General features: G+C 34.9%; 4 protein-coding genes, 1 non-coding gene and 3 pseudogenes across 7 annotated transcripts; 2 read left to right on the forward strand and 6 right to left on the reverse strand.

The window, feature by feature from the left end:
- Positions 1 to 341: 341 nt before the first annotated feature.
- On the reverse strand, positions 342 to 4,299 carry LOC104738160 (putative E3 ubiquitin ligase SUD1; annotated as a pseudogene). The gene is made up of 9 exons (XR_015577668.1): positions 4,066 to 4,299; positions 3,400 to 3,956; positions 2,336 to 2,869; positions 2,066 to 2,253; positions 1,655 to 1,966; positions 1,422 to 1,570; positions 1,151 to 1,302; positions 890 to 1,036; positions 342 to 794 (listed from the first exon to the last, which is right to left on the reverse strand). The product of XR_015577668.1 is annotated as a putative E3 ubiquitin ligase SUD1 (transcript).
- Positions 4,300 to 4,863: 564 nt separating this feature from the next.
- Positions 4,864 to 7,501, reverse strand: LOC104736514 (cytochrome P450 714A2-like). Its single transcript, XM_087481949.1, has 5 exons — positions 7,156 to 7,501; positions 6,325 to 6,551; positions 5,988 to 6,238; positions 5,506 to 5,893; positions 4,864 to 5,398 (listed from the first exon to the last, which is right to left on the reverse strand). Exons 1-4 carry the CDS (start codon positions 7,445 to 7,447, stop codon positions 5,620 to 5,622), a joined length of 1,044 nt encoding a protein of 347 aa, XP_087338075.1. The 5' UTR covers positions 7,448 to 7,501; the 3' UTR covers positions 4,864 to 5,398; positions 5,506 to 5,619.
- On the reverse strand, positions 4,979 to 5,392 carry LOC147929394 (cytochrome P450 714A2 pseudogene; annotated as a pseudogene).
- A 3,036-nt stretch (positions 7,502 to 10,537) lies between the features above and the next one.
- On the reverse strand, positions 10,538 to 13,352 carry LOC104736515 (cytochrome P450 714A1-like). Its single transcript, XM_010456517.3, has 4 exons — positions 12,891 to 13,352; positions 11,637 to 12,117; positions 11,163 to 11,553; positions 10,538 to 11,079 (listed from the first exon to the last, which is right to left on the reverse strand). The coding sequence occupies exons 1-4, from the start codon at positions 13,192 to 13,194 to the stop codon at positions 10,654 to 10,656; spliced, it is 1,602 nt and encodes a 533-aa protein (XP_010454819.2). The 5' UTR covers positions 13,195 to 13,352; the 3' UTR covers positions 10,538 to 10,653.
- Positions 13,353 to 26,080: 12,728 nt separating this feature from the next.
- Positions 26,081 to 26,187, reverse strand: LOC147929395 (small nucleolar RNA R71). The gene has a single exon (XR_015578986.1). It is a non-coding gene; the product is annotated as a small nucleolar RNA R71 (small nucleolar RNA).
- Positions 26,188 to 48,169: 21,982 nt separating this feature from the next.
- Positions 48,170 to 48,906, forward strand: LOC104736516 (protein GLUTAMINE DUMPER 5 pseudogene; annotated as a pseudogene). The gene has a single exon (XR_015577610.1). The product of XR_015577610.1 is annotated as a protein GLUTAMINE DUMPER 5 pseudogene (transcript).
- Positions 48,907 to 50,048: 1,142 nt separating this feature from the next.
- LOC104736517 (zinc finger protein CONSTANS-LIKE 4) lies at positions 50,049 to 52,157 on the forward strand. The gene is made up of 2 exons (XM_010456520.3): positions 50,049 to 51,265; positions 51,590 to 52,157. The coding sequence occupies exons 1-2, from the start codon at positions 50,537 to 50,539 to the stop codon at positions 51,932 to 51,934; spliced, it is 1,074 nt and encodes a 357-aa protein (XP_010454822.1). The 5' UTR covers positions 50,049 to 50,536; the 3' UTR covers positions 51,935 to 52,157.
- On the reverse strand, positions 52,148 to 54,854 carry LOC104736518 (putative protein phosphatase 2C 71). Its single transcript, XM_010456521.2, has 8 exons — positions 54,608 to 54,854; positions 54,251 to 54,378; positions 54,050 to 54,148; positions 53,794 to 53,952; positions 53,601 to 53,687; positions 53,440 to 53,531; positions 53,273 to 53,347; positions 52,148 to 53,179 (listed from the first exon to the last, which is right to left on the reverse strand). The coding sequence occupies exons 1-8, from the start codon at positions 54,685 to 54,687 to the stop codon at positions 52,376 to 52,378; spliced, it is 1,524 nt and encodes a 507-aa protein (XP_010454823.1). The 5' UTR covers positions 54,688 to 54,854; the 3' UTR covers positions 52,148 to 52,375.
- Positions 54,855 to 60,948: the final 6,094 nt, after the last annotated feature.

Genomic DNA, 60,948 nt, shown 5'->3' on the forward strand with positions numbered 1-60,948 from the left:
AAAATGTAGAATTTTACTTAAAATCAAGATTTTGTTAGTTTCTAAAGCTCTTTTTTTTCTCACTAGCACCAAACAATAGTACTCCAATTCCAGTTTCAAGTTTGGTTACATGTATTTTGGAGCATAACCTCTGTTGTAACAGACATTTGTGTTATTAATACTAATCGACCTTATAAATTGCATACACAAGCAATCTTCACGAATACAAGACTCTTTTAATAGCAATGCTTGCCCCAAGACACAATTCATAATAAAAAAAAGTCGTCATAATATGTTTCAAAGATCGTTGACTGAGTTTAGTAATCCTAAAATCAAACGAGTTTTTTTAAACCTGATCATTGCTAAAGATGGATGACCTTTAAACAAGATTCAAGATTAAAAGATTGAAAAAAAGAAATTTGAGAAAAGTTTGTATGCAATATAAGATCTTCACTGAAATCAGCCACTCTGTCTCCCACCAGATATCGATCATTGTATTCCACTCGGTGAATCTAGACGAAGAGATCAAGGATGAGCTTGGCTACGAACCCTAAGATGATGATGGCTAATAGCACCGGCCATACGAACCTCTGCACGGCTATGTTGACTTCACCAGAAAATCCAAGACATGGGAATAGAGAGTATGCCACCAAGAAAGGAAAGACGAGAGTGGCTATAAGAGTGAACATGATGGTATAAATGATATCCAGAAGCAGCCACGTAGTGGGAAGACAGTTGATTCGGACATTTCTGAGTCTCACTAATTTCTCCCGCCAAGCCACTGTTGCGAAACAAGTGATACGCGTGAACATAGTCTGTGAGAAAGAAAGAAAGAAAGAAAGAGATGACTTGTTGCCCAAGAAAGCAAGTTTTTGATTTTAGAAAGACACTCGAGATGGAATTTTTTTACCAGATAGGTCCAGATGTTAAGGACGACTAATCCGATCAACCATTCTTGGAGCAATGAATAAACCGGTGATTCGTTTAGCGGCACTTGTAATGGGATGATGATCATAAGGTTGATAAGGCGACCAAGCATTGCCGGTATGCCAGAGATCTGTTTATTGGATTTTGCAAGTTATTCAAACATTTCCGCAGCAAAAGAGAAAAGTTTCAGGCATTTTTACACTTAGGTTGGAAGAATGGGACCTGAAGTTTTGAGTTTGCTTACCCAGATTGAGAACAGTAAAGTATTCCGTATCGGGAAGACAAAGTGGTTGAGAAGCAAATCAGTTCTTCCAGTCATGATATGATAAAATACGAAGCAAGTCCCCTTGTAGGTTTCTCGCAGGGTATAACATCCAATCCAGAAACCACACAGATCTATAATGATAAAATTTGAAATGTCACACTTTAAAATTAGAAGCTTAAAAATAAAATCGTCATTTGCTATGAAACCATAAGTAGAAAAGTTATGAAGCAAGATGATGAAAGTTACATACCATCGTATTTGAGTCCGGAAGGTATGATGAAAGAGAAAGAGTGGAAGAACACCCTTCCTATCAGAAGTGGCAAAACCATGGAGATTGTGCCAATGAGAAACATGCTCAAAGCAGCTAGAGCCAACATCAGTCCGATCTTTAGTATAATCCTGCAACTTCAACATATCAGGATTGCAAAATTTTATACATGAATAAGTTTTTATTCAAAAGTCAAAACTCAAGCTATCTCTTACCTATCGTCGCCAATATCCTCTTCAAAAGTGGTATCACTCTGAGATCCGTATAACCTGACTACAGAGCCCTCAGCTAGTATATACACTAGAGACCATTCATCAAGATTCTGAAATGGTCTCACATTCTGATATGCATGGTTTTCAAGCAAGAACTCGCTCAACTCAAGCCAAGAACTGACAGTGATAATCCACTTGCGAACTATGGGTTCTACAGCCTGTTTAATAAGCTCGGCTAACCACTCGGGGGATCCCAGACTCATTAAGAACGAATAAGCAGCCATTGAGCCAAACATAACCCTTTCGTCATAGATCCTGCATCATATTCAAGCGTTTGCTTTTTGTTAGATTAGAAAAATATCAAACAGCATGAAACTACAAATAATACAAGGTAAGACAGTGGAGCTTAATTACCAGAATTGGAGTGGGAAAAATGAGGGGCTGACGAGGGAGATGGTCATTATTGGTAAGTGAATCACAGTCACCATCATTGACCCGTGGAAAGCCAACGCAAATAGAAATTGGCCAATGTATAGTTTAGTGACCTTGTAGTTGGGATCAGTAACATCTAGGAGAAACCAAAAGGGTCGTTTGTGAAAGATCTGTCAAAAGAAAAATATGCAGTAAGTCTAATGAAAATATAGTCTTTTCATGCTACTAATAAAACAAAATGAATGTTTTTACCCTCTGGATAAGCACCATGGAATTGAGAGCCAATAGCAAGCAAAAATGTCCGAAGAACCAATGTACGATCATGACTATGGGATAATTTGAAATCATCTCAAGCCTCCGGGAAATTGGCGTTCCTATTATAGGGAAGGTGCAAAAATCTAACCAGCAGCCAAGTGCTAAAGGTAAAACACCAACTTTCAAACACAAGATGAAACCATCCTTGACCACGTATAGATTTTTCCATAATTTTACCGAAAGTATCCACAGCAAGAATGGGGGTGCCAATGCTATGAAGAGGAGCCCCAATGATACTATCCTGGCAATGGCTTTAATGGAGTCTCGACTCAGAGTAACATAACTTCCAAGATAAGCTAAAGAAAGCGAGAGAATACTCATATATCCAACAATGACAGGTTCTTGGCTAAGTGAGTATCCTGAAAGAAGCTGCATAGCTACCTCCGTAGGTAGGAGCGCAAAGACAAGTTTCCCCATGAACAATGGAAGAAGCACGAAGCAGAATGAGACAGATAAGCTGACGGCAAGAACCTGCAGGACAGATTAAAACAGGGAAAAACAAATATTGTTATCCTATGATGCACGGGTACGTCTATTTGGTAGCCGTCCCCGTACCGGGGACATGTTGGGAACGGGAACTCTATGGGGACTCTATGGAGACGTCTTAGATGCTTTAGGGGAAGATAACATCAAATTTTTGATATTTGCATCCATTTCATTTCATTCAAAGCACTCTTATCATAAGCATAGTTTCATTTTTTTGTGTTTTTCTACTTTCTAGACTCGTTTCCCCCTCTCTCCTTATCCCATTAGCTTTACTAATCAGCTCTTATTAAAGGTATGGGTATCTTTTCTTATGTGTTTATTGAAGTACCCATACCGTACCCGTATCTATAAATTTTTACTTTGCCGTTTTCCGTCCCCGATTTCGTACCCGTTTCTAGTTCCCGTACCCGTTTCAGTGCAACATAGTTGTTATCATGTTTCACATAGTAGAATATTTCAAAATCCGGATACATAACTAAGCTTGAAACCTATGAAACGAGAAACAGGGGACTTACAGCAAATGAGTTGTCATCAAGAAAGAAGAGCAACGTTCTGACTGCTCCAAATTCATGAAACTGTGCGTGTCCAAAAAGAAATGGTCCTTCATGAGCTTCAACCATGAGGCCGTGCATGGAAGACAGGAAGGCGTCCAAGAAGATCATGCCACCAAGCACAGAGAATGAGCAAATGTTTAAACACAACAAGGCCAACAGCTCCATGTTCATTCACTACGACGTGACGCCTCCCACGGATAAGTTCAACAAAAAACTTGACAAGTACCATCATTGTCAAACCATAAGCGATGAAAGCATTGTAGGTTAAGCTAACCCAGAGAGAAGCAAATATCTCTGACACAGGGTAAGCTCTCTGAGTTTCAATCGCAGCGCCTCTCCCGCAAGGATGAAAAGAATAGCAATAAGCGTTGAAGAGAAACACAAAAACCCAAGAAACGACGCGTAATGCTCTGAGAAACAGTCCTCTGATGAGAAACTCATGCCATGAGACTGCATGAGAGCCTCTTTGGTACGTTCTCCGAGTAAACAGGGACAAATGAGTAGCTACGCCCACACACCTAACATCCGTACAGATTCATAAAAAATCAAGGTCAAAAATCGAAATCGATTTAAAACGTTTTATTGAACACTGAAACCCTAAAGCAAGAAAACGAAGTTTGAGAAAACCTCGCAGTGTTTGTGTCCGCGGCGGTTGAGCCACAGAAGGAGACATTGCTGATGAACATACTTGATGGAGCCTCTACACGCACACGGATACCTCAACGGGTCGTCTGGTAGCTCCGGCGATCGGCAAATCCGGCACAAATCGACTCCATCGTCGTCTTTGTCATCGTCTCCCGTCGTCGGAAAAGCTTCGTCGTTGCCACCGATCACTTGGTTCTCCGCCGGAAACGCGTCCATATTCAGAGAGTTTCACTCGCTTCTCTTCTCTTCTCTCTCTCTCGCTTCTCTCTCTCTGGTGTGGTGTGGTGTCGTCTTCACTTTGCCGTTGTGACGACTTGTATTGTATTTTGTTTGTTATTGTTGACAGTTTGACTAGAAGACCCTTGAAGAAAAATAAAGAAAGTCCCTTTTTTTTTTTGTTTTCTTCTTATTTATTATACCACAGTAAATTAATAAATTACACTTTATCTTTTTTACTTGTGACATAATCCAGTCGAGCTAGCTAACCTTATTTTGATTTGTTAATTAGTACTTAAATTTGATTAAAATCTTAAACCTTTGGTAAATTTTTCTTAGGGAGACAACTAAATTAGTTCTCAAGTCTCAAAGTATTGACTAAAAGCGTGTTTATGGTCGAGCCACTTAAAAGGGAAAGCCGATTGATCCCGACGCTACGCTTCTGAGTCTTTGAAGCTACTCTAGCCACGCCAAAGTCGCGAAGCAGTTGATCCATGTGATGTGAGCATAGTCTACGAGAAGAAGTGAGTAATTACTTGTTTCCCAAGAAACAAAATAAGTGTGTAGACCAATTAAATGTAGACTCCAAATTCCCGCATTTTAATTTATAGTTTCAGTTACAAAAGAGAGAGAAAAAGAAATTAAAGATCTACTCATCACATAACGATACATCTCACTGTCAAACAACCCTAATCACAACACCATGTTGAGGCTCTACTAGGAGTTTATGGCCTGGAGAGTGTTGATAAGTGGGAGACAGAGTAAAACTAAACTTCAAGACGATAAGTGAAACTAGCACTTTGACTTCCATCATAGCAAAGTTTTTGCCTAAGCATATTCTTGGTCCGAGGCCAAATGGGATGTATGACTGAGGGTATTCGCAAGCTTTAGAGATCCCTTCACTGAACCTCTCTGGCTTGAAGTCGTTTGCGTCTGGTTCCCAAATCTCGGGGTCTCGGTGTAAAGCAGGAATGAGTGTCCAAATGCACACTCCTTTTGGTACCACAAGGTCTCCGAGTCTTATCTCTGTGAATGCTTCTCTTCCCACGATTGGTGCTGGTGGATATAGTCTCATTGTTTCTTGTATTACCATTGTCACCTAGTTTATATTTATGTATACAAAAAAAAAATGTTATTACGTTTCTTGTACATAGTCTATTATGTCACAACTTATTCTCTATGTAATTTTCGTATGTAAGAGATTACCGTTTTAAGGTTGTGAATGGATTCTGCGTCGGGAATGCCATTCTTGCAAGAACTCAAGATTTCATCACGAATTCGAATCTGCCAACTAGGATTGAGAGCGAGGAGCATAAGGCATCACGACACAGAGACTGCGGTTGAGTCATGGCCGGCGAAATAGATGCTCTTGCAATTGTCCACCACAAAACGTCTATAGGCTGACTTGTCCCACAAGTTACCATCGCAGCTACGCATCGCTCCCTCGAGTATCAACTGCATTAGATCCTTCTTGTGAGGTTCGACACATTCAGTCTCCCTCTCCTTCACCGTTTCCCAAATCGAAGATTCCAGTTCCCTCTCAAGCGCATCAATATTTACATCACCGTGCTTCTTACTCCCAAACACCATATCACTTGCCACCATATACATATATATACTTAATTAGTTATATGTTTTGCATGGAATGAAGAAGAATAAAACGTTTTAACGATACCGTGACGACTTACGTGAAGCCATTGAATCTGAAGAGGACGCTCTGTTTAGTAATGGCCGTTAAAAGATCTCTAATCATAGAGAATATTGCTTTGCCTTTTGAAAAAGAGCTACCAAAGCAAGCCCTAGCGATAACATCAGCCGAGACATCCTTAAGGTCTTCATCCACTCTTATGTCACACCCTTGTTCTCCTCCTCTTTTCACCATCTCTTCCCATTTGTTCAACATTGGCATGGCCGATTCCACCATTAAACCAACCATTCCCTTCACATTTCCAATAATCAATCGATGAAGCCAAAACTAACAATCCGGCTATATGATGCTAAATCTAAAAGACATAAGACTAAAACCTTGATTTTGTCATGGGTAAACTCATGGGCAATGATACGTCGTTGATGATCCCAATGAGACCCGTTAGAGGTGATGATGCCACTGCCAAGAATGGGATTAAGGCGTTTGGTGATGTGAGTGATTCTTCCAAGGTTAAGTGTATTGGTTTGCCTAAGCTCCTTCACCATTTCAGGGTCGTTTATGTAAAGGTGTTGTTTTAACCCCGTTGAGTATGTGTAAATCCTCCCTTCGTTACAGTTTTGTATATATATTAAAAAAAGGTAATTATAATAAATACCATTAAAATAGGTTTTTATTCCAAAAATATCACAATAGTATTAAACTTAGTTCACCTTTAGCTACCTAAATCACAATCATTTCTGAGTAAAAAAAAATCACAATCATTTTTTTTGGTTATTATAAATTAAATAAACTAAATATGTACGTGGACCATATTTCTCTTATGGGATATTTATTTCTATCTGGTTATGGATTTTCTTCCTGTAACGTTAACTAAGAAAAAACGTGCAAAGCTGTCTTTTTGTGTATGCCTTTTCATTGGAATGGACGAAACTATTAAGAACACTGATTCTTGTTCTAACAACATGAGTTATTTTAATGGAAACATGTAAAAAAATAGTTCTTCCAAATTTTAATTCCTACATTATTTTTTTTTCTCCAATTGTTGAATTATTTGTGTGTGACAATGTTACAGAAAAAATGTTCAATAGACCCAAATGCAAAGTGGTAAAAGTAAAACTATCCTTTTACCAAAAACTATCTATATAATATACTATGTATTTGTATAAAACAAAGTTTGAGATACGAGATTCGAGAAAAAAAAAACAAACCGTATTGTTTTCGCCAGTGAGCAAAATGAGGAAAGAGAGAAGAGGAATAGTCATGAGAAATGATGTTATCGCCGGAACAGTGTTTAGCCTCCGACTGGATTCGTTGCATCTCCGTCACATTGCCGTTAAAGATCGACGGTGGAGGACCTTTCACGCCTTGCATCTTTAGACTCCTCCGCATCCTCCACAGCTCCACCACCGCTCTGCCATACACATGGTAACATACGCTGACGATTCCGACAATAACTATGCAGCAGACTGCATTTACCGAAGGAACAGCAAAACTCTCCATTTTCACTCTTTTGTCTATTCAAGATTTTTCTTTTTACTTTTGTGTTTTATATATGCCTTTACTCTTCTCTTCTTGACCCATATATAGTCAAACCAGATTCCTTTTTGAACATATAAGTCCAAATTCTTATTTTATTAAATCATTTCTACTTTGAACAAATAAGTATATCACAGTAGGGAAACAATCTAGGGACGCCCGGTCCATATAGTTTTAGCATGTCCACATTATTGTTGGGCTTATTATATTTGAAAAACACGACCCAAACAAAGCTATAGAATCATCACGGTTTTCAAAAAACAACATTATAGTGTAAACTGTAAATCAAACATTCATCAATCAAATATGATTTAAGCAAAGGACAATTCTGGTTCTTAGGGTGAACTTCTCTTGTTCACACCTTCTTAATTAAAAAAATAAATTCTGTATATCAATTAATTTTAAAATTATTAATTCTAAACATTATATTGTAGTTTTCAATTATAACATCTAAATCCAAGTCACTTTTTTATAAACCCAAACTGACATATAATTTTGTTTAATTATAAAATTTAAACTCTAACCACTTTTTTATAAACCCATATTAAAATACAATTTTGTTTAACTGTAAAATCTAAACCCTAACCACTCTTTTATAAACTCAAATCCACATATAATTTTCTTGAATTGTAATATTTAAACCTGAAACCCTAACTACTCTTTTGTAAACCCAAACTGACATTTGATTTTGTTTAATTATAAAATCTAAACTCTAACCACTCTTTTGTAAACCCAAGCTGACATATAAATTCGTTTAATTATAAAATCTAAATCCTAATTATTTTTTTGTAAACCCAAACCGACATATAATTTCGTCTAATTATAATATCTAAACCCTAACCACTCTTTTGTAAATAAAAACCGATATATAATTTTGTTTTTTTTTTGTAAAAGTTAAGCCCTAATTCTCTTTTATAAACCTAAACCGACATATTTTTCTTAATAACAATTTATACAGAATTTGTTTCCTAAATTTGTTTTGTCTTTTTTCTTTCAATTTTGATTTATTTTACAAACATGATATGACATGGCTTTTTGTTGTATTTTGATTTGTGAATTTAAAGGGGGTGAGTCAGAGTAGTTCACCCCTAGGGGTGAACCCAAAATTTTTTCTATAATTTCGTTTAATTATAAAATCTAAACCCTAACCACTCTTTTGTAAAACCAAAACTACATATAATTTCTTTTAATTATAAAATCTAAACTCTAACCACTCTTTTGTAAATCCAAACCGACATATAATTTCGTTTAATTATAAAATCTAAACCCTAACCACTTTTTTGTAAACGCAAACCGACATATAATTTTGTTTAGTTGTAAAATATAACCCTAATTCTCTTTTATAAACCTAAACCGATATATTTTCCTTAATAAAAACCTCTACATAATTTGTTTCCTTAATTCTCTTTAATTTATTTTATAAATATAATATGACATGACGTTTTGTTGTATTTTGATTGGTGAATTTAGAGGGGGTGAATGAGAAAGGTTCACCCCTAAGGGTGAACCTAAGAATTATTCGAAATTATATGTCGGTTTGGGTTTACAAAAGAATAGTTAGGGTTTAGATTTTATAATTAATCGAAATTATATGTCGGTTTGGGTTCACCAAAGAATGGTTAGGGTTTAGATTTTATAATTAAATAAAATTGTATTTCAATTTGTGTTTATAAAAAAGTGACTTCCGTTTAGATATTATTATTAAAAATTACAATATAATATTTAGAATTAATAATTTTAAAATTAATTGATATACAGAATTTGTTTCTTTAATTAAAAATTTGTTTCCATAATTGAGATGGGGTGAATAAGAGAGGTATAAAAATAATAAATTAATTATAATCACAATAGAGAAAAAACATTTCAAACGCAATTTTTTTTTTTTGAGAATAATCACAATAATTTTTTCTCAAGCGCAAAATTAGTTTAGGAATCCAACTAATTGATACATGAAGAAAAGACAAAGAGACGAAAAGGTTGGCTCTCCCCATTCTATTGGTTTTATTGATTCTTTTTTAAATCAAATATCTATTTTAAGAAGAGATTTGGAATCAAAGGTCATCATAGTACATATATCATGAATCTAATAACTATTATTGACACTTGTATATGGTGTCATAGTTTCTATTTAAATAATAAAATTTGTATAGATATATTTGTTTTCTTTTTTTTTTCATAAAAAAATATATTAGGGTATATATTCTTTTTCTTTTTTTTTTCTAAAAAAGATTTTTCAACTCTTATCTTCTTCGTTGACGAACGCCGAGGTTCCTCCAATTCAAGAAATCTTTGAGCCCTTACTCTATGAGCGCTGATCTATTACATTGAATATCATCATGAATTTTTATGATTTATTATGCTCTCATTGTCCCTTTTTTTCTCAACCAGTTTTTGTCTCTAAGAAACAACAACAAAAAAAATGGGAAGAACCAAGATTTTCAAAAATTTCCTAATTTCAGTCCAGAAGAAGATGACATCCTTTGGAAATCAGGGGAACAGGGTTATTTTGAAGGATAACTTGTCTGAGGTGAAATAGGAATGAGCTGAAACTGTCCAGAATCAACAAAAAGCAAAGTCTTCTTCAATTCTTCCAATTCCTCTTGACGTGCTTGATTCTATTGCATTAGGTACGTACTTTTTCAGTCTCAGCTATGGTAAAATAATATATGAAGAAAATATTAAGTACATTGATGAGGTCGACTCATCTCTTCTAGATGAATTGTTGCACCTTTAGGGAGAGATTTTCAAAAATGTACCAGATAATTAGAATTGTACACAGTTTATATTTTGTACCATTACTAGTAAATTACAAAAAAGATATGTGAGTTTTATGTAAGGATACCTAGATTATATTCCTCATCGAAATTATTTCAATTTCTTGTATTTTCGAATAACGTTTGTTTTGAAATGTTTATACTTGTTGTAAACTCGTATTTATTGATATCAATATGTTTGATTGTTGGAAAAGAAATTACAACGATTTGTAAATTTTACTTATTTGTCTTTGTTACATGCTAGGTTACTAATAGCATTTTTCACAAGTGCTCATCATTATTTTCTTTCGATAAATATTGGTAAACCTTTATTTGCTCAAAAAAAGATATCAGATAAATAATACACTAGTAGAGTCTATAGTGTTATAATAAGATATTATGATGAGCTATAAGATATTATTGTCTTAGAACTCTAATGATAACACCATGCTGAGGCTCTACAAGCATTCTGAACACTGGAGAGTGTTGATATGTGGGAGAGAGAGTAAAACTAAACCTTGACACAATAAGTGACACGAGAACCTTGAGCTCCATCATCCCAAAGTTTTTCCCTAAACACAACCTTGTCCCTAAGCCAAAAGGGACGAAGGACTGAGGGTGTTTGCAGGCTTTAGAGACTCCTTCGCTAAATCTTTCTGGCTTGAATTCATTCGCGTCAGCTCCCCATATCTCAGGGTCTCTGTGCAATGTAGGGATCAACGTCCAGATGCACACTCCTTTTGGCACCACGAGGCCTCCGAGTTTTGTGTCCGCAAGGGCTTCTCTTGACACGAATGCTGCTGGTGGGTATAGCCTCAACGTTTCTTGGATAACCATTGTCACCTATATATATGTGCAAGTGATGTTAGGTTTCTGAAAATTTTCATACTTGGAGTTCAAGAAATTTTTGAAGGTTGTAAAATTACCGTTTTGAGGTTGGGAAGAGAGTCAGCGTCAGGAATACCATTCTTGCAAAAACGAAAGACTTCATCGCGGATCCGAGTTTGCCAGGAAGTGTTGAGAGCGAGGAGCATAAGACACCAAGAGACAGCAACCGCGCTGGTCTCATGGCCGGCAAAGTATATACTCTTGCAATTGTCCACCACGAAACTTTTGTAAGATTGTGTCTTGTCCTTCAAGCTACCATCACAACTACTCATAGCCCCTTCTAGTATCAACTGCATTAGATCCTTCTTGTGATCTCCCACACATTCTCTTTCCCTCTCCTTAACGGTTTCCCATATCAAAGACTCAACATGCCTCTCCAACTCATCAATCTTCCCGTTCCCATGCTTCTTGGTACCGAACAAAACATCACTTGCAACCATAATATATATTTATCAACATTACATTCCCTTAACTAATACATATAGACAGAAATGATTGTGAATTCCACTTACGTGAAGCCATTGAGGCTGAAGAGGATGTTGTTGTGAGTGATGGCCTTTTGAAGACATCTAAGCATAGAGAAGATCTCTTTGCCTTTGGAGACAGAGCTCCCAAAGCAAGCTCTAGAGATGACGTCAGCAGAGACAGCTCTTAGGTCTTCGTCCACTCTTATGTCACACACAATTTTTCCTTTTCCACTTCTGACCATCTCTTCCCATTTGCTGAGCATTGGCATCGCCGATTCCACCACGAATCCCACCATTCCCTTGACTTTGTCGTGGAAGAACTCGGGGGCGATGATACGACGTTGATGAGCCCAATGAGGCCCATTAGAGGTGATGACACCACGGCCAAGTATGGATTTAAGGCGCTTGGTGACGTAAGAGACTTTGCCAAGGTTAAGAGTGTTGGCTTGGTTAAGTTCTTTCACCAACTCCGGGTGGTTCATGTACAAGTGTTGCTTCACCCCCGTCGAGTACGTGTACACCCTCCCTAAACATCAAATTTTTATTCCAATAAATTACTCAGATAAAATAAATGCTCAAAACCAACTTAGAAAGCGGTGAGAATCAAAATTTAGTTCCTCTTAATCTTAATCAACATAACTGATGATATACTTTTTTCCAAATGAAAACAAAAGACTGATGATAACTATTACCGCTCCACGCGTGCTAGCGAAGCGACAACTACTTTGGTATTTTTAATATTTATCTTACTATTATTACTAGAAAAAAGGGAACCAAAATAATAGAACTGCTTGAGTAAAAAAAAATAATAGAACTGCTAACTTTTTGATCAAGTAGACCCGATCGTACAAAACCTTATTGGCTATATAAACTTATCTAAAAGACAGCGTTTGATAATTTTTAAATTCTGCGAGTTAGTTGTCATGTCAATCCATGCATACGTTACATACACATAATACACGCATATATTATTATATAGGCCTTAGCTGTCAATCAGTATGAACATATGTATGAATAAAGATTCACGTATGCATGTAAACATTGTGGCGAATATAGTAATATATATGGCCCTTTCAATCACTATCTATTTACAAGATTTTATGAAGAGACATGAGCTTGTTTTATCTGCTATCATCCGTCCAAAATATGGAATCGTCTAATTCAAAACGACCAAAACGGACTCATCCGCCTCGTATGTTATCATTCTTCAAAATCAGATATGCCTATCTACTTTGTTGACAAGAAGAACAAAATTTCTTTTCCTCACATATCAAAATTATATGTGATTAGAGAGCATACCGTATTGTTTTCGCCAAAGGTCGAGATAAGGAAAGAGAGAAGAAGTGTAGTCATGGGCGATGATATTATGGCCAGAGTAGTGTTTAGAGTTAATCACCGTTTGTGATTGGATCTTTTGCATCTCCGGCACGTTTCCACGAAATAGCGACGGCGATGGACCTTTCACGCCCTGCATCGTCAGCTTCCTCCGCACCCTCCATTGCTCGGCCATCGCTTTACCGTACACCTGAATCCCTAAACTTAACACTCCAATAACTAGTATCCACCAAATGGTTTTTGCAATCTCTACTATCAAACTCTCCATTTCCTTTAAGAAAAAAATTGGTTATAGTTCTGAACTCACGACTTTGATTCTCTTGCTCTTCTTTGGCTATATATATAGTCGACCATTCCTTTTTGACCAAAGAGGTTTTAAATAATAAAAATGTATTTATGCATATAGTAAAACCTCTATAAATCAATAAGGTTGAGACCATAATAAATTATTAATTTATAGTGATATTAATTTATTTATAGTATAAATTAATTATTAGTTTATAGATATTTTGTTTTAATTGTTAAAACTTTAGAAGATATGAATTGAGACAATTTTATTTAAAAGAAAATAGTGATCTGGATGTTATATATTGTAAAGTTTTAGACTTGAAATTTTAATATATAGAAAATGAATTCAACAAAAATTTAGAAAATAAATTACAATGACTATAAATAAATACACTTATACAACACTATACACTTATATTAATTTACAATCTACAATTGTATCAAAATAAAAATGATGCATATTTAAAAATTGAAAACTTACCGAACTTTTTAGATATTTTTATGATATAGTTATAAATTATATTACAACACTATATTTTAATAAAACACAACATAACAACTGTTTTATAGAAATAAGGTCTAACAAAGTTCCATTAAAAAAGAAACTAAAATAATACTTGTATATCAACTTATATATATAGACATGTAAATTTATATAATTATTAATTTATGATATCATTTAGATCATACTTTAAATTGGAATTTCAAAAATAAAAGATTATTTAATTATATTATCGATTTTTGTCAATTTTTATACTGACTCAATTTGGACTGGTTAAATTAATTATTTTTATACATAAAAGATTATTTTTGAAAAATAATACAGAAAAAAATGTGAAAATATCTCTTAATTTATTGAGGTTTTATTGTATGTTAAGATGGAGAGTACTTTGCTTTTGATGGAAATAATTGTAATATTCATAATTGTAGGCCATGTGTCTACCTATACATTTAATTTGCGTATCGGTCCATACAGTAACATACATACGCATAGAGTTGGAATGAAGTAGAGAGTACTTTGCTTTTTGAGGTAAATGTTCAAATAATTAATGATCCGTTATCTATATATGGTACTACACATATATACACAGTTACGTACGTAATAAAAACATGAAAAATATGGAATCCCGTGTATGTACTCTATTTCTATCTTTCGGTCCCTCTTATTGTGTGTCTGTTCTGTTTAATGCGGGAGGGGTACAATTGTTTTTTCTAAAAATGAAAAAAGAAGTTGGGATAATGTTTTAACTTGTAGATTTGGATATCTCTCGAGAAAAATCAGATCACTCTATTTTTTGTTTATCTTGTGCCTAATATATGTCTTAAGTGAAGAGTATGATTTGTATTAACTATTAAGTTCTTTCATCAACATTATATTTGTAACTAAGAGAATCACATATTTTTGGTCAATTGTGATGCAGCTATGGTTAGAACTATAATTAGTTACATGTGCACAAAAGTAGAGATGTTATAAATTACTTACGCAAATTATTTTCTTAGCTTAGACACAACCATTTATAAGATAATAAATGAAAATATGATTTTCTTTCGAGAGATATCTAATTCTTAGCTACGCTCTTAAAATAATCAGTAAATCTTTACAAATAGTTTTAAATATAAGACTTGGGAAAACAATATGTATACGTACATGGTAATGCTTCTTTAATCGCAATTTGAAGTATATTATTTGGGGGTCTGACGAATAATTATGGAATTATATATAACGTGCGTGGTGCGACTAGATACAGATTACACTAGTTGAAGATATCATCAGCTAGGGACAGTCCAGCGTCACGTATTTGGAACTTTATGTAAATATCGGAAAGTACTACAAACTCGAATTTATGACAAACTCTCTTGGATCTCGATCGAACGTGGTCGTAATAGCAATTGATATACCAGTCAATACCATTAGTGTTATTCATTCATATGTATACCCATATTCAAATCCACATAATACAGTTTGACTAAATTTCTTTTGATAGTCAACCTAATTAAAATACTTATGGTCGAGGTTAAAGAATAACACAAAATTTTCAATTATTTAGAACCTATATATATATATAATATGTATGTTTAGTTTAGATATAGATTTCGATCTAAGATCTGATCAATAAAAAGAAAACATATCATATAAGATGTCCAAATTATAACATATAAGATGCCTTTTCCAACGAAGTTGCATGAGTGAATACTTTAGTTTATATTACGTGGAGGAGCCAAGGGATGTTGACTTTTTGTGTGACATTTTGTAGTCAACGATTATTTCTGTGAAAAAGAAAAAAAAACATGATAAAGCATTGGGGATCCAATTTGACGAGGACTAGGAAATTACTTAGAAAACTCAAATTGTAGTGAAAACTAGTTAGCGGTCCAGTGACCAGTGGTAGATATGGCCGTCCTGCTTTAACCTAGAGTTGTATATACATAATACATGTCTGGTTTAATTCAATAAAATTTCCATGTTTTAGATATGGTCTCTTCCTTTAACTATTTATAATTTTACTGAATTAGTTGAACTAAAATGTCATCTATATATCTATGTTTTCACGCCAACAAACGAGACTAGAATGCCATCTAAACTCAAATTATTGGGATCCCTCGAATGACAGCCACAGCCACATACTTAGATCTACAAATTCTCGTAACATTACTAATTGTCAAGTATTTGTTATTGGGTAACCATCAAATTAAATTTGGTCATAAGTTATGCCATTTACTTATCGTTGATTTTGGGCAAATATCTACAATCTAAAGGTTTTGTTCTATACTGATGTTGTATCTAGCTTGATCTTATCCATTTAATCAATATAAATAAATTTTAATTTACTGAAATTTCTTTTTTAACCATATAATGGTGAATATTTTCTTAAATGCTCCATCAAATTATATATATGAAAATATCGACCTTTGAACATCCGTAGAAACAATGACTTTTAGGTTGTTTATAAGCTGTCGACAGTTATTCTTAGAAAAAATAGGATCAAATTCATCAACCATCCCGATCCTATTCCTCCCTTTTTTTTTTTTTTGGCAAAGCTAGTTTTTTCATGCCAACTAGTATAACCTTTTTGTTGGTTTCAATCTAAACTTAACAAAAATTTTGTCATCGCGCTAGTTAAGTTCGATGTTACTATCTTGGAAAATCAAAAATATGACATCGTCACATATCTCGACAATGCATATGGCATCATTTTACACAAAACATCCCACCCACCGTTTGATAAGATCACCGCTAATTAGATCACAAAACTTTTGTTAGTATAAAAAATAAATTTTCCAGACAATTTGGTGATTCAATTCTAGATAAGTTCACATTCTTTTTTTTTTCTTAAATATCCATAGAAAAAAAATCTTCTTTTATTGTATTTGGTATACTATATATATCTAAAGGTAACCAAAAGTTGAATAAGATTTAGTTGTTGTTTAGGTACCAACTTAACTTCTTCTAACACATCCAAGATGACTAAGCAATATTGATTTTGGTTTGACATACAGAAAACTAAATTTTCATTCACAAATGGAAGATGAAATTATGAGGACTAATTAGTAAGCTACACTACTGTCTGTTAAAGTTTTTTTTTAGGGAGTAAAAAAAATAAAGGACTCGATGGGGATTGTCAACATCACAGTAGAGATCAAAGAAATGATCTCTTTCAATGTTCATTGAACGAAGTAACGAACTTCAAGTTCCCTTTGTCCCTTGTACTTCGTTTTTTTTCTTAACTTTATGTATTTTTATTATTCTATGTCATCAAGTTTTCCTTTTATGCAATTAAAATTGTTTTGTGTGACACAATCGTCAACATATAAGGATTATCTTAATTTAATGTATTTTAATTGATTAAATTTTGAGCACCTCTTCGTTCATCCCTTTTAAAACAAAGAAATAAAATATGAATACACTATTAAAAAATTAAAAATTTAAACCGTTATTTTATAAAACTAAACCGACATATAATTTCATTCTAATTATAAAATTTAAACTCTAACTATCTTATTTATAAACTCGAACCGACATATAATTTCATTCTAATTGTAAAATCTAAACCCTAACCATCTCATTTGTAAACCCACACCGACATATAATTTCATTCTAATTGTAAAATCTAAACCCTAACCATCTCATTTATAAATCCAAAGCGACATATAATTTCATTCTAATTATAAAATTTAAACTCTAACCATCTTATTTATAAACCCAAACCGACATATAATTTCATTCTAATTGTAAAATCTAAACCCTAACCATCTCATTTGTAAACCCAAACCGGCATATAATTTCATTCTAATTGTAAAATATAAACCCTAACCATCTCATTTATAAATCCAAACCGACATATAATTTTGTTCTAATTGTAAAATCTAAACCCTAACCATCTCATTTGTAAACCTAAACCGACATACAGTTTTGGTCTAATTGTAAAATCTAAACTCTAACCACCTCGTTTTGTAAACCCAAACCGACATATAATTTTGTTCTAATTATAAAATTCAAATCCTAACCACCTCATTTGTAAACTCAAACCGACATATAATTTATTTTTAGTTGTAAAATCTAAACCCTAATTCTCATTTATAAACCCAAACCGATATATAACCTCATTTAATTTTAAATTCTAAACCAAACCAATATTTAATTTTCCTTAAATAAAAGTATACAGAATTTGTTTCCTTAATTTTTTTTTTCTTTTTAATTTAATTTTGATTTATTTTTTAAATGAAATATTAGATAGAACATTCTTATTGGTTGAGAGGGAAGGGGGTGAACCTAAGTATTTTTCTTAATTTTTTTTTATAGTTTCTAGCCAAAATATGATGGAACATATTTCACCGTCGACTAATTTACTTAAGGTTTTATTTTATATCCTCAACAAATATGTCAATTTTATGTATTGGGATATATTTCCGTTGGCTATCAATATTTTGTCGTTAAAAGTTGCAAAAGTATATGAATAACGAATGATTAATGACGATAGATAAACAAATAATATGTGAAAAACATAAATTTTGCTGCTATATAAAGCTTTAATTGCAAATTTGGTGAAAGTTTAACAAAATAATGACAGTCACAATGTAGAAAACATATATAAGCATATTAATATCGAGAGAGTAATGACAATGGATAAACAAATAATATACAAAAATATGAAATTTGTGGCTAAATAACGCTTTTAAATTGTAAATTTGGTGAAAAATTTAGCAAAATAATGACAATCAAAATAGTGAAAACGTACAGAAGCATATAAGTAGTAGAAATTAATGACGATGGATAAATAAATAATATCTGAAAAACATGAAATTTGTTGCTATATGTAGCTTTAATTGCAAATTTGGTGAAAAATTTAGCAAAATAATGACAGTCACAATGACAAAAACATATATAACCATATTAATATAGAGAGATTAATGACGATGGATAAATAAATAATGTATGAAAATATGAAATTTGTCGCTATATATATAGCTTTTAAATTGCAATTTTGCTGAAAAATCTAGCAAAATAATGACAATCACAATAGCGAAAACATACATAAACATATTAATTGTGAGAGATTAATGATGATGGATAAACAAATAATAATGTGTCGCTACATGTAGCTTTAATTGCAAATTTGGTGAAAAATCTAACAAAATAGCGACAGTCACAATGACGAACATATATAAGCATATTAATATCGAGAGATTAATGACGATGGATAAATAAATAATGAAATATGAAATTTGTCGCTATATTTAGTTTTTAAATTGCAAATATGGTGAAAAAACTAGCAAAATAATGACAATCAAACATACATAAGCATATTAATGGTGGAGATTAATGACGATTGATAAACAATTAATATTTTAAAAACATGAACTTTTTCGCTAAATTAACTTTTAATTGCAAATTTAGTGAAAAATATAGCAAAATAGTGATAACCACAATGACGAAAACATGCATAAGTGTATAATTAATAGTGAGAGATTAGTGACGATGGATAAAAATAGTATATGAAAACATGAATTTTGTCGCTATACATAGTTCTTAACTGCAAATTTAGTGAAAAAAATATATGTGTATTCAATTTGTCGCTATTAGTAACAAACTTATGACGGTGAAAATTTGTCGTTTTAAATAAAATTTATATATTTTAAGTAGCTCATGAACGTTGAAAGTAAACAAAGCATTAGAAAAATAAGTAATGAAAATTTGAAAGAAAGAAAAAATGTTAAAAGAAAAACAAAATTTTAAGGTATGGTTGTTCAGCAATGCATATACGAACATATTTCTTTCTTTTCATTATAATTTTTTTTTGTATATGTATTGTGAAGATATGTCATAGAATCATAATATTCATTTGATGGTGAAAACCAGTTCACATATGCTTGTTTAGAGGTTTTCCAATTGTATTTACAACACAATTTATGATATTATTTAGTCATGTATATTTTTAATAGCCAAGGTGTCATAATTTACGTGGCTAAAGTGATTTTAGCAACATATACACAATATGTGGTCAACGCTAGTGGCTAAAAGAAATACTTTTCTCTATTCAGAGAAAATTGGCAATAGATTGTGCGAAAATGTGGCAATGATCACGAATTTGGCAGTAGAGAAAATTAGGTTAGTGGCTAATAATGGCCAATTTGCCACAGATTAACAACTAATAAATCTCTGACCACGTAGCTACGAATCAGTGAAATTTTGCTATGGAAAATATGCTATGCTAACCACAAAAAACAACTGTCAAATTGATAACTAATGGATATTTCTAGACTCCAATTTATATAGAAAGTGATGCAGTGTAGTCTCATTAAGCTAAGAAAAAAACTCAAAGAGATATCTATCAAAAAATTATCCCAGACACGACTATCGAGGAGGGTCTTTCAACCAATCTCTCTGGCGCCGGTATAGGCTTCTACCTATTGAGGTTTTTCCTCGCTGGTGTCGGGATCTGTCCGTCCTTCTACCTGCTCGATTAATATTTGCTCTTTCTAGTGTAGCTATTTTCAATTTTATTCCCCGTTTTTTCCTCTTTTTTAACTCTACCCCAATCCTAATAAAAATTCCCTCTGATCTTATAACATCCGCGAACCAAAATTGGGAATTTTGGGGATGGGTGTCGATCGATACCAGAGAAGTGTCGATCGACACCAGCAATTTCTGGTTCGACCAGATTGTTTTAATTCGCGATTTTTGGGTTGGTTTGGTTTATTTGGGTTGTCCCGACCGGGTATATAAGCGGAGAAGCGAGAAAGTGAGGATTTTAGAGTGTTTTGGTCGTCGTTGAGAGAAGAAAAAGAGAGAAAGGAGAGAACTTGAGAGTTTGGAGATTTTTGGATTGTTCTTGGCTGTTTTGGAGAGATCTGTTCCTGTAGAGTGGAGATCTAGATCTAAGGACGAAGGAGAAGCTTCCTAAGGTGTGGGATTCGTCATCTTTTGATCAGAATCTTCTTGCAGAGAGGTGAGTGCTTGACCATGGCTGATCTAAGCCTGAGATCTCTGTTGTTTTGGCTGTTTCTTTGTGTTTGTGGTGTTTTCCTTGTGTGGGTTGGTTGTTTTTGTGTTCCCATAGGTTCCCGAGACGGTTTGGAAGCGGATTGGAACAGAGGTTTGTCGTTCGGCTTCGTGCAGATCGTGTCTGCGAAGGCGGTGTCGATCGACACCAGTTAGTGTCGGTCGACACCATGTTGGTTGAGTGTCGGTCGACACCGACCTAGTGTCAGTTGACACCAGTGATGTGTTAGCGTCGGTTGACACCAGTGACGTGTTAGCGTCGGTCGACACCGGTCTAGTGTCGGTCGACACCACACTTAACCGAGTCTTGTTTTCCTGGTTTGTTGTGTTGTTGTGTTTTGTTTGTTGGCTTTAATAATAGAATCTCAGTTGCTTGTATGTATAGCCCAGTAGATGTGACGATGGCCTCACTGAGTGTTTATTAAATACTCATGCATCTCAATTTGTGTTTGCGGTGCAGGTAAAGGCAAAGTGTGAACGTGGAATCAAGGCGATGAGGAAGAGGATGATCCAGGGTCTCATTTGTGTGATGTTGGTTATTTATGGTTATGTGTTGGAACCTTGGTTAGAGTTATGTTAGGTTGTTGGATAGAATGGTTAGGAATGTTATTGTATTAATGATATGTTGGTTTGGTATTATTTGTATGTTTCCGCTGTGTAAGATGGTTATTGCTGGTTTAAATGATGTTATGTGGTTTCGGTTGGTTTAATTAATTAGTATGTGATGCTTAATTATATATTGTATTTTTGAAAAAAAAACGGGTCGGGTTGTTTCAGATCTAAACCAAAATAGCTGTATACTCCCGCCGATCTCCACTGCACCGGAGACTTCGCAATCCTCGGGAAACCAGTTTTCTCATCCCTTACTCTGGCAATTTACTATGAAGCTAGGATTTTCCCCAGTGGATTTAACTTCTATCGTCGACTCAAACCGCGGCCACTGACTGATTCCCCCAAACTTTCACTCACCAGAGATGCGTCATGCTTCGCAAACATCTCTGTTCACTTTGGACAGCCGACTCAGCCAGCTCTTATCTTGACAATCGGTTATGATTCTAGGATTTTCCCCAGTGGACCTAGATACCAAAGACGACCCCTGCCACGACCACTACATGAACCCGCCGTTCACTCACTCATCGAAGAATCCATCTGGACCGTAGATTCCTCTGTCAATCTCGGGCGGCCGACAATCTGACCTCCTTGTGCGGCGTCCTCTTGGATACCTAGGGTTTCCCTTAGTGGACCTAGACCTCAAGACATGCCCATTAGTGCAAAAATGAATCAAACCCATTTATTATTCTCAGGATGGTCAAAATAGCAAGCACATGCCATCTAATTCATCCTCCACGGATTGTCATTGTCAAGCCCTGCTTCATATTCCTTTGCTCTTTGGTCGAAGACTCCATTGGAGAAAGGTAACGACAGTGCTGCTATGGTTATTCATACCTCTTATATGGAACCTGGCCTTAGCTGTTATTAGAGTTTTGAGATTTGGTTATAAAAGTATACGGTTTTATGGTCTTCGTTCTTTGAACTGCTCTAGCAAAAGTTGTATCCTTGATCTTGAACATCTTTTTTTCATTGACGGTTACCAACTAAGCTGGTTATTTGATGATTCCAAGCATCGATTCCCACTCATCTCCATCACATGGATCCCGCACCAAACAGTTCTTATTGCGACTTCGCAAGGTGATCCAACCTTTATGCTTTGGGTGTCAAAGCAATCCCTAACCGACTACATCAACATAGTCCCCTGTTTCTTTGCCGTCTTGTTACTCTGGGTTCCTATCGCCCCGGTGGACATTGATGCATTGATATGCTTGTTAACGTCACAGTGTCAGATGACCGTGACCATTCAACTATCCCTTGAAGTTCTCGCGGATGGTCTCTCGATGTATCTTGACCTCACATGTACCATTAGGTTCCCAAACCTATGGCTCATAGCTCTCTTGGATTCTACAATCTATGAACTCCTTTTATCACCTCTTGGCATTGGGGAATGCCCTTCTTATAATGTTTTAAACTTTACCTCTTGCCTCTTCTTTGTTCTTGTAATGACTACCTATATTGAATGAATGAAGGCACAAGGTTTTGACCAAAAAAAAAGTCTCATTAAGCTTAAGCGCTCATGGTAAACAAATAATTCCAGAGACTTTACCTTTCTTCCTTTAGTGTCTTCACTATGCAAAAATGGTTTTAACATATTGGTTTCACAGGATGTGTGCATGGTGCCTATGGATGGTCCGAAAGCTACAAGAATGATTCGTTGTAATGAAGAAAGAGAGAATTGGGACTCTGCAATAGAAGCAAGAGTAGACCTACACACACCATCTTCTTCATTCACATTGTAAACATACAAATTTGTGTCTGTTCTAAAAACCACCGACATTGAGTTGTATGCGGTTAGTTACTTTATTATTAAGACAATAGTAATGCGAAACTTTATGTATGAAACCAGCTACGTTGCGGAAATGGAGATTTATTTTGTGTTTATAAATTGAGTGGCTTTTGTGTACGTATATACTAAAGTTGTAATCTTTAGTCATTTTATCATCAACTAATGTTACATTTCCTAGTTTTCTCTTGTTTTTATCATCATATTTGAGTATTTTTTTTTCATTATCTATAAAGATATTCTCTTCCCAAAAAAAAACTTAATAGCACAGATTCTAAGAGCATCTCCACTCAAGCAACCCACTTAGATTGCTCAAATATTAATTAATCAGATAATTAATACTAAATTAATTAAAGCAACCCTCTTAGAAACTTAAACAAAATCATCCCTCCACTAGAGAAACTCAGTTAGGATGCTCAATCATTTCAAAACAACTGAGCAAAACGGGTTTTGATAACATAAAACACTTGAGCCAAAAATCTCAAAAACACACAGTTCAAGCCAAACACAAACTCAAACGAAACTGAATCCAAATTAAAGTTAAACACAAACTCAAACCAAACCTCGCAACAACATATTAAAGCAAAAAACAACAAACTGGTTTTGAATATTTTTAAAGACTTGAGTAAAAAAGACATCAACACACAATTCATCCAAAAGACAAACTCAAACCAAATTCAAACCAACCTAGAGTTAAAAAACAACCTCAAACCAAGAGTTCACAACAACATATCAACGCTCACACAACAAACATGTTTATAAATTCCATACCTTTTCAAGTTAGACAATTGATATCTTGTGTTTTTGTTGGATTTTAAGCCATGTTTTTGCACAGTTTTGTTGCATAATCTTGTCATTCTAGGTTGTGTTAGGAGCATATGCATCTAGTGTCTCATTTCTCAGGTTTTTGGAGTAATCTCACCACATTTGGAGCATTGGCACTTGTTTTGGTGCAAAAAAGCAAAGAGGAGTGGAATTGGAGAAGTGTGAAGGAATCAGGAAATCACCATCGGCAAAGCTCAATCGGCCAAGCCATGACCGCTGGAGCCATGCGACATCGTCAATCGGCCGAGCCATGACCGATGGAGCTCAAGAGGGAAATCACCGTTTACACCAGCGGCCTCGTCAATCGGCCAGGCCATGACCGATGGAGCCAAGCGGCCTCGTCAATCGGCCAGGCCATGACCGATGGAGCCACGCGGCCTCGTCAATCGGCCGAGCCATGGCCGATGGAGCTCAAGAAGACAAACTAGTGGATGATCCAACGGGAAGCTCAATCGGCCAAAGCATGCCCGGCCATCTCAATCGGCCATCCCAATCGGTCCAAGCTTGCCCGGTTCACCTAAACCCACACTTTTTTTAGTTTTAATCCGGGTTTGACCCGGTTTGTTTTGGGTTGACCCGGGTCCTTTTCTGTTTTCCTATAAATACTCTAACCTTATTAAGGGGAGACTTATCTTTTGTTTATCTCTTGTTTAGCAGCCACTTAGGATTCTTAAGCTTATTTACTCTTGGCTTGTTGAATGATTGAGTACTTCTAAGTTTTTTAATAGCAATTTCTCTTTCAAATCTCTTAATCTATAATCTCTTATTATGATTTCACAAAAATCAAACTCTTTCCTTTGTGTGATCATGATGATGAGTGAGTAGATCATTAAAACTTTGGGCTAGGTAGATTAGGGAGATATATGATTGATCTTTGATGTCTAGAGCCTTATTTATGTGTTTTCTATCTTGTTTAGTGTTAATAATGCTGGAAAGCCTTGATCAAGCTTGAATCTAGACATTAGGATTTCCATTGCCCAGAAGGTGTTTGATGAAATTCCTGAACCAAACTATTCAAGGGCTTTGCACTCCTAGCCAATGGAAATTGATGATTAGGGTGTTTAGTGGTATTAAGACTTGTTCTTAATGCATGCTAGCTTTGTGATTGCCTTTGGAAAAAGTTGATTATCACTTGATTAGCATAGGAATCTCTACCATGGAAATGGATTGATTTGCATTAGTGTTCTTAGCCATAGGATTGTTCTTGATTGTTGCATGGACATCTAGGATTGGTTAGCTATCTCCCAAGTCAATTACCTTGCCCAAGGTTCACTTGTTTAATCTTGATTTAAAGTTTGTTGTTAGTTGTGTTCTGTTTCTTTTCTTTAATTTGTTTGCTAGTTAAGATTGTTACAACAAAACCAATTCCTATTAAGAATAGATTAAGCAACTTTGTGTATTCTTAGTGAGTTGATTAATGCAGATTGTGGATTGATAAATTAATTGACTGAAATATACTACATGAATTTGGCGCCGTTGCCCATCTGCATTCAATTTGCTCATTAGGATTTCAACATTGCTTGAGCCTATTCATTTACTTTACATTGTTACTTACTTGGTTTGCTTTGGTGGTTTGAACTCCCTTTTGCAAGGTGTATGAACTTGAGAAGTCAAGGCCAAGCCAATTTACTTGAGCGTGTTGTAGACATTCGCCGTTTTGAAAGAGAAAATCGCCGAATAGCCCGCCAAGCTATGGATAACAACCCTCCACCCCCAGCTGGTCACAATGGAAATGACCAGCCCCATGTTGAACAAGCTCCTATCCATCCTCCAAGACAGCCAAGAGTCATTGGAACTTTTGATCAACCAAACATTCATGGGAACCACATGGGAATTAGAGCACCTCCTGTTGAGAACAATAACTATGAGATCAAGTCAAGTCTTATCAACATGGTACAAAGCTCAAAGTTTCATGGTCTGCCTATGGAAGACCCTGTTGACCACTTTGATCAGTTTGACATGATGTGTGGGACAGTGAAAATCAATGGCATCTCTGAAGATGCATTCAAGCTCCGCCTCTTCCCATTTTTTCTTCGTGATAGAGCTAGGACTTGGGAGAAGAACCTGCCAGTAGGCTCAGTTACCTCTTGAGATCAATGTAAGAGAGCTTTCCTATCAAAATTCTTCTCTACTACTAGAACAGCAAGACTAAGGAATGAAATATCAAGCTTTGCTTAAAAAGGAAATGAGAGCTTTTGTGAAGCATGGAAAAGATTCAAAGGCTACACTATGCAATGTCCTCGTCATGGCTTCTCTAAGGAGTCTCTTCTCAGCACATTATATAAAGGAGTGCTTCCAAAGATAAGAATGTTGCTTGACACAGCAAGTAATGGTAATTTCCTTGGGCAAGATGTTGATGTTGGCATGACTTTGGTGGAGAATCTTGCTCAAAGTGATGGCAACTATGGAGAAGATTATGATAGAACTCCAAGGGACTATTCTGATATGAATGAGCAGCACCGCAAGGAGATCAAAGCTTTAAATGATAAAATGGATAAGATGCTTAGTGCCAATCAAAAGCAAGTTCACTTTGTCAATGATTGTGAACTTTATCAAGAGGGTATGGAAGCTTGTGTTGAAGGTCAAGAAGATGTCAACTATGTAGGTGGCCAGGGTTATAACAAGTTCAATCCTAATTACCGCAGCCACCCAAACCTCTCTTACCGCAGCAACAATGTGGAGAACCCACAAGACCAGACTTATCCACCACAAAAACCTCCTGGTTTTACTTCACAACCAAACTATCAACCCAAACCTCAAGGGAACTATCAAGCTAAGCCTCAAACCTATTCTCATCCTCAGCAACAAATGAATGCACCACATCCTCAAGGTCAAGTAGATGACACAACTGCTCTACTTAGACAAATCCTTGAAGGACAAGGGAGAGGTGCCATTGAACTTGCCACACAAATGAAAGCCATGCACAACAAGATTGAGAATGTATATGGTGAGTTAAATGCCAAGATTGAGAGGTTGCAAACACAGGTCCAAGGACAAAATTCTTCCTCTTTAACAAGAAAAATGGGTTCTTTACCAGGAAAACCAGAACCAAACGCAAAGGAGTTTTGCAATGCCATCTTCAAGGAAGAAGTGAACAGGGTCACTAGTATGAATTTCGAAAAATAAAAAATTGATAGCCATGCTGATGAGAATGAAAGGTCTATTGAAGAGATCTCTGCTCTCCTATATGGTTATGCTGTTGAGGGTTTGGTGGTTGCTAAAGTTGAGAAAACTGAGAAAGGATCAAGGGGTAAGGAGATAGTTGCCAAGGAGGTTGAAAAGAAAGATGAACCAAGTGTTGCTCTTCCTCTTTATAGTCCTCCAATTCCATTTCCACAAAGGGTTCTTACAAAGGCCAAAAAGAAAGTGCTCTCAAGTTTCAAAGCTAATATGAATAGAGTTGGAGCACCTTTGCCTTATGTGGATAGCTTGCCTCAAGTTCCTAGCCATATAGAGTTCATCAAAGTTATTCTAGCAAACAGAGTGAAGGTGGAAGAAATCATGGGAGTTTTTGATTCACCAAGTGAACAACAACCCAGACCAAAAACACTTTCCAAGCTTGAAGATCCAGGCAGGTTTACTATACCTTGCTCACTTGATGCTTTACAACTTGATGATGCCTTATGTGATTAAGGAGCAAGTGTTAATGTGATGTCACTTGAGATGGTAAAGAGTCTTGGGATCAAAGACATGAAGCAACCCTCTTCTTCCATCATGTTTGGAGATGCTTCTTCAAAATCTCCACTTGGTTTGATTGAGAACTATCCACTCAAGGTTCGTGATTGCACTGTTCCAACAGACTTCAAGGTAGTTGAGATGAAAGAAACCAACATGCTCCCTCTCATACTAGGAACTCCCTTTCTCAACACTGTAGGGACAAGTATTGATTTCCCAAATAAGAGAGTAATTCTTCTTCATGTCAAGTATTTGTTATTGGGTAACCATCAAATTAAATTTGGTCATAAGTTATGCCATTTACTTATCGTTGATTTTGGGCAAATATCTACAATCTAAAGGTTTTGTTCTATACTGATGTTGTATCTAGCTTGATCTTATCCATTTAATCAATATAAATAAATTTTAATTTACTGAAATTTCTTTTTTAACCATATAATGGTGAATATTTTCTTAAATGCTCCATCAAATTATATTTATGAAAATTAGGCCTGGGCATTCGGTTAACCATTCGGTTTCGGTTCGGTTGTATTCGGTTTCGGTTATTTTGGATATAGTAATATAGTAACCATTTGGATATTTTTGAAATTTCGGTTCGGTTCGGTTCGGTTTCTTTCGGTTCGGTTTCGGTTTGGTTATTTAAATAAATAACCATAACTAACATAAATTATATTAACATTAACCAAATAAACCAAATATAACCAAAACTAACCGAATATAACCAAAATTAACCAAATATACAATAACAAAAATACAAAAAAGGGAAAAATATGGATTCAATTTTACAAAATAGTATTTAACTTTGTAAATTCAAAATAATAACATTTACATATATTGATTATTTAAAATATTTAATTGTTTTGAATCTAGAAATAATTTATATTTTAAGTTTATTTTATAGTTTTGCATAATATTAAGTATATAATATTTGATATCTTCTAGGTTTTCGGATATTTTGGTTAACCATTTAATTGTCGATTCGGTTCGGTTCGGTTTCAGTTAGTTTGGATATAGATTTTTACTAACCATTCGGGTATTTGAAGAATTTCGGTTCGGTTCGGTTTGGTTTTTTCGGTTCGGTTTCGGTCGGTTATTTGGTTATCGGTTATTTTGCCCAGCCCTAATGAAAATATCGACCTTTGAACATCCGTGGAAACAATGACTTTTAGGTTGTTTATAAGCTGTAGACAATTATTCTTAGAAAAAATAGGATCAAATTCATCAACCATCCCGATCCTACTCCTCCTTTTTTTTTTTTTTTGGCAAAGCTAGTTTTTTCATGCCAACTAGTATAACCTTTTTGTTCACATTCTTTTTCTTTTCTTAAATATCCATAGAAAAAAATCTTCTTTTATTGTTTTTGGTATACTATATATATCTAAAGGTAACCAAAAGTTGAATAAGATTTAGTTGTTGTTTAGGTACCAACTTAACTTCTTCTAACACATCCAAGATGACTAAGCAATATTGATTTTGGTTTGCCATACAGAAAACTAAATTTTCATTCACAAATGGAAGATGAAATTATGAGGACTAATTAGTAAGCTATACTACTGTCTGTTAAAGTTTTTTTTTAGCGAGTAAAAAAAATAAAGGACTCGATGGGGATTGTCAACATCACAGTAGAGATCAAAGAAATGATCTCTTTCAATGTTCATTGAACGAAGTAACGAACTTCAAGTTCCCTTTGTCCCTTGTACTTCGTTTTTTTTCTTAACTTTATGTATTTTTATTATTCTATGTCATCAAGTTTTCCTTTTATGCAATTAAAATTGTTTTGTGTGACACAATCGTCAACATATAAGGATTATCTTAATTTAATGTATTTTAATTGATTAAATTTTGAGCACCTCTTCGTTCATTTCCTTTTAAAACAAAGAAATAAAATATGTATACACTATTAAAAAATTAAAAATTTAAACTGTAATTTTATAAAACCAAACCGACATATAATTTCATTCTAATTATAAAATTTAAACTCTAACCATCTTATTTATAAACTCAAACCGACATATAATTTCATTCTAATTGTAAAATCTAAACCCTAACCATCTCATTTGTAAACCCAAACCGACATATAATTTCATTCTAATTATAAAATCTAAACCCTAACCATCTCATTTATAAATCCAAAGCGACATATAATTTCATTCTAATTATAAAATTTAAACTCTAACCATCTTATTTATAAACCCAAACCGACATATAATTTCATTCTAATTGTAAAATCTAAACCCTAACCATCTCATTTGTAAGGAAGAGCATAGAGACTTGAATGATCAACATCAAAATCTTCAAGTTGATAAAGTGGGGATTAAAGAGACTACAAAGCTTGATGATGACATTTTGGATGGTGAGTGTTTAGAATCTTTATTTGATGACTTCAAAGGAGATTTTAGAGAAGGGGATTTGGGTCAAGCAACAAAAGTTGTTGACAAGAAGAAGAGGAAGAAGAAACAAGCCCACCCTCCCACCATTGTTTCATCTCCTATGACTTTTTGTTTGCATCCATTTGGGCTTGTTGATGGAGCAATAGAGTACAAAGTGAGGCACAACAGTCCTTCTTCACCCTTTGCAAGTGTCAAAGCCAAGCTAGATCCCAAGTTCTCATATGACAAAGCTAAGCTTCATGACCTTCTCTCAAGAGTCATCACTATCAACCTCCACTCTCCTTCCACCAATTCAACAGGATCTCAAGGGAGTACTAAAGCTCATCCACTCACTCCATTCCCTAAGGTTCACAACTAGGGCCAAGGTATGGTCCTAACTTTCCATTGTATATATCATTTGAGTCTTGTTTTCTTTATTTTGTTAGTCTCTCTCTTGGACTTTTCTCACACAGGGACTGTGTGAATTAAGTTTGGGGAAGGGACTAACCATCTAACATTGTGTTTTGTTTTGATTTTAATCTTTTGTGTGATGTATTGTTAATAGCTATGTTTTGAGAAAAATCAAAAAAAATTGAAAATTTTCAAAAAACCAAAAACAAATGCATGTAGCTTTGCATATTCATTCGTGTGTTTAGGATTGAGTCTAGAAGCATTTAATATGCATTTGCATTTGCATTTGGGATAATAATGAAGCTACCTTGTTAGAAGTAGAATCTTAGGATTAAACCCACAACCCTCATTTATAGTTCATTGGTGCTTGTTTAATCTTTGGGAAAAAATGAAGAGTCTAGGCTTAAAGCATTGTGTCACTTGAAAGCATTTTCTTCTAGTGTAAAGCTTGCATGATCATTGTTGCATCTCTATATTATTTGGACTTTATTTTGATCTTTAAATTATCTTTCATATGGACTATGAATGCTAGCTCATGGAACTTTCATTTGAGTTAACAATCTTTATTTGCCACTCTATTTTGTTTAACCCAATCTCTTGCCAAACCTTTGAACCCCAACCTTTTCTTTCAAGCCTTGTGTTAATTTGTTGAGTGAGGCTTTTTTCTTGATAATGCTATAGGTTGTGAAATCTTGAGAGTATTGAGAATGACAAAGAACTGACTCTTGTTTTAGCTAGGTTTGAAATCTTTATAGCTAGCTAATAGGACTGGTTTTGAAAGAAATAGGTGGTTAGAATTTTGATTTGGGTAAAGGTTTGGAAATAAGAGAGATTAAGAAAGAAAAAAAAAAGGAAGGAATTACTTGGTCAAAAGAAAAGAAAAGATCTACCTCTAAGGACTAAGTTTTGTTAAAAGCTCTAAGTCTCTAAGAATGAAAAGAGAAAGAAATGTCTAGTTGTTGTCTCCTAGAATAGTTTTATAAAAAAAAAAAAAAGAGAGAATGCTAAAGCATAGTTTAACAAGAATGGGAGATCAACAAGTTAAGTTCAAAGAAGTAAAAGAAAAAGAGAGCTTGTGTTTAAAGAGAAGCCTTAGAGATATTCAAAAGTTTAAGACCATAAGTAAAGAAAAGAAAGGGGTTTGAGTTGAATCAAGTTGAGTTTTTGGGTTTAAGAGAAAGAAAAGAAGAATGAGAAAAAGGGTAGAAAAGTTTCTAGTGGGTAGAACATGAAGAGCTAAGCTTTATATGCCCAAATTATTCTCAGTCTTAGATAGGTTTCACTACTATCTAGCATTCCTCTTTGTTTAAGAGTAAACCACCCAAAAGCACCATTTCCAACCACTTTATAAAAAGCCTTTCCATTAAACCAATTGTGCTTGATCTATTTTCCATTTGCAAGATCAAACCAAACACTTTAATGAATGTGAAAGAGATGTCCAATAGGATTGCAAGTCTTTACCAATAGATAGAAAGTGAACTAGAGTGGTGCCTTGTGATAAGCATTAGAAAAAAAATATTTGTAAGGACTTTGATTGATCTTAGCACAATTGCATTACATTTAAGGACTGTGGTTTGAATCTTTTGTTGATACTTTTTGGTTCTGAATCCCTTTTACAAACCTCTCTCTCTCTCACTTTTTGTTTGGTTCTTGCTTGAGGACTAGCAATAGATAAGTTTGGGGGAGTTGATATCTTGTGTTTTTGATGGATTTTAAGCCATGTTTTTGCATATTTTTGTTGCATAATCTTGTCATTCTAGGTTGTGTTAGGAGCATATGCATCTAGTGTCTCATTTCTCAGGTTCTTGGAGTAATCTCACCACATTTGGAGCATTTGCACTTGTTTTGGTGAAAAGAAGCAAAGAGGAGTGGAATTGGAGAAGTGTGAAGGAATCAGGAAATCACCATCGACCAAGCTCAATCGGCCAAGCCATGACCGCTGGAGCCACGCGACGTCGTCAATCGGCCGAGCCATGACCGATGGAGCTCAAGAGGGAAATCGCCGTTTACACCAGCGGCCTCGTCAATCGGCCAGGCCATGACCGATGGAGCCAGGCTTGAATCTAGACATTAGGATTTCCATTGCCCAGAAGGTGTTTGATGAAATTCCGGAACCAAACTATTCAAGGGCTTTGCACTCCTAGCCAATGGAAATTGATGACTAGGGTGTTTAGTGGTATTAAGACTTGTTCTTAATGCATGCTAGCTTTGTGATTGCCTTTGGAAAAAGTTGATTAGCATAGGAATCTCTACCATGGAAATGGATTGATTTGCATTAGTGTTCTTAGCCATAGGATTGTTCTTGATTGTTGCCTGGACATCTAGTATTGGTTAGCTATCTCCCAAGTCAATTACATTGCCCAATGTTCACTTGTTTAATCTTGATTTAAAGTTTGTTGTTAGTTGTGTTCTGTTTCTTTTCTTTAATTTGTTTTCTAGTTAAGATTGTTACAACAAAACCAATTCCTCTTAAGAATAGATTAAGCAACTTTGTGTATTCTTAGTGAGTTGATTAATGCAGATTGTGGATTGATAATTTAATTGACTGAAATATACTACATCAACAATCCAACCGATGTCTCCACTTCATGAACACCACTCTTCACCATTTAAACGCTATATCTAGTTGATGAAAACCTCCCACAAAACATGACAAAATAGTCAATATTAATCACAGAATTATTTATACAAAACCTCAAAAAATTCTTACACTCTACTCATAAGAACAACAAATGGGATCACTCTACAATCTATAACACAAAGACAAACCTAAGATAATAAGAACATCAAACTAATTTCAGAATCAATTGAACATCAATCAAATAAACCGAAACCCATAACCCTCACAAGTCACAACAAATCTCAAAATCAATTGAACATCCAACAAATCTCAGAATATATGCCTAATAAGTCCAATCCATAGAAATCATTAACTATTCTAACAACCAATCCAAATAATCCGAAACCCTAACAATTAAATACCACCGGAGATGAATTACAAAACATGCAAAAAATCATACATGAGAAGACGAACCTCCAGAGATCTCCACAGATGTCGATCGACAAGCCATCGCCACCGGGTGACTAATAACCATCCAATTTTAGACGCAAAATTCAAGAGAATCGAGGTGAATCGATTGAATTTTCCGATTACCGGATGAATCGCATGTTCTGTCGCCGATTGGAACGAGAGAGAAGAGAGAGAGAGAGAGAGTTGCGAAGAATGAGAGAAAAAAAAACCTTTTGTATTTCCTTTTACACCAATCACTATATGCCACGTAGCGTTCTTAATGGGTTGCTCAATTGCTTCCGACAGAACCGATTCTTTTCTTCATGGACCATAAAATGGGTTTTATATTCATAATTTGGGGCCCAATTGTAAGAGTACTCTAGAGAGTAATTCCCACTCGAGATGGTCTATGTTATCTCATTTTACTTTATATTTATTTTACTTCTCATATTCATATATTCTCTTTGTTCCCACATTTTCATAGTCTAAATATTATCTTCCGCGCGTTCATTACTTTTCTTTTTTTTTCTATGAACACATGTTATGTTTTAAAAAACTATTGCATCAAATCCAAACATATAATGTCAATTATTTAACATTGATGGCTTAGTGTTTGATGATATATGTTACATAGGTAATCATGTTCTTAGCAACAGAGTTCAAAGCTTTTTCTATTATTATTATTATAAACCGTAAATAATATTACCAAAAGTAAAAGTTAGTTACATAAGCTTAGGGCCCAGGGCATGGAGTGTTAGGCTTAAAAGTATTAAAAAGCTGAATGAAACTAGAAACAACTTAGAGGAGAATATGAGTGACCAAACCATTGAGACAATAATCTACTACAACCTTTCCGATATCTACGAGCAAGAAGATGGTGAGACTCATCGATTGTGAGACTCATCGATTGTTAGCAGTAAGATGGTGAAGACGAGGTGGACGAAAAATAAGAAGAGAAAAATTGCGGAGGATGAACAAGTATCGGAGCCGGCGGAGAGTTCTCCACTGTCGAATCTCCCTGTCGTTGGTGATGAAGATGGTGAGGACGAAGTTGAAAGGAGTGATAAAGAGGATGAGGGAGTCGAGTCAGAGACTGTGGGAGATGATGAGAAGGGAGACGAGGAGGATGTAGGAAGTGATGAAGGAGGAGAAGAGAGCGAGCCAGATCTCGATGGCGAAGAATAAGTAGATCCTGACGCATGTTTAGGAGACATCGATTCGGGCGACTCCACCGAGGCAATGGTACGTAGTACCGATTAATTGACCTTGTAGAAGTACGGAAAACATATTTTTCTGGGTTTGTAATACTAAGATAACATAGTATAACTGTTTGGGTTTGCAAAAACGTGTATACCTAGGTATAACTATATGTATTAGCAATTTTTTTTTACTTGGTAGAACTATTAGTTTGGTATAACTTGGTAATATTTGATACAACTGTTTGTTGTCGGATTCCGATGATGATGAACCGATGACACTAAAACCTATAAAAATTTACTTCCCAGCTGTGGAGTATAACAAGAAGATTAAGTTATCTACGAGGTGTTATATAAAGGAAGTTTTGACAACGTTTGATAAATTGTAGCATCCGCTCACTACGTTTGAGAGGAATTGGTTTGAGAACCATTCACAGTTCAAACACATTTGGCACATGCCAAGGGACGAAAATCACAAGGTTATGGGCATGTGGATACTCCTTCTCCGAACGACATGCATTGAAAAGAAAAGGGAAGTTTGGTTCGTTGTAAATGGCGTTCCCATCTGTTATGGTATCAAGGAACACGCCTTGATATCAAGATTCAACTGCCGCAACTATCCAATTGACTATAACAAAGCTGGAAGTAAGAACTTCATGAATAGTCATTTTGAGTGGTTGAAGGTTACTCGTGAAGAAGTGAGAGAAAATCTCAAGGACATGGTACCTATGGAACATTCTTGAGATAGATTGAAGATGGCTGTCCTATACTTTTTATCCAGCATTATTAGAGCATCGATGAAGATAGGAAAAGAAGCACAAAAATTGATGCTTTTTTACAAAACGCGGTTAATGATCTTAATTTTTGTAAGACGTTTCCTTGGGGGAGATATTTGTTTGATTACATGTTCAGATCGATAGCTCACATGATGGATCATTTTGATGGGACTGTCACAGAAGGTGTATTATGGTCGGTTCCAGGTTTATGTATTTCTGTTGAGGTAAGTAAAATGTAAATGAGATTTGGTAATTGTTCTTATATTTGATGCTAAGTCTAACTATATATTTGTTGTGTAGCTTTTAGCATTTGAGGCGATTCAACATTTGAGGAATAAATTCACAGAAGATAATCCATGCGTAGACGTTAAATGTCCTAGGATGTGCAGGAGAAAATTCAAAAAAAGCGAACTGAGAGGGTTTCCTCTTGGGAAAATAAATGATGAACTTGGTACAATTGAGATTAGGTTTTATAGTTATTCTTATTATCCTATTTATCCTTTGCATATGAATGAGTTTCAAGTAATAGGTTTTTAATCTTTATATGTTTACATGACATAGATAGTATCCTAGCACCTGAAGATGATAATGAGAAGTCTCTTCTGGTTGGAATCAATGAAGAAGATGATGTCGATGATGCACATGATGTTGTTGTTAACAGTTGGATGAAACGTATGCATTAAGGATACATGTCAGGTTTGAAGACATGTTCAATGAAGATGTTCAGTCCCAAGGAGTAGGAGGTGTAGTAGGAGGAGTAGGAGGGGAACCTGAGAACATGAACGAGGAAATAGCTTTGATTGAAGGACCCGTAAACACTAGTGTAGCTGATTTGGTGGATCTCGTAAACATCTTCAAAAATGAGATGGGAGAGAAGATGAAATATATTGTGGATAGGCTTGATGGGTGGGAAGAAAAAGTCTCAACATTGGGAGAAAGAGTTGCAACATTGAAAGAGAAATTAAAGGTGAGATTCTGTTTTTTTGGTAATACTAGAGTATAACAGTTAACACTAGATTATTAATTGCAGACGCGTGAAGATACGGCTGGTCTCTTAGACTCTGGAGACCATTCAGACCCTGCACCAAAAGATACAGGTAGTCCTTCAGACCCACCACCAAAGCATATGACAAGGTCAACGAGAAATCAAGGGTAAAGACTGTATCTTCGTGTTTTGTATGGTTTTTGTAAACCTTGGAAGTTGTCCCGTTTTCATCTTGCAACAATTTGGTAAAACTTAGAAAAACTATGTTGTGTTGATTTTATTTGAAATACTTGGTAAAACTTGGTATTAATATCTGAAATTATTTCGTCATTGAGTAACTTGGTAAAACTATGTTTTGTTGATTTTATTTGAAATACTTGGTAAAACTTGGTATTAATATCTTAAATTATTTTCGTCTTTTGAGTAGCTTGGTAAAACTTCGGAAAACTATATTGTTTTACTTGGTAAAAATTGGTTGGTAAAACATGATAAAACATAGAGAATTCTTAAGGGAAGTCTTACAACACATAGATAAAAGAAGATATGGAAGTCTTACAACACATAGATAAGTAGTAGTATAAACAAGATAGAATTATGAGAATCAAGGTCTACGCAACACTAGTTCCTTCAATTTTGCAATCTCTTCTGCATTAGCATCCACAACACTCATCACAAACTCTTTTAGGTTTGCAATCTGCATACGCATTTGCTCAATCTGAAATTTAAGGAGTCTGAGGGTTCGGAGCTTCATGTACTGTTCATCAACCTCCTTCCTTAATTTACTTACCTCTTCTTTCACAACATCATCCCCGTTTTTACGAACATGGAAACCATTGTCATGCACATAAAGATAAATACACTAGAATTCATGAAGACAATAAACAAATTCATGCCATTACACTAAAATCACCTAAAACACAATGCATTTGAAGTGTCTCCTTCCTTTTTTCACTTCGTTCAGAGACATCTCTTCGATGATGCTTGCACCACATGAACAAAATCTAGGAATGTTGTAGTTACCATCACCATTGACGTAGGCATATAATCCGTCGAATAGTTTTTTGTTCCTTTTCATTTCTCTGTAGTATGGATCCTCCTCCTCCATGTTAACAAACTTAATGAAATTCAGATAAGAAATGGAATAATAAGATACCGAGATCATGTAAAATTGAGACAATATTAAAAATAGATTGAGTTTGGAAGAAAAAAATCTTAACCAAGTGATGAATGAGAGAATCTGAATCCGAGATTGTGAAATAATTGATGGATAATGTTGGATACTTCTCGAAGAGAGAAGATCTCGAGAGAATGATTTAATATTTCGGGATTTTTGTAATTTTGGGTTTTTTTTGAATTTTTGGGAAATTTTAGGGGAGCAAAATCAAAAATTTTGGATATTTTTAGTTGTATCCCCAAATGCGCGATTTTCCCCCATGTGCGCCGTTATTGACTTATTTCAATCAACATAGTTATACCAGAGATTTTAGTTGTACCAAATTCCCACATAATTGTACTTTTGATGTTTTACAATTTATATAGTACTACCATTAACATTTGTTTTTCTAGTTATACAAATGATTTATAGTGTTTAAGATATGATTTATAGTGTTTTATTCATTCATATTTGTAAAACCCTAATTTTTCTAACTTTGTCATCCTTCATTGGATATTATTTAAGAAGTGATCATAAAAGTATAAGGAACATATTTTTTAGATTTGTTGATAACAATCTACTTTGATATAGCTTGTAATTTATTTTTGTTAAAATTTTTTAGCATATGTTTATGATGTTTTCAAACCCAAAAATACGTCGAGATAATATTTTTTATTTTTTATTTTTTTAAATAATTATTATTTTCAATCAACATAGTTTTACCAGTTGTACATGTTTTACCAGTTCTACCAGAGTATAACATGACCAAAATATAGTATTACTGAATATTACCAAGTTGCAATAGAACCAAAATATAGTATTACCGCGTATTACCAAGTTGCAACAAAACAAAAATCTAGTATTACATAGCTTAAGATCTTATCAAACAGTACTACTATTAGCATTCCTCAATATCAACCATTGGAGTCTTCGTGAATCTCCATGCGACTACGTCTTTGTTGACGTTCGAAACATGACTTTTGACATATTGAGACATGTCATATACAATATCCATGTGTAACGACCTGACCAGTTTTTTTTTAAAATAATAATAATAATAATAGTAATATAAATATACTACAACTAGTGGTCACATACCCTCTAACCTCCTAACCACAATCACAACCAACAACGGAAATAACCAATACCAATATCCAATAAATATCCAATAATAAACCGATATTATAACATAACAAATATCCAATAGTCAACCAACAAGAAACATAGAACCAACAACCTAGGAATGTTTCTAATGACTCAACTCTAGCAACCTAGCAATGCCAGACTACAACCAATCGAGTCCCTAGAACATCCTCCTCTTCATTGCCTTGATTCCACGATCACACTTTGCCTTTACCTGCACCACAAACACAAATTGAAATGCATGAGTATTTGATAAACACTCAGTGAGACAATCCTCCCATCTACTTGGCTATATACACAAGCAACAATGATTCCAATTTCCAAGCAATCAACACAAACAAACATACAAACCAGGAAAACAAACATCATCTCACTGGAAGGGAGGTGTCGACTGACACCAGCCAAGTGTCGACCGACACTGGCCTTGGTGTCGATCGACACTACCCCACAGTGTCGATCGATGCTGTTTTGCTGGTGTCTATCGACACTCCATCTGAAACCGCGATCCACTCAAAGCCGAGAGTCAAATCTCGCTCCCAACCTCCTCCAAATCGTCCAATACTCAAAACCCATACCATAAACGTCCGTAGGAACCTGTAGCAACCAATCGCAGCAAGAAAAACACATAAAACAACAACAAGCAAGCAAGAACAAGGAATCACAGACTTAGATCAGCCATGGCAATGCACTCACCTTAAGAAGTGATTCACGAAAATAACAACAACCAAATGAGAGGCTCTCCAATATCCAAAAACAACCAAACTCGCTCTATAATCGATCAGATCGATCAGGTGAAACCGTAATCGATCCCGAAACAGAACGATTAGATCTACTCTGTAAACGATCAGAACGATCAGATCTCAGGTGAAACCGTAATAGATCCCGAAACACCCGCTGGTCTCAATCCGCGACTGAGATGAAACGCCCCACTAAACTGCCAATATCTCCTCGAAAATCTCCTAGCTACAACTCTACCAAAAATCAGTACCTTTCAAAAGAATTCTACCTGTCGGATCCTCCTTCTCCCAAACCCTGACAGTTCTGTTTCTCTCTTTACTCTAAGTAAAAGGTTGATCTCCTTTTCCTTCTCCTTTACACCAAATAACCAAGAGTTATCTCTCAATCTCTCCCTCTCTCTGATGACAATGTCGACAAAAGCACAAAAGAAGAGAGAGGAGGCACATCCCAACGATTAGATCTACTCTGTAAACGAGGGTTTAATTAAACCAAAAATCAATTAAAAATCCACTCTTTTGGTTTACTCAACACATCCCAACTTTATTTCCGAAACACGGATGTTACATCATGACAAGCCTGAGGATACACATTAGCTATGGCACCGATAAGTCTTGCATTTCTATCACTAATAAATTCCAATTCGGACGTGTCTGGCATAACAGTTTTCAACATCTCCAAAAGCCAAGTCCAACTTACATCATTCTCACCATCGAGTATACCAAACGCTATCGGATAGTGGTGACGATTAGGATCTTGAGCCGAGGCAATAATTAGTACACCACCATATCCGTTCTTGAGAAAAGTTGCATCCACAATTATCACTTTTCTAGTTACTTGAAACCCTTCAATGCTAGCTCCCAAAGATATGAATAGGTACTTGAATATTTTCTTCTCATCCAATTCTACGTGTTGTTGTGCCCTCATTCATCTTCTCTAACATGTGCAAACAGCAATGCAACATCTTGTAGCTTTCCTCCAAGCTACCACGCAAATCGGTAATAGCTTGATTTTTTTCTCTCAACGCTGTCGAGTATGATATATTCACACCTAATTTGGTCTTAACAAGATCCATGATCATTTTAGGAGTCGGAGTTTCCATTTTTCCTGGAAAATGATCATGCAAAAGAGTTGCGACTAATTCTGGTGTTCCATGCCTCTTTACGGTGTTGTTGGTTCTACTTTGACTTGCCGAGAGCATGTATGCATCTTGGTTTACCTTATAATCGAGAAAATATCTGTATTTCTAACCCTTGCGGCTCGTAAACCCCATTTGCTCAACTTTAGTACATTTAAGCACTAAACGTACAGGAACCGACTTCTTAATAACAAAACCATAACTGAGAACAAAAGCGGCTTTATTCACCACATCTTGCAATGCCTTCTTATTAGGAAATTCTTGATGGAGACTCAAACCCAAACCGTTTTCCCATGGCTCTACAAACTGACTAGCTTCTACAACAGGTGGGGGCTCTACATATTCATCACCCATATTTGATCTACCTATACCGTTATCCACATCTTCATCACAAGATACGACTCCATCGGTTTTACTTTTACTACCATTAACCTCCTTTATCGGTTCAACTTGTTCTTTTTCTACATACAAAGTGATGGCATTAAATCCTACTTCATCATAGTTCATACCAATAGAAATTTTCACCACTTTCGAAACTTGCACGGGCTCTTCCAGATTAGTGATGACCTCCACATACAATATATATCTACGACTTTCTTTATCAATGGACGATAGATAAACTTGCATATCCTCATCGTCAATAATAGTCCATGGATCCCCACTTCCCACCAGCAATGCATTGTAATTCAACCGAAGTGTAACGTCACTTTTATCTAATGCAAGCTTCTTGTATATCCTAGCTTCTACCATCGACAAATTTATCTTCTCAACTGATGTCTTCATCATTAAACTATACTTGAGACCTTGACATTTGAAATGTATGTTGATGCTCATTGTATCCTGCCAAAACAATACAAAACTCTGTTCAGTATTACCAAGTTCTACTAGTTATTACCAGTTTTCCTAGTTGTACTACGCTGAACAGTAATACCAGTTTTTCCAAGTTTTACTTTCTGACTTATACTACATAAAACAGTGATACCAGTTATACTACATAAAACAGTGATACCAGCTTTACCAAGTTCTACAATCGCGAAACAGAAACAAACTTGAGAGTTCTCTAATTTGCAATTCCTTACAATTCCACAAATGAAATCTATTTCTTGCTATTTCAAACTCCTAATCGAAATAAAAACAATGAAATAACACCCAATGTACATACACCAATAATGGAATCAAGCTTAATTGATTTATGGAATTCAAGATCTTTCCTTCTCATCAATTTACATATCCACAATTCATTATGAATCCACAAATGAAGAGAAAAACAAGTACCTCAATGCAGATTCTGGAAGGCACGACATCGATGGAGGAGAAGGGGGAGCTTGACGGCAGTGGAGAGAGTTCGAGCTCGAGCTCGATTTTTGTTTTTTTTTTTAAATTTAATTAGTAAAAATCAAAATATAGAAAAATAAGAAGGATAATTTTGTCAGTTCACATTAGATTGAATGGATTAGGGATATGTAGATTTAATAGGGAGATTGGAGATTTTTAAAAAAACAAAGTGGACTTTTCGGGTGATTCTTCGAGCAAGAAGGGTATCTCGGACGCTTTTATTTTTGTTGACGGGCAAACTCTTATCTCATGGCTCTTGACAAAGTCCCTACCAGTCTCTAGCTATCACTTTGAAGCGTATTGCGCTGCCCATGCTACTGTATATCTCCTTTGGCGAGACAGAAATGATCGTGCACAACTCTTATCTCCACTCCAACTGCAACAGTTTTTACTATCAACTGTTTTTATCAATTCTGAACTGAATTCAGATTTTATGATTTTTTTAAGTAACGGTATTATATATAAATAGGAAATTTCATATATTTTCTCCGCTTGATTAATCATCTTGCAACGTTATCCCTTTTTTAAATGATCTACTATATTTGTATGATTGCATAAACAAAAATGTGAACCCACAGACACAAATACCTAAGGAATTTGTAGACTACTAGACTGAGGAGACATGTTCACTAATTATATTAACAAATTAAAGAATCAAAATCAATAATTATAATTAAAAATTATAAAATAAAGAAGTCGAGCTGAAGCTAGATATGATTCTTAGACCTTCTCCGATGGGGATTCATAGAGGGGTTGTTAGTGTTTTGATGGAAAAAAATAAATCAGAAAAAAAATGATAAGGGAGCGTCTTATATAGTATACCCATATTTGTTCTAAGAGACCATACGTGTCACCTTTCTGTTGGCCAAACAAAATACCCAAATTTATTTTCCTTATTTTTCTTCTTCTTCTTCTCTCCCTCTCTTTCGCGAAAATCTGCGAAGAACGACAATCGGAACGATAATCGGACGAGATCGAATCGTTATCTGAGGTTATCGAGCGTTTTAGCAACGTCTCCACTGTGTCTAAGTCTCAACGTGGACTATGGATCAGCTAATCGGCGAGTCGGTTCATTGAAAACGTTGAGTCTCCTTCACCAAATCGAAGCATTTCTTTCACCAATTCAAAGATTTGAATCTACAATAGTTTTTCTCATGGTACGTTTCTATTTCTAATTGTATGAATTAGTGTTTAGTTAAGGTTTAGAGATTAGACTTTGAGGTACACAATACACTTCAAAAACTTCTAACAACTGTCGCCATTGATCTCTTCTGATGGGTTTGATTCTGTTTGTCCCATCTTTTTCAGGTAGAGGCACAAGACGCTGCGGAGCTAAAGCACAAGAGACTCGTTGTTGGGATACTGTTTCGATGAAGATGAAAGGCTTCTTGTTTCAGAGTTCATGCCTAATGATACTCTTGCTAAGTGTTTGTTCCATCGTATGATTCCTTCTCTCTTCATCTTCTTCTTTTGTGAATCTGAGGTTAAAGACGCTGCATAGTTGGTTTATGTGACATGTTTTGTTTTAAAGATGGTGTTAAAGTATCTGCTGTTATAAAATCGATTGAAACAGAACTAGCTAGCATCTTCTCTGTTTTGAATCTGGAGGCAAAGAGAAGTAATATTGGTGATTTATATGTCACATTAAACATTGGTGATTTATGTGTCACATTAAACATTGGTGAATCTGAGGTTTGTGTGTCAAGAACTCATGATTGTGCATGTAGAATTGATTGAAACATAACTTATTAGCATTCTCGGTTTTAATTCTGAAGTCATAGAGAGGCGGCATTGGTGGTTTAAGTAGCATGGTTGTGGTTTAGATTCTTAATGAAAGAAACTTTTATATGACTAGCATGTATAAATATATCTGCTTTTGTGGAATGTTTTACAACAGAACTTGTATCTGCTTCAAGAGAACCCAACTCTCAAAGAAGCGAAGAGAGAAACATCAGAGGCAACATGTATCAAAGCTGAAACACAAAGAAGACAAAGAAGAAGCGTCTTCAGATGCTATGGAAGTGGAAGACAAAGCCAACGTTGATGGTCATGTCTCAGCACTGTCCACGCTAACCACTCCAGACACAAGACCTTTGTTCCACGGTCTGTTCATAGGGAGACTGGTCCAGATTTCTGGTACAAGACCAACAAATTGGGTCTGTTCTCCCATTCTTTACTGTTTTAAAAATACACCCAACCAAAACACAGCTTGTTTAGAAACAGAACCTAAAAATTTGGCACAAATTAATATTACATTAATCATTTTCCCATTCATGAATTGCACTTCTATTGTAATATGTATTAATGTTTTATTATGTTTTGTATGTTTGAAAATTAATTAAATGCAATATTTTCTATTTTTATAAATTCTTAAATGTTTACACATTTATACCACTTCTATTCTATTTAAAATTTATAAATTTCAAAAAACAATATTTTCAAAAATAAGAGACCCAAAATTATAATCTACCATTGGAGAAAAAAAATTTAACTAAGAGATTTTGGATTCTTATATTCAAAACAATACACAATTAATTCATAAAAAAATCAAACAGTGTTTAACATCCTCCTTATAATAAACCACCCATAATCTTGCCCTTAGATGTCTCACAAAGTCATATATAAACAGATCGATACATCAATACAGACAGAAATATATTCGTATCTAAGTTTGATTCACAAACCAGATCTCGAATAATTTTATGACTTTTTTAGTTGTATGAATAAATAAAATATATTCTCTGGCTTCACAGTAAATCTATTAGCCTCTCCCACGTACGTGGAAGCGAATCTCTCCGGCAGGCAAGCACAAATCAATATCACCCATCTCTCTATCCATCTATGGCTTGCGTACATCAATCACTTTCGCCTTTCACATGTTACAACTACCATTATATGTTTCATAGGTGCAATTGTGCATGCATATTTACGTCCAATATAAGTATATATGTGCATAATATATATATATATATATATGTATATATGTTTATACTTCACGTGATGGAGAGACGTGGAGTCGTGATGAACAAGATGGCCCTTTGGCTTGACCAACGGGTACGTAGTTTACTAATCAGTGAAAGGAGAGAGTAACTTCAGATGCTTCGATGGTGGAAAATAGAATATATTTTTACAAGAGTGTTCCTTTAGTTTTATTCATACGATCTAGTGGATTATTTGCACAGGATTGATCCAATTTTGAAGAATCTATCTTCTTTCTTTGTTTTAATAATATTTCTTGCTTTTCTAATTAGGTTTTCTAAGTGATGTAGATTTGAGGGAATCATCTATATATTATGATTTATGAACAAATTAATTAACCAACATAACAAATTTTTGCAGACATGTTATCGTGGGAATATTTTTTGTCAACCCATTTTTTAATTAAAAACGGCACCAGAATATTATTCCACATTTGGGTGAAACAAACCATTTTCGAACCCGGCATTTTGTTTTTGTTTTGACATACCTGTAAATATCACTAGAAAATGAAAGTTTACGATTTACATAAGATAAAACTTATGGTTTTTGAGACCTTGTCAAAAAAAAAAAAAAAAATACATGACAACATGTATTGATAAAATCAAAAACACTGAAAGTCATCTAAGCCAACAAGATAAATAAAAATTAAGTTTGAGATTATCGAACTTCGTACCTTGTGTTTGTGTGTGCAGTGAAACAAGGCATCTAGAAGGTTTATTTATTGTTCTAGGCGATTGCTTAAAAAAACTACTGTATATGTTTACTTGTATAGTTACGTAGACTAAAGTAGAAAATCAGTTTTGGTATTTGGATACTTTGTATTAGATTAAACATTAATATCTCGAATTTATTATCAAAAGGCAAATCGGTTGGAAAATCAAAATCGTATAGAGTATAAATGTATAATTTAATGAGCTGTTAACTAAAATTAGTCAATGTACGTGGTTAACAATATTGACTAACATGACCGATCACAAACTCTAAATACATAGGATTATATACTCGAATTCCAATATGTTTAGACAGAATATAATTAAGGAAATGGTGTATTTACGGTTAAAATAATTAAACATAATTTACAAACTTCTTGAGAGAAGAAAAAGAAAGATTAATTTTTTTTTATAGTATGCATTGATGTACGTACGTTAGAAATTTACGTATATTAGCCAATGTGCATATAGATATGCATGAACATGTTTAAATGGGTCCAAGGTTTTGAAAGTGCATGTTTTTACTTTACTTGCTGCCTAATAAAAATATCAAGGGAGAAAGATCCGTATGCAAGTTGACAATCCATCCACAATTCTCTTTCAAGTTGTCATGTCTCCTCCAACTCCATCAAAATATTCCCATAATCCCATTCCATGTATCGTCGCACAACTCAAATACTACTTAAACATGTGCTTAGCTTGAAAGTAAAACTGAACTTAACTTGATCAATTGAACTTGTCGTAATCTAGTTTTTTTCATGATTTTCTTAAGCAACATATATCATGCTGGTTTGGATGGAAGTGATAATGCTTATGCATCTATGACATTTGTTATTTGTATTGTAGTAGAAAATGACTGTGTATGCATCTAAATGATGTATGTGGCTATATTAATATATGATTAATCTTTAATTGAATATGTATATTAATTAGGGTAATTATCAGTTCAGCATATAAAATCAATTCTTTAGCAAAGAAAAAAAAAAGAGAGTTAAAAACAAATAGCCGACATATAATGGATGTTTAAAATCAGCATGACGATGATGTACAACGTAATGGCGTTGTCGACAAATAAATTTCGAAGTATTCAAAAGTTAAGAAAAATATATTAAAGTGAAAATTCTCAATTTTCGGATATTACAACGCATAAATAATGGATGAGTGAAAATATTACTTCAAAATATGTGTAATGAAAAAATGACATAATCCAAGAATAATATCGAATCCATATTTAGCTTTTGTTCCCACTATTGTAATTATTAATTCATTTCTATCCATCCTATGGTTTAATATATAGTTTATCCATTTAAAGATAGTCATAGTACAGGAGATCTGTAGGCTAATTATATAAAGAGATATATGTACACATTAATCTAAATATTTAGGGAGTTGACCAATGATAAACCAAAAACGAAAATTCCCATCCAAACTATGGGAAAAAAAAGAACCTGTGAACTTTTGTTGTGGAATATGAAAAAAAGTATAAATTTTACTGTTAGGGGGTAAAATCATTATCCAAACACCTTTAAAAAGACACATATACCCCTGACTTAGCGTAATAACAAATGGCCATGTGAAATTCATGGGCCCGAATAAAACACACAGCTTGGCCCGCTTTATATTCCATAATCCAAAATAATCAAATAATTATGTTTTTTTTTTTTTTTTTTGTCTATATCCCAAATAATGTATTTGATATTTCGACAAAATTATAAGACTATAAACCACAAAGAAGACCAGAGGTGTTTAGTATTTTCGTTGCACTGTTAAAACCTGCATGTGATGTGGCGTCTGGGAATTAAGCTTATTATCTTACCTACGGATGTATCATGAGTTTTTTCGTAAATTTGGGGTTATGATATATATGATTATGATACAATTTTATCGAATTTCAACCTTAATCCACTGTAACTAAATAAATAGTTTTTTTTCAAAATAAAATAAAATGATCGGAAATTTTATCACCCGACTAATCTCTTCATGATGAGTGTAACCGTCGAATAGCCCATCCACCAGATTTTCTAATGAACTCAAAGCATAACATCATTTCAATTAATATTTTTTAACTATAATAAATGTTTAGATCATATTTCGAATAAAAATACTCTAAAATACTACTAACTTGATATGACACAATTAGATTTTATATTTGTAAATCATATTTGATAGATTTTTAAATTTAGTGTTATTTAGCGGGAATTTCAAATACCTAATTAATTTCTACTGTCATTTACAACTAAAATGCTTTTACAATATTTCTATCTTGAATCATTTAAAATGAAATATCTTGAAAATTCATTAATTCAAAGTATATAATTTCTGACCCGAAGAGAGAATGGAACTAAAAGAAAGTTGATAATCTATATATATATATATTTTTTTTCATATAACTTAAGTGTATATCTAGAAGGAAAAAAAAACGTTAATAAAATATCTTTGAACCCGGTGCATGATCACAGCAAGGTAACGTATCATGGAGATTCCGTGACCCACTTTACCTTCAAATTCATTTTATAATAAAAATTGATAAATAAGAAATGACATTTGTGAAATATTTACATCTCTCTCTGTATCTTACTCTGTCAGTACTACTATAAATAAACTGTAAAACCACTCCAAGCTTCACAATTTAACAACAAACCAAAAAAAAAAAAGAATACAGTAGCTTCACAAAATTGTCACGCTTCTTCTTCATCTTCTTTATCCTTTCAACAATTCCAAGAAGATTAAAAAAAACAATGAGGCAGTTTCCAAGCATCAGAGGAAACATAGATGCGAAGATGTCGACAATGGTGGCATCTCAAACACGTCCTCCGTGGCGTACACCAGTTCCTTACCTATTCGGTGGTTTAGCCGCCATGCTTGGTCTCATCGCTTTTGCTCTCTTGTTGCTCGCTTGCTCTTACTGGAAGTTCACTCGCCAAACGGACGACGGGGAGAAACAGACCGAGTCCGGTGAGAAAGTGGTGGCTAAGGTTTTAGAGGAGAAGATTCTTGTGATCATGGCTGGACAAAACAACCCTACTTTCTTGGCTACTCCGGTCGCCGCCAATATTTGCGTGGACTGTGTTAATGCGATGAAGAAAGAAGGGCGAAATGGGGAATATACAGTAACAGAAGAAGACCACTGAGCTCTGTTCTCAAGAGAGTGTTTCTTTTTTCTTTTTGGTTTTTATTTTTTTTCCGTCCTCTGTTTTTTTTTTGTCGGTTCTTTTTGTTTTTTGGGGGAATTTAGTTTTTTTCCTCTGTTTTTATCGACCTTGAAAGTGTAAATCTTTACTAGAGTAGTAAAAGGGGTTTGGTTTCTCTGTATTTTTGTTGGTATATGAAAGTATTTTGCTATAAGGTTAATTCAAGTTATCATCTAGTCTGGTTTAGTCATTAACATTTTCAACTTAGTTTCAAGGGTATTATATGCATGCACCTAATCTGATAAACAAAATTCTATAGTTTATTATTTGCAAAAACTAATAAGTTTAACAACATTTTCGTTGCCAAGTGTGGATATCACTATAAGTTAGAGGAGCAAATTTTTGGTCGAGGCCATAGATTGATCATTACACTCTTCGAGCGAAGCTATTGAATATTGAAGACGTTTTAGTGGTAAGAAACTAAAAAAATATACTTGTTTCGTGATAGTAAAGCAGTAAATACATGTAATGTTGGTTTGAAGTTTATATTTTGGGAATAAAATAATTTTACAAGTGTTTTATAAAAAGGAAAATTTATTATATGATACCACACAAATATTTTTAAAAGTACACCTGCATAAGTAAACATATCCAGACGGACCACACATGCGTTTATAGTTTTACCATGTGTCAATTTTTTTGTAAAATAAGCTTTCAAAGTTAATTTGCGCTACATAACAAATTAGTTATCGTTCTAAATCAATTCTGTAAAAAAGTTGATTTTGAAGTCATGTGTTTAAGAATAGTACAAGAGCAAGTACGAAACGATCAATTTGTTTAATGTCTAGTACTATTATTTTTTCACTTTTATCGTTTTGCTCGTCAACTCAGAAGTATTAATTAATTCATGATGACTCGACTCCCATGGTTTTTGCCGTCAGCATGCGGTTGGCGGTGAAAAGGCACTTTGAGAAAAGAGAGACTATGACGCCATAATATGGACATGTGTCAGTACGTAGACGGAGTTAGTTTGGTTTCGAAGAGTTATGTTTGACTATGGAACAGTTGTAATGACTTTGGTCTATTTGCTGCAACCACCTGACCTTTCGCGGCGATACGACTCTGCTACAAGCCTGCAACCATCATATTTAATGTAACGCTCATTATAGAGACCTCATTTTTAATGATATGGTTATTTTTGAATTTTTTCTTTTTATCTTAACTCCAGTATTACAGTAAAAGGGCTTTATAGAACTAAAACCCATGGTCCCTAAAAGGCCCATTCAGCCCACTAGTGACCGACCTACCCACCGGCCATTTACTTTCGTCTCCACATTTAAGTTTCTGCTTGAAATTCTCGTGGTTACGTGGTCCATAACACACTTCTTTACAACTATTTAACTTTTTTTCTTCTTCTTCTTTCAACTTTTGTATTTTGTATATGAGTATGTATGACCAAACCTTTTCTGACAAATTTTGCTACGCATTATTCACTAATATAAAACACCTGTTGCCATATGTCTACGATCCAGAATCATGAATACAAGTGTTATCATCAAACCAAATAAAACCATAGTAACAATAGTTCATTTTATGCAAATTAGTCAGAACTATATTGCCAAGTATATATTTTTTTCACTCTCAAAATAAGTTACGTTGTTTGGCTAAGATTTCACCACGTGTCAAATTCTAATTCGATCTAAATGGATACCCCTGGATCCCACATGGATAGACTCATCATAGACACGCTCATGTGAAGCCATAGTAACACCAACCACAAAAGAGAGAGAGAGAGAGAGAGACTCACTGAACACACATAGGGAGAGAGATAGAGAGCTTAGAGAGAGAGAGAAAAATGGCGTCTAAGCTTTGTGATTCGTGCAAATCGGCGACGGCGGCTTTATACTGCCGACCAGACGCAGCGTTTCTATGCCTAAGCTGCGATTCCAAAGTCCACGCGGCTAACAAACTCGCGTCTCGTCACGCGCGCGTCTGGATGTGCGAAGTCTGCGAGCAAGCGCCAGCTCACGTCACGTGCAAAGCGGACGCGGCCGCGCTTTGCGTCACGTGCGACCGTGACATACACTCTGCTAATCCGTTGGCTCGCCGTCACGAACGCGTCCCCGTCACGCCGTTTTACGATTCCGTCTCCAGCGACGGTTCCGTCAAACATACCGCCGTTAATTTCCTCGACGACTGTTACTTCTCCGATCTAGGTGGTAACGGTAGCCGTGAAGAGGAGGAGGAAGAAGCTGCTTCGTGGCTGTTGCTTCCGAATCCGAAGACTACTACTACTACTACGACGGTTGCTGCTAAGGAGGTTCCGGGAGATAGTCCGGAGATGAACACGGGTCAGCAGTATCTGTTCTCGGATCCGGATCCGTATCTGGATCTGGATTACGGGAGTGTTGATCCGAAGGTGGAATCGTTGGAGCAGAACAGCTCCGGCACCGATGGTGTTGTTCCGGTGGAGAATCGTACGGTTAGTTTTTCGACGGTGAATGAGAATTGCTTTGAATTGGATTTTACCGGAGGATCTAAAGGCTTTGCTTATGGTGGTGGTTACAATTGCATCAGTCACAGTGTAAGCTTCTCCTTAATTTTTAATTAATTATTCTTTAATCACTCTGATTAGTTTAATAATAAAAACAAAAAAATGGTTAGATCTTTAGGGTTACGACTTTTTATGACTGTTAAATTATTAATTTATTTGGAGCTAATGATTGGGTGACCAAAATTTAGGGTTATAAACTGAGTAACATGTGTTAATTAATCTGTAATTATCCAATTATATCTTAATCAAATAGTTTTTGTCTATATTGTTAACTTAATCGGAACATGCATAGGCTAAGTATGTATGTAGGCAAAGTCAAAGAGTTGTTTTTGATACTTATGGTTGTTGCTGCAGGTCTCATCATCGTCGATGGAAGTGGGAGTGGTGCCAGATGGTGGATCCGTGGCTGATGTTTCGTATCCTTACGGTGGTTCTGCAACAAGTGGAGCTGATCCGGGGAGTCAGAGGGCTGTACCGTTGACGTCGGCTGAGAGAGAGGCGAGGGTGATGAGGTACAGAGAGAAGAGGAAGAACAGGAAGTTTGAGAAGACCATAAGGTATGCTTCACGTAAAGCGTACGCTGAGATGAGACCGAGGATCAAGGGGAGGTTTGCGAAGCGGACGGATACGAGTGAGAGCAACGATGCGGTTGCCCATGGAGGTATCTTTAGTGGGTTTGGACTTGTACCTACATTTTAGATATTGAGAGAGAAGGAGAGAGAGATGAGATGGTTGATGTTTGTTTTAGTAATAAGGTTTTAATTAACGAACGTTTATTTTAAACGAGTTGTTTGTTTTTTTTTTTTGAGATGATGAGTACTTTTTAGTTTGTTGTGGGAGAGAGGAGGAGAATTGAGTGGGTGGTGTTTATATGTAACTTGTTTTTGTATATATTATGTGATTTTGAATATGTTTTTGTGTATGTGATTGTGCATTTAGAACCAACCAAGTTGTTATAATATACAAGTTTAGTGTATGGCAAAAGAACAATTACATTATTGAAGTTAAGACCTCAAAAGAAAAGAAAACTTATACATCAAACGAAACAATCAGACTGAGACAAAATCTCATCAGACTAAATAGTTCAAAGTAAAATGAAGACAGACAATTATATAGATGATTCTGAAGTTAGTGCATGTTTTAGTAAGAGATAGAGGGAACGCTACTTGCCTTGCTAGCGGAGGAATCGCTATGAACTTCGTTTGGCTTTCGATTCTTTTCACTGGTTGATCCGCTCTGTTCTAAGGAAGTGGTGTGTGAATGTGTTGATGTGACCGGCTTCTTTGCAATGATATGGTCCAAGTCATTATCTACTGTGATCTTCCTTTGGTTAGGTACTTTGTCTGAGCTCTTGGCCTCTGAGTCACTGCGAATTGCGGTTGGCATTTGATTCTTTTCCCCGGGTAAACCACTTTGTTCCGAAGAAACGCTGCGTTCTGCTTCTGTAAACGCGGTTGGCTTTTGGTTCAAGCTGTCGTTGCTTCTAGCTTCGGTCGGCTTTTGGTTCAGGCTTTCATTGCTACTAGCTGCAATAGACTTTTTGTTTGAGCTTTCATCGTTTCTACCTGCAATAGGCTTTTGGTTTGAGCTTTCATCGCTTCTGGCAATTGGTTTCTGGTTTGAGGTTTCATTGCTTCTAGCTGCAACTGGCTTCTGGTTCAGGCTTTCACTGTCAGTGTTGCGGTCCATATCCCTGTGTACTGCAGTATGGTCTTGATTGGTTTCTTTGGCTGAGTTCTTGTGGTCTGAGTCATTTCTAACAGCTAACTCTCCTTGATTTGCTTCCTGAGATGAGGTGGAACCATTGTTAGCAGTCTTGCTCTCCAAGAAACGTACAACTACACATGTGATATTGTCTGCACTCCCTCTCCGTATTGCTTCGCCCACAAGTTTCTTGGAAGACTCTTCCGGATCTTCAACCTCTTTCACCACTGCAACTGCTTCCTGCAAATACCATCGATATCTCAGTCATTGAGACTGATGTGAAACTTATCGTAACAGTTATTACGTTCGTCCTAAGAACTCAAATTCACAAACCTCATTGGAGAAAACATCCCATAGTCCATCACTTGCAAGGATCAGAAACTCAAGAGAATCATCAATCTTCTCTTCCTGAAGTTGTTGAAGACATGACCTTAATCAAACACAAGTACATGTATGTGGTAGATAGAGTTCATATGCAAGAGAAGTTTATTTCTATATACCTGAATCTCTGGATCAGCAACAACATACTGTTTCAGTAATCTATCACCAAAAGCGCGAGAAACCGCAAGAACTCCTCCAACTCTCCAAGTCCCTATTCATTATGAAGAGATATTAGGACTATGCACAAAATGTGGAAAATAATATAACAGTTTCTTGTTACCTGCCCACATCACAAAACCACCAGCATTCTCAATCCGTTCACGCTCATCACTTTGGTCAGGTTTATGGTCTCTTGACACAGCAAAAGCTACAAGAGCACATGAATCACATTGTTCAAAGAAAAAAATATTTACATGATAACAAGAGTTATTGGAACATATTATCAAGAGAGGTACAGAGTAATCATTTTATACCATTTCCACCTCGACATATAACGGCTCTGGAATCGCCAACATTTGCAACAAGTAAACGATCACCAACGAGAATAGCTGTGGAGGCAGTTGAACCAGCATCTCTAGTTTGACTATTTTCTGACTTGAGAAGTTCAGAGTCTGTATGAGTATAAGCATCAGCTGGAAAAAAAAACACAAAGCAAATACAACACAAATTAAGAACAGACAGATCAAAAAATAATAAGTCATTATGCACCAAGAGAACTTGGAAGTAAACCTATTGCAGATTTGGTATCAGAGATGAACTTAGGATGAGTAATAAGATTGCTGAAAAGATGACGCTTCACATACTCAGCTGCTCTGGCTCCACCATGGCCTGCAAGAACATTAAGAAAAGTTAAACCTTTAACATAAGAAAAGTAATGAAGAAACAGATCCTAATGTATAAGTTCTTATTGAGAAGAGGGGACAAGAATACCATCAAAGACTCCAAATAGACCAACGATTTCGCCATCGATACCATCGATCCTCGTCTCAAAAAAGTCTTCCATAGATGATCTCTTCCCAGCTGAGCTTGCATATCCATAGCTGAATTTTCCATTCTGACTGCAGTTAAATAAACTCATGTTAAGTAAACTTCGCAAATGTAAAAAACACAAGTATCTTCAAACAAGAAACAGAGTTCTACATGGCTTTTCATTCAAGTAACCTCGACTCAAGGCCAAACTAACCACAAGCTTTAAAACTCCGAAAGAAAACAAATATAAAATCATGTCGCTAGCTGCCAGAAGAGATAAGTTTGAATCGAAACACAAAGAATCAAAGCAAACTTAACCTGAGACCGCCTCCGCTTGCAGGAGCTTCAACAACCCGCATTTGATTCGAATACGATAACGCCAAGTCCATATATCCCATTTTTATTTGCAGGGATCTCAAATACTACTCTTCAAATACAGTAGTACTAATCTAGAATTTAAAGAATAGACGAGAGTTTTAGAAAATAAGGAGAAAAATCAAAGGAAACCTGAGGAAGAAGAATTGGAGAGAAGAAAAAGGGGTAGAAGATTGAGAGATTTGTCCATGGGTGGTGGAAGAGAAATAGCCTAAGAAACCAAAAAAGGAAACAGAAAGCAGTGAGCGGTGTTACGTGTTCCGGAAGCAACGGTGTTTAGCATTTCCCGGAGACAAGTGTTCTTGCTAATTATAGAAAGCGTTTATGGACTTTCAGAAGTCAAAAAACTCGGATATTTTATTTTAATGAATATTTGGACAAATCTATGTTCATTTTTGTTTCTTTTGTTTTGTTTCTTTTTAAATAGTTTTACGAGTTTATTTTATTTTCCATGACCATTTTGTTGTTTCTCATAATATGAAAATTGAGAAATAACAATGATACACTCAAAACCAACCATTATTATATTATACAACTAGGGTATACTTATAAAAGTTGGTACGACTTGAACGAATAAGTTGACAAAAAAGTCCAAAGGATAGATGAGCTTAAGATTCTCATTCACGTTTTTTTTAGCTTTTTCATCCACACACGGGTAAATGTATACTTTCGCTACGCGATAATCGGAGAGGACTAGCTCCGGGCCGCCGAGCGTTTACGGAAGCTCCATGACTAGCATCACTTGATTTCTTGAAATTAACCATACCTTCGAAAACACTCATACCTTCTTCTCTGCTATGTCTTCGAAGGCATGATTGATTTCAAAAAAATCAAAAATCAAATGATGAGTCAGTGACACAATGCAGGGGCGGTTGGGATGTGTTTAGAGGAGGAAAAATGTCAAAAAAAATCATAACTTTCAAATTTGGGACGTTTAAATCATGAACTTTAAGAATGTCATTTAAATGTTGAAGTTTTTGTTGATTTTAAAATTAAATAGATAACTTTCGTTTAGACATGCCGTTAAATCAATTAACGGAAAATTTAACGGGGTTAAGTTTTCAGTTAGGATTACTGTTACTTTATAAAACAACATCGTTTTAGTTATAAAAATTTTGCAGAACAAGAAGTCGAACCGCTCACCTTTGAATTATCAGCACAATACCATACCATTTGAGCTAACATATTTTCTTGAGATATTTCAAACATACGTGTTAGTAACGGTGCAAAACGGATGCCCAGAAAAATCTCTAAAGCAAAAGAAGAAAGAAAAATAACCCATATTTTAAATACAAATATAGAACAAACCCCTTCTCTCTTAAATCGCCCATGGATTCTTCCAATCCAACAACATTCAGCCAAACTTTTAAACATCCATAATTTAGCTCATGCGCCGAGAAGATCAAAATCAAGGGAGGGTGTTAATTGGGCATCAAAGACATACCCTTATGGGGAAAGAGAAGCAAATGTGAAAACGATGAATCACAAATTGACACATCATATTTAGGATCTTGGATCTGTACCATATGTATCTTCTTCTCTCAACAAGATTGAGAAGATGACGATGAATCTGGGCATCTTTTTAATTTGGGCATCCGTTTTTTAACAATATAATTGTTTATTTTTGTGATGTTATCAAAAGGTTTCATTAGCTCAGTGGTAGGGTAGTTCTGGGTTTAAGTTAGAGGTGACCTGTTCGAATCTGTACGATGTATAAATTTTACATCGACGATGTTTTAAAACTTAACAGTTTAACAATAACTCTAACGGAAGACATAACCTCAGTCAAATTTTCCGTTAATTGATTTAACGGCATGTCTAAAATGGTCTGATCAAAAAAAGTTATCTATTTAATTTTAAAGTCAACAAAAATTTCAGCATTTAAATGACATTCTGAAAGTTCATGATTTAAACATACCAAATTTAAAAGTTGGGGATTTTTTTAACATTTTTCCCGTTTCAGAGGTTGACATAACCAAAAAAGACAAGAAGAGACGAATGCAGAAATATATTTAGTATGGGGCACTAGTGTAACTAATAATTAAATTAGAGGGCAATTAACTAAATTTTACACTATATATTGAAGAAAAAAAAATAGAGTGGGACAAATGCCACACCCAAGCTCTACTTGCGCTCTACCTGCATCCGCCACTCGAGGCTACTGACACCTCCTAATGTACTAAAGAATAGAAAAGAGAATAATCGTAAATACATGAGGAAGATAATTTTTTTGGTTCTTTAAGATGAGCAATTCTAAAGCTGTTTGATACTAAAATGCCTAAAAATATATGATACCAAGATACAATTAGCATATACTATTCGGAAAAACATATAATCAAAACTATAGAAGTCAAATTAATCATTTATAGTATAGAAAAATGCAACTCACATCTTACCGTAATAAAAAGACATTACAAGTAAAAAAAACCTCTAAAACATCATATATTATGAAACAGACAAAGTATAACTCAAGGTGGCTCAACGTTCGACTCTTCCAACCCGCTAGCCGAGAAGACACCCATTCAAGCACCTCTCTCTCCATATATTTTGCACAACAATAAAACATTCTTCCTCTTTAGTCATCCCATATCCTACGATAGGTAAGGGCATGGCCTCCATGTTGTGGATTGGATACACCATAAATTTCCTAAAATCGTTTGGCATAAATTGAAGATTTAGTTAGTTGCTAAATATATAATATTGTATTTTTGGAATCTCAGTTAATTCCTTAACTTACCTCCTTAAGTTTCCTAAGACCTTCATCTATATCAATTGTTATACCTACAAGACCTTTGTCCATCTTCTTGGCAATATCCTCACCAGTTGCATTTTATACTTCAATAAACCTTCAATAGCATACGCTTTACCAACTCACTCTACAATATATATATAAACCATGATAATTATGTTTAAACTTAAATTAACATTGGTATGTAAAACAAACGAACAAACATATATATATATATATATGTATATATATATTAAGAACATATATCAATAGATGTTTACCTTCTTCTTTCCATTATTTTTTTTGATTCCCTAGAGAAATATATGGTACATTGCTTTCCTCAAAGAACCAACATCCATATCCTCTCTTTTCAACTTCTTAGCGTCACCCTCACCTGGTTTCAGTTTCACCTTTTCAACAAAATCATCTATATCCAAAATCTTGTGTTGAGCAATGAATCATCTATTTGATGCATGTTGTAGGTATACTCTAGTATTTTTCCAAAAACAAGAGCCCTACAAATAGATGCATTTGAAAACAAAATTTAGTCTTATCAATTTAAACCAAATAAATTATATTTGAATTCACTATTGAAGTTCAAATACAACAACCAAAACACTCAAACTAATTTGGCATATCTAAGTATGCACAAAAGTTTAAACTTAATATTGATACCTTTTTAGTTGTGTGATAATTTTACTAAAGCTTTGTGTGAGTGACTCCCTGATAAGATATCTACCATCATCCCAAAATCCTAATAAAAATTGTAGAAAAGAATGATATATAAATGGGAAAGTTAAAAAAAACAAACTAGAATTATTAAGTAAAATACTTTTTTTTACATGTAATGAAAGTTCATCAATTGTTATTGCAACTGATGTTAAATTATAACTTTTGTATCAGTTAAAAATAAGTAATTCAAATTAATATCATTTAAATTTTGATGCAAACTAATTGATGCAATTAACCATTTTATTTGTAGTGTGGTGACTTTAGTTATCTATGACATAAGTTCATAATTATGTTCTTCTATATTTATGGTTTGTGTATTATATTAATGAATACCACAAAGAAACTTCGGCCACACGAGTTAGAGATACTTAAGTGAAATTGGTATTTGTCTCAAGCTTATGAGTGTTGTAACATTCATTTGAAATTTAAAGTCTTGTCACATTGTTAATGCATATATATCGTAAATGCAAAGATTGATGATGTTAGTATATGAAGACTACTTTAACTTGAACTAAGATACCAATAAAAGAAACTCTTTCCAGAATAAATAATTATGATTTAAATAAAACTCTCTATTAAAACAAGATAATGTCTCCATTAACCAAGAAAACAGGACAAAGTCAATTAAGTTAAATCCATGAAAACAAGACAAGAGTACAAAAACCTAATATGACCTGTACACCAAAATATATTCCTTACAAGGCCAAATTACTTAACCAAACCATCAAGATAGACTATTAGACATGTTTTGTACAAAGATGTTTTTTTTTAACAAGTGTAAATCCATAGGCAACAATGATTATAACATGTCTAATAAAACTCAAGGTGGCTCCATGTGGTAACTTCAAAGTGTAGATTCACTAAAACATTTTTACATAATCCATGCTAAGTTTCAATACTTAATCATATATTGATCAAATATTAAGCATATGAAAATTGAATTGTTTTACTTGCATATTCTCATAAGCACAAATATACCAACAAGACATTTCGTTTCCAACAAACTTATGATGTCATCAAGAATTGCAAGGTTTTGTATTAAAGTCTCCTTTCACTCTAAACATGTTTGTCTGAGATTATATTACATATATCAATATAATAATTATTCATATTTTTAAATATAGTTTTTGAAATAGGCAATACAACACAAAATAAATAATTAGGTTCGGATCAGAGACAAAAAAAAATCTATATTATAAGCATTTATGCAATTACATTTTTCCGAAGTCATTTTCAAGTCATTTCTTACGAATGTAATAGATAGGTTTTATGAGGGAAACAATTGTCAAACTTTATTTTTCTGCTCCACCACCTTTTTACACTCAGCTTTTTTATTTTTATCGTCATGTTTTGACTATGCTATTGACAAAGACTTTCGCTTGACAACATTTTAAATATTCATGTTGTATATGAATTCCAATTTATGTAGAACTCTTGCCTAGCAATCATTTGCATTCAAATATAACATAATTATTAATTTGTATTATATTAAGGGAATTTGGTAGAAGTAATCTAAAGAAAACTTTAATTAACTGAGTAATCATTCTAACCATCACTCTATGATATTCTTTGTATTTTCTATAATAATGATAGTTTTGCCAGAGTACATTATGAACAGCCAACACATTATTTACTTTTCATTTATATATGCACACATATATTCTCATTTCCCCCTTCTCATTTATCTTTTTTCCTTATTTTTCTCATTTTCTTATTCATGTCTCATTTATCCATTTATAATTTACAAAAAAAATCTATTTTCACAAATTATTTCGATTTCACAATATTACTTAAAATAGACATTTTCTTATATGTTTTATTTGATTTTTTAATCGAACAATTTTAACTCAATATGTAATTAAACTAATGTAATTATTTCTACTATATAGAATACAACAACATTCTATTCCATTTCTTTAGCTTCCTCGTTTGTTTTCATTTCTCGACTCATCCATTTCTTATTTTCTCCCTCTCAGCTAACTTTCAGCGGCGGGGAATTGATTGTGATTCAGGGTGTGCACGGTGTGCGGCTGAGGAGAAATAGATAAACCATGCTATTTTTGTGTATCTCTCGACCAGACAGGTTTGGACTTTAGCCCATGTACCGGTGGGGCCAAATTCCTTTCCGACGGAGTCAGTGTTTGCCAATGTAGATCACTTTCTGGGTGCTAACAACCCGGGTTCCCAGGTAGCAACTTTCTCTTGGCTCATGTGATATATTTGAAAAGCAAGAAATGCTTGAGTTTTCGAAAATTAGGATGAATGGCCTAACGAGGTTGTCCGGTAAGCGGAAGATGAGGCAAGGACCTGACAATAGGCTCAGGAGGAGGTTGAGGATGAGGGTCTCCAATCGGCTCACACCGGTCTTACCCCTTGAAGCAGGGGGAGCACAATTTCTCTTCCACTGGTTTATACAGGGTTATCGGTGTTTCGTCGATGGATTTTGGAAAGCGTCTGATGATTTTGCAGGTGCAGGAGGATTTTGTACTTCTTTCCATGGTTCGTCATCAACTATGGGCACCACCAATTACCGGTGTAGTCTCTCTCCGTTACATGCAGAAGTAGAAGGCTTCATTTGGGCCATGCGGTGCATGATTGGACATGATTACCGAGACGTGAAGTTCTTCACGGACAACTAAGATTTGGTTAAGATGATGTCTTCTTCTCAAGAATGGCTTGCCTTCTCGACATACCAAGACGACATCAATATGGACAAGGCAGAGTTTTCTTCCTTTTCTTTATCTCATGTTCCTCGAACAACAAATGTTAATGCGGATTCCTTGGCACGCAATGCGCGCACAGCTCCACAACATGTTCTGTTTGT

The sequence above is a fragment of the Camelina sativa genome, chromosome 13 (assembly GCF_030686135.1).
Source record: "Camelina sativa cultivar CO46 ecotype springtype chromosome 13, ASM3068613v1".
NCBI classification, from domain to species: Eukaryota; Viridiplantae; Streptophyta; class Magnoliopsida; order Brassicales; family Brassicaceae; genus Camelina; species Camelina sativa.

What these genes read in the sequence shown, in the direction of transcription:
- LOC104736517 (XM_010456520.3), top strand. Translation starts at nt 50,537, where the DNA reads ATGGCGTCTAAGCTTTGTGATTCGTGCAAATCGGCGACGGCGGCTTTA. An exon ending in ACAATTGCATCAGTCACAGT is followed by an intron (nt 51,266 to 51,589) that starts GTAAGCTTCTCC and finishes TTGTTGCTGCAG; the next exon opens with GTCTCATCATCGTCGATGGA.
- LOC104736514 (XM_087481949.1), bottom strand. Translation starts at nt 7,447, where the DNA reads ATGGAGAGTTTTGCTGTTCCTTCGGTAAATGCAGTCTGCTGCATAGTT. An exon ending in TCACTGGCGAAAACAATACG is followed by an intron (nt 6,552 to 7,155) that starts GTTTGTTTTTTT and finishes ACTGTAACGAAG; the next exon opens with GGAGGATTTACACATACTCA. An exon ending in TTACCCATGACAAAATCAAG is followed by an intron (nt 6,239 to 6,324) that starts GTTTTAGTCTTA and finishes GGAAATGTGAAG; the next exon opens with GGAATGGTTGGTTTAATGGT.
- LOC104736518 (XM_010456521.2), bottom strand. Translation starts at nt 54,687, where the DNA reads ATGGGATATATGGACTTGGCGTTATCGTATTCGAATCAAATGCGGGTT. An exon ending in TCTATTTGGAGTCTTTGATG is followed by an intron (nt 54,149 to 54,250) that starts GTATTCTTGTCC and finishes ATGTTCTTGCAG; the next exon opens with GCCATGGTGGAGCCAGAGCA. An exon ending in GGGATGTTTTCTCCAATGAG is followed by an intron (nt 53,180 to 53,272) that starts GTTTGTGAATTT and finishes TGGTATTTGCAG; the next exon opens with GAAGCAGTTGCAGTGGTGAA.
- LOC104736515 (XM_010456517.3), bottom strand. Translation starts at nt 13,194, where the DNA reads ATGGAGAGTTTGATAGTAGAGATTGCAAAAACCATTTGGTGGATACTA. An exon ending in CCTTTGGCGAAAACAATACG is followed by an intron (nt 12,118 to 12,890) that starts GTATGCTCTCTA and finishes TTTGATGTTTAG; the next exon opens with GGAGGGTGTACACGTACTCG. An exon ending in TTCAGCCTCAATGGCTTCAC is followed by an intron (nt 11,554 to 11,636) that starts GTAAGTGGAATT and finishes TATGGTTGCAAG; the next exon opens with TGATGTTTTGTTCGGTACCA.